This window comes from Dasypus novemcinctus, chromosome 27, assembly GCF_030445035.2.
Source record: "Dasypus novemcinctus isolate mDasNov1 chromosome 27, mDasNov1.1.hap2, whole genome shotgun sequence".
NCBI classification, from domain to species: domain Eukaryota; kingdom Metazoa; phylum Chordata; class Mammalia; order Cingulata; family Dasypodidae; genus Dasypus; species Dasypus novemcinctus.
The window spans coordinates 32,502,493-32,574,581 of NC_080699.1; the positions used below are offsets into that span (position 1 = coordinate 32,502,493).

A 72,089-nucleotide genomic window follows, 5' to 3' on the forward strand; every position below is an offset into this window, starting at 1 on the left:
GTTATTAAGTGGGTCTCTACCCACTGAGATAACATCATATGACCACATGAACACATGCATATTCCATAGAAGCATGCCCCAGTTCACCCTTTCGCACACATCCCCTCCACCACTGATACTCTGCACCAGTGACCCTCAGCTGCCATAGCTGCCAAAAAGAACAAGTGCACAACTGTATTCTCAACCACAGCCCTTTACCTCCCCAGAGGTCATGTGTTCCTTCCTCCAGCCCTCCCCCCAGCTCAGTGGATAGCCCAACCCACCCCCACAATCCTGCTTACACTCACACTCCAGCATCTTCAACCCTATTCACATCGTTGCATCACCATCACCCCCATCCACAGCCAAAAGTCCCCCATCCACCTTAACACAAATTGTACTGAGATTGAGCATTGGCTCACCACTCTCTACTCTCTTTCTATTTCCTAATAACCTATCTACCATACTCTAACTCTGTGAGTCTTCTTAATATCATTAGTTCATATTAGATCATGCAATAGTCGTCCTTTGGTGACTGGCTTACTTCAGTCAACATAAGGTCTTCAAGATTCATCCATGTTGTTGCATGTGTCAATGCTTCATTCCTCCTTACAGCTGAGGAATATTCTGTCATATTTATATACCACATTGTGTTTATTCATTCATTGATGGGCACTTGGTTGCTTCCAAATTTTGGCAATTGGGAATAATGCTGTGATGAACATTCATTTGTATATATCTGTTTGTGCCCCTGCTGTCAATTCTTCTGGTGATATTCCTATTAGTGGGATTGCCAGGTCATATGGTGATTCTATATTTTCCTCCTGAGAAACCACCAAACCTTCCTCCAAGCGACTGCACAATTCTACTTTCCCACCACCAGCAGTGGACAAGGGTTCCTCCTCCACATCTTCTCCAACACTTGTAGTTTTTTTAAAAATAGTAGCTATTAATAGTAAAATAGATGGAAGATGATATATCATTTGTGTTTTGATTTGCTTTCCCCTGATAGCTAGTGCTGTTGAGCATCTTTTCATGTACTTTTTAGCCATTTGCATTTCCTCTTTGGAAAAGTGTCTATTTAAATCTCTCGCACATTTTTTAATAGGATGTTTGTCTTTTTTTATTTTCAAGATGTAAGATTTCTTTATATATGCTGGATATCAGATACATGGTCCCCAAATATTTTCTCCCATTGAGTAGGCTGCCATTTCACTTTCTTGACAACCTCCTTTGAGGTACAAAATTTTTAATTTTGAGAAGGTCCATTTTAACTATTTTTTATTTTATTGCTCGTGCTTTGGGTATAAAGTTTATGAAACCATTCCCTACTACTATGCTATTCTATTTTAAGGAAATGGAAGTAGAAAATTATCATACAATGAAAACTCCAGGCTTACCTAGATAAATTTATGGTAAATTCTACCAAACATTTAAGGAAGAAAATATGCTGACGCTACTAAAACATTTCCAAAACACTGAAGAAGAGGGAATGGTATCTAGGTCATTCTATGAAGCCAATATTACCCTAATACCAAAACAAAACCTAACAAAACAAAAGGTACAAATTAATATCTCTCTTGAATAGATGAAAAAGTCTAAACAAGATAAAATCTAACAATATGCTGAAAAGATAATAAAGCATGTCAAAGTGGGATTTATTCCAGAAATTCAAGACTGGTTCAACATTTGAAAATCAATCAATTTCATTAATAATAAAAAAAGTGCATGTGTAATATATTAGTCCCTTTTTAAAGACTTGGACACAAACTCTCAATAGCATCTTTATTAATTATATCCCCAAAGTGGAGATAACACCAACATCCATCACCAGGTAAATCAATGAACATATTATGGCATATCCATATAGTAGAATACTACTTCAACAATAAAAATGAATGAAGTATTGAATCAGAAACATGGGTGAATCTCAAAATAATCATGCGGAATAAAATAGTACCATACAAATAGTACTTAATTTATGATTTAATTTGTATAAAATTTTTGTATTAAAAAAAAAGAAACGAATCTTTAACAATAGAAAACAGATAAGTGGTTGCCCGAGAGGTGGGGAGCATGGAAGCCTGCAGGGAGGGCACTACCAAGGGGCATGAAGAAACATTTGGGGATGGTGGTTACGTTCACTATATTGATTGTGGTGATGATTTCACGGGTGTATACATTGTTCAACAGTCATCATATTGTACAATTTCAGTTTGTTGTGTACTGATTATACACCAGTAAATACATTAAAATATATGGAGGAAGGAGGGAGGGAGAGAGGGAGGGAGGGAGGAAAGAACAGAGAGAAAGAAAGAGAGAAGAAAGGAAGGGAGAAGAGAGTGAGGGACAGAGGGAGGGAGAAGAGGCAGGGGGAAGGGAGGAAAGAAAGAAAGAAAAAGGAAAGAAAAGAAAGAAACAGGAAGAGAGGGAGGGAGGAAGGAAGGAAGGAAGGAAGGAAGGAAGGAAGGAAGGGAGGGAAGGAGGGAGGGAGGGAGGGAGGGAGGGAGGGAGGGAGGGAGGGAGGGAAGAAAGGAAAGAGGAGAGGAAGCACGGGAGTTGAGCTAGATTAGTTCCTCCTTTCAAACTCAGTTTTCAGATTGTCGACTCTCTTTTTTACAGGAACTATTTAGAGTTGAGTGAGATCACTGGACAGGAATGTTACTATGTAAGTCTCGCCACAGAAAATAATGTGGCTCAGATAATGAAGTTCCCTTTTTGGTGGTGGAGGCTTGGAGAGGAACAGCTAGAAGCTAATACCTTGAATGAATGAAAATTTTCAGTAACATAATTAAATATTCTTTAAATCATGCCTGCAAGAACTTAGTCTTTATACATGAAGGCCATTTCCTCAAGGTCATATTTTCTATATAGTGTTTGTAAGGGAAATCTAGTCTTCCAAAGCATGCATTATTTTCAAGGTTTGAACCTTTTTCACTTATTCTTCCTCACACAGAATTCTTCTATAAGAATCTAAGTTTTTAAAAAATATGGAAATGTATGGGTACTTATGTGTTGTTTGCATGTACTATATATAACTGATTTGCATAGATCAAGTAATACAGACATGTTTGCAATCTACTTTATGTTAATATTTATTCTCATATAAAATAAGTTTTAAAGTACATTATAGGTTTTTTCACCTCATTTGTGTTGTGGTAACTCATAACTGGAAAATAAAAACAATCCCATAATTCTGCTATTAAGCATTAAAACTTCCTTTTAATACAGGATTATAAATTTCAACCTCTTAAATTTTGCTGAAGTTCCTCTTTGGTTGTTACCTTTACATATTAGAGCTATTAGAATAATATACCTCTTTTGTACAAATTATTTATCTAGTTAGCTAATATTATCCTTGATGAAGTCTAATATTAACATGTATTTGTTGGGCCTACACCTGTAAGTGTTATGTATGAGAACACTGAGAACTGCGAATGCCATAGGAAGAAAGTAAAAATGAATGGAATTGAAGAAACTTCAATCCTATCTCAACATCTCATTAGAAAATGTGATTACAATGTACATCACAGATCTTTGCCACGTTTATTCTGCCTGAGATAGTTATAACCTTTCTTCCACATAATGGAAATATAAGAAACAGGATTCTGAAAGGAGGCCAGGCATTTTGTGGTAGACACATGTCTGTGCTGGCACTAGTATAGACAGCAGAATAGCCTTCCTGGTAAGCAGAGTTAACTTAGACTTTCCTGAGCAGCATTCGCAGGATTTGATGGGAAAGAGAGGCAAATCACTCTGGTCCTGCTTGAAATTTACTCTCCTTTCTTAGGTTGGTAAAATGGTAATTACGGAAAGTCAGCAAGGGGAAAGTAAATAGGACAGTTTGTGGTAGAAACTATCACCATCTTTTCTATCCATAGAGAAAGCACATAGGTAGAAGGTGGTTTATGATTAAGCCAAAATTGGCCAGGGCATGTTGGGGAAAAGACTTTAGGGCCTATCACATTTCTAAATGATGTGCTTGAGAAAAAGGAAATAAAGTTTGGAAGTGGAATAAAGGAAGTGAAGAAGAGAATTAGATACATCTATAGGATCATGCCCATAGTTTCAGTATCCTGAGATTTCCAAGGGAAATCTATCACTTAAGAAGTTGAATTTTTATAAGACAGAATCAATAATTACATGAGTTTTTCTAGCGGATGACTCTTCCTTTCAGCATGCAGTTTCACTGGCGTACTATACATTGTTACTAATTTCTTCTTTCATTTTCATGAAGGATCATTAATTTGAGAATGTTATTTTCCAAGAGAAAGATACATGGCAGAAGTAAAAGAAGCAGTATTCAAGTATATTTGAAGCAAATATACAATTGTTCTTGGATTTACCCCATGATCAAGGATTAATATTATTTTCTGTCATAGCCTAGTCTAATACCACTTACCCTGAGTGTCACTTAGCTAGTTATCAGCAGCAAAAAGGGAAGATGCAATTTACCCTAACTAAAAGAAAAAAATCGATACCAGTTTCTTATAACATGGGAACAGGATAAGACCTTGCAGATTCCCTTGGAAAGAATTCATAAAACTGAACACATTTGGGCTTCATTAAGAACTTCCTGAATCAAAATATCATGGAAGAGTTTACCCAGGGAATAGGTATGTGTTTCTCTGTGTGTCAGTTCTGTACATATGTGTGCACGTTTCGATAAAAGCAGTAATATTTGGTAACTGTGGTGAAGGGAGAGGAAATCGTTTGTTAATTTTAAGAAACATAAAATTAGTTTAGTTCCAAGAAAAGAAAGATAGAAACTATCAGCATCATCTTTAATGGTCCTGAACACTCCCCTGGGGAGGTCCATACCTCATTCCAATGACTCTTCTCAACTCATGCTTTACATCCTTATTCCTCAAGCTGTAGATCAAGGGGTTCAGCATGGGGATTACTGTGGTGTAGAACACAGAGGCCACCTTCTCCTGTGCCATGTTGCTGCTGGATGATGGCTTAAAATACATGAATGTGATGGATCCATAAAAGACCCCAACAGCTGTGAGATGAGAACCACAGGTACTAAAGGCTTTGGACCTGCCTTCAGTTGAGGGTATTCGAAGGATGTTGATGAAAATGAAGACATAAGAGATGATGATGACCAGAATTGTTACCAATGCATTAATTCCACCTATAAGTATTACTAGAAGCTCACTGATGTAGGTACTGGAGCAGGAGAGCTTTAGGAGAGGAAGAATGTCACAGAAGTAATGTTGGATGACATTATCTTCACAGAAGGAAAGCCTAATCATGGATGTAGTGTGGGCCACAGTTCCAAAAGTGGATATGCTATAGACCCCAGTCACCAGTATGCAGCAGACCTTATGGGACATGGTGACATGGTAGAGCAATGGATTACAGATAGCTACATATCTATCATATGCCATAGCGGTCAGCATATAGCACTCACCAATAGCAAAAACACAATAGAAAAAAAGCTGTGTCATGCATCCAGGATAGGAAATAACATTTTGCTCCAACACAAAATTTCCCAGCAGTTTGGGGGTAACAACTGAAGAATAAAATAAATCTAGGAATGATAAATTGCCAAGGAAAAAGTACATGGGGGAGTGGAGTTTGGAACTGAAAGTGATTATGAGGACCAAACCGAGATTTGCCAGTACAGTGACCACATAGATCCCTAGGAAAAGGAGGAAGAGGGGTAGCTGAAGTTCTGGTTGATCTGTCAATCCCTTGAGGACAAACTCAGTCACCATGGAATAATTTTGTCTGGCCATTTCCTTCAGGAAACAGATTATGAAACTAGAAAAAGAAATATCACAGAAAGTGAGAAAGTTATTTTTCCATTATTTACCCTTGTTTTAATGTTGTGATAGGAAAAAAATCAGAATTGATAATTGAACTAAAACATTTTAATGGTTGCCAATAATAAGCATATGAATTATATATGTCATGTCAGTATTGTGTTATATTTAGTCAAAGAATATTATTGGGTATACAGAATAAAAGAGTAAATGCAATGTGGACTTTAACACAATTGGAAAATATCTGAATGGTGCAAAGCTGCTAATAATTTTTGTACTCTTGGAGTGTTATTCAGTATATGGAACAAACAGGAACTCAGCAATTATGGAATGAACTGGCACAACCTCTTACAGTGCAGGTTTCCTAGGTACTGGTAACCCAAGGATATATTAAAGCATAAGAAAGTAATTTCAGGGATAGTGTTGGTTTGTTGTTTTTTTTAAAGGACTCTGTTCATTTATTTAACTAGGTAATACATGGGGGTAATTAATTCAAACAGTACAGAAAAGGTATATAGTCCATAAACTCCCAGATTCCCACCCCAGAGGTAGCAAGTGTTATCCATGTGTAAACTTTCAGATAACTTTATGCATTTAAAAGCATATATTTGTATGCATATTTATCTCCCTTTCTTTGCATAAGTAATAGGATGCTATAATAGAGTTCTACACTTTTTCTTAGCTTAGCGATATATCTGGAAAACCAGTCCATCAGTACTTGTGCACTGGGTTCTTGTTTCTCACGGAACACAGACTACTCATCAAGGAAAATACAGTAAGGGAAAGCACATCTTAGGGTCAGGATTCCTAGTCTCAAAAGGAAGTACAGAACTCATTATGCTGCAAGTGAAGCATTTATTAATTTAATTAACAATGTAATTAATTCAACTTAATCATGGTGTTTTTGATTGAAATGAATAAATACTCCATTATGTGGGTACACCTAGAGAAACAATACAATATAAAACAAAGAAGAAACATTTCTATTGTCATCCAGTGCATATTCCATAATCAACAGAATACCACTATTTCAGCTGTATTGGGTTAAGTGATAACCACATATATTCTGACCAAGAAAAGTTTTACTAGTATTTCAACTAGTGATTTTCTTAAATCATGCTAATCCACAGTGAATGCTTTATGAAAGTATGCACAGAATTTGTGTACTTACGTGAATGTTGCCAGCAGTAGCACAACTGTGACTCCTACATAACATACATTTTTTTCTCTTATAATTTTGGATAAATTCACATACTCAACTTCATGGCAAACATTACCTCTCCTGCACCTTGCTGATTTGAATTATGGTGTGTTATTATTAGTGCCTAACATAAAAAATTCAAATGGTATCTAGTGGGATTGAAGAATAAATAAAGCTCCTTCTTACCATTTCTAAAGCTGGATTCCTGCTCCAGCTGAGTCACTAATTCACTGTGTGCCTTGAAGAAGGGTCTTTCTTTCTTCTTCTGTGGGGTTGGGCTGATTATCTCAAAGACTTAAGATAGAATGGCTTTGTGGTTCTACCCTAAGTGAGCAATAAAAAAGATTCCCTTCCACCTCCAGTCCTGCATAGCCTTTTCTACTCAAGGGAACACTTTGCTTAGTTGTTTGTAGCACTTGAACTCCAAGGAGGTGGATGAATACAGTATTCTCTTAGGAACACAAGAGTCAGGGGAGACACTCAGACTTAAAATTCTCCTGAGAAGTAAAAATAAAATAACAGTTGTACTTTCTCTCAAATAATGGGGCTTCCGTAATATTGGAATTTCCAGTTTTCGGAACCAAAATTTCTATCTCACATCTTGAAATTAGAAAACTTTTTTCAGAGAAGAGGAATGAGTCCTCTTTTCTGAAATGATTGTAGGATTATTTCAAACAGATGTGCAGTACTTTGGTGAGTGTTCTTACTTATTTCAGTTTGTGCCCCAACCTGTGGAGAAGAGTAACACTTTCTTCTAGACATTTAACTCTGAGTTGTAACTAAAGTCAATTAAAATTGGGGCATTTTCGGGACTTGGAGTTGTCCTAAATGATATTGCAGGGACAGATGCAGGACATTGTATATCCTGCCATAACCCACTGAATGGATTGGGAGAGAGTAGAAACTATAACATAAACAATAATCCATGCTGTGTAACAATGCTTCAAAATGTATTCATCAAATGCAATGAATGTACCACACTAATGAAAAGAGTCTATGTGGGAGAAGTGGGGAGTGTGGGGAGTGGGGTATATGGGAACCTCTTATATTTCTTAATGTAACATTTTGTGTGATATATGTATCTTTAAAGAAAAAAAGATGATAAAAAATAAATAAATCTATTTCTCTTGAAATGATCAGTAAACTTCCTAATAGAAGAAATGATAATCCAGACAGGAAGATTCATCTCCTCCTTAAATATTCCTGATGGTTTGGTGCAGTTTTTCAGGAGGATTCTCCCCATAGTTTATAAGAAGCTCCAGGTGGCCCCTCCCGAAATAGAGCTAAATGTTTTGTCAATTGTCATAGGGTTTTAGTGCCAGTCTACCCTTGCACACAGTGGCCTTAGGACTCCTAGACAGAATAGTTTCAAACTCACCTCTAGGGACTCTATTTTCTTGGAGAAGGGGGGCTTCCTTTTCTTGAGAAAATTAGGTGCTCATTAAGCACATGCTCTGTATAGCAGTAATTTACCTTTGATAAACAAAATCTTTGCAGAAGCTTTTCCCAATGAATCTCAAAATACTTGAGGCAACACAGACTTCTAAATGAATCTGCAAAATTAATTGCTGTTTTCAGTTTCCAACAACATTGATATTATAAACAAGAATTAGTTTATATCATTTGACTCACTTTCTACATAATTCAAGGCTCTTATCATATACTTATAGTCATTATTGCATTGAAATTTAGATATTTTATTTTATATCAAAAGAACTTGATAGTTTTCCACAACAAAATTTATTAGAAAAAGGGGGGGTGGGGGTGGGGAGGAGGGCATTTATCCAATGAACTGGTCTTTTACTGAATAGCCCAGGCAATTTTTTCATCATTTCTACTTCTGTGTACCAGATTTCTCTCTAAGGAATTTGGATGTGTGCATACCCACGGTTGCATGACACAATTTTATAAAATCTCATATTATTTACGGATATTACCTGTTAGTTCTGACCCTAAAGAATTCTTAATAATATAACTTGGTATACCAGGAGTGGTTTTTGAGAAACAGAATCTTAAAAATGTGGTTTCTGAATTGATTCTGGGATTTTTGTAATTGGCTCTCTACAATGATTAGATTCAAGGGCACTCATGACTCTGTTTCCAACAATCAAAAGGCCTATAACAGTCCATGGTGTGAACTGACAATAGAGATACCTAAAATAAACCACTGGATATGACTGCTTCCATGCTTATTGGAGCAAGGATCTGATGAGAGAGTTTTTAACATTTTAACAGAGATTTATGCAGTTAAAAGGTACAATGACGTTGGCTGGCTGTTCCTAAATATGCTGGATAAAGTTATAAAAGAAAAGTATGACTTGAAGCCATCAAATTTACAACATAAGTGCGATGTGAATGATGTGAAAGTATCTATGTGTGCTCTGAAAGAAAATCTTGTTTTGTGCAGCCACAGACTTGATTCTCTGAAAACCGGATTCAGTCTCATTGTATGAGTAGCAGAATTAAAATGGAAACTAAAATATCAACCTTGCTGTTAGAGTAAAGGCATTGATTGGAAAGGAGTGGAACTCTGAATATTGGAATGTAGACATATGCATTAATGATGATAGCAGTGGGCACAATGAATCCCTAAATTCTACTGAGATTTTCCCAGATAAACCTATAATGGTCTGCCCTGAGGAGACCACCCAATGTCAAGCTTGCATTATCCAATCTCCAGCCTGTCCCAAGAAGTCTAGACCTCATCCCTGCCCTTAGGAGTATACCACCCAAACTCAAGCCTGCACTGCCAAATCGCCAGCCTGCCCCATGGAGTCTCAATTTCTTCCCTGCTCTGAAGAAATCATCATGCAACCTCCACCATACCCTGAAGAGTCTGCCATCCAACCTCCACAGGAAGAGATTAATTCTATTTCACCACATGAAACTGCAAGGGAATGCCCTGATGTAACTGAATTGCAAGACAATTTTTATTCTTCTCCTTATCCAATCCCACCACTGCTCTTCTCTGCCAGACCTATAACTAGACTAAAACCACAAGCCCTAAAAGGTGAAGTGCAGAGTGTGAGCCATGAGAAATTATTCATTACTCTAAAATAACTGTTTGAGTTTGCCAATTTATATAGACAGAAATCAGAGCAATATGTGTGGGAATGAGTATTAAGGGTATGGGATAATGGTGGAAGGAATATAAAATCGGATCAGACTGAATTTATTGATATGAGCCCATTTTGGAGAGATTCTGAATTCAATGTTGTAGCTCAAGGGGTTAGAAAGAGCTTTAACAGTTTGTTCAGGTGGCTGGCTGAAACATGGACCAAAGGATGGCCTGCAATGCTTGGGGTCAAAATGTCAGATTTACCTTGGTTTACTGTAGATGAGGGGACCCAAAGGTTTAATGGATTGGAATGGCCTGTGAAAACTACTTGGCCATCTGTAATCCACTTTTGTATAACAATGCCATGCCCCCTAAATTGTGCTCCACCCTTATATATGGTTAATATTTGACGGCATTTTCTGCTGCTATTCCCCACATAGGATGCCTATTGAGACAGGTGATGCCAATACCATCAATGATTGTATCTGCTATATCCTCCCTATACTCCAGCTTTCCTGCACAAGCACCTACATCAACGAGCTGGTGGTGCTCATTGTGTCAGGCATCAACCTCATCCTGCCCAGTGTCACCATCTTTATCTCATATGGTTTCATTCTCTGCAGCATTCTCTATATCAGTTTCACTGAAGGCAATCCACATAATTGCTGTTTCTCTCTTCTTTACATCATGTTCATTTATGTATCTCCAACCATCTTCTGAATGAGGAAAAATCTCTTCTGTAGTTTACACTAATGTATGATATACCCCTTAATCTAAAGCTTGAGGAATAAAAATGTTAGCCTTGCCATGAGAATATTCCTAAGTAGGAGAATATTTTGATTATAAATAGGATTCCCTATGCAGATATTTTTAGGAAAAGAGGGCTCAATATGTTTAATTACAACATTTTTTGGCAGTTTTCTTATCCCCTTTTTTTCTTATGATGGGGGAAATTTTATCTTTCTATCATTAATGTTAGAATAAGTCTCTCTTTCTTTCACTATTAAACAGTTTCTTCTTTTTCTCACCATGATTCCTGTCTGAGAACAGCACTAAGGTAGGAATTTAATATATCTGTTTTTTTAATTTTGTTAGAACTTTATTTTTCTCTTGAATATCATGAATGGTTCTAAAATGATTGAATAGAATAACACTACAGTGTCATTATATACCATTAAAAGCAAGAATCAGATAATATATCCACATTCCTTTCTTTCCTTCATCCACCAAGCAGGAGTATGTTTTCTTCAAAGAACAATGATTAACTGAGATAAAAGTTTCCATAAAGAATATTAAAAATAACCCCATTTGCAGATGTAATGTTACACACTATTTTTCCTTTCAAAGAATTTTTTTGTTTACACCAAAAAATCTATAATAGATTGTCAATATATATTTATTGCTTGGATAGGAAAGGGAAACTCAGAGAAGCTAAAGATTTATTTAAAGGCAGACAGCTTCTCCATAATAAAGCCTGGAATAAACTCTAAGGACTTGAATTCAAGTCTATTCTACCTATTCATGTATTGTGCTTCTATTTATTTTATTACTTTATTCCAATAGACATGAAATATGAGAGTACATTTATGATCCATTTTAAGCTAACTTTTATAAAAGGTATGAGGTTTAAGTTGAAGCTTTTGTTTTTGTGGATTCATTAGTATAATTCCTATATTATCTTTTCTTGAATAAACTATCCTTCCTTTCAGAGAAAGCCAAAGTAGATACAACCCCAGGTAGGGGTGCTCCTGAAGACTACAGAGACACCTAGGTCCTATAGTCATGAGAGATGGCTCTGGAGTTCAGTGCCTCGTCAGTGGGCCCTGCTTTGGAATGTGTGCTCCTGAGTGTGATAGAATTGGACTCATATGTGACCTTTCTATGCATTCCTCTTCTCTCACTTTTACTGAACCTGTGGTTGGTGCTGGGGTTGGTGTATGCAACACCTACTCTCAGGTTTGTTGGGCTTACCCGGGTCAGCTAACAGGGAGGTGAGGATGGTCAACCACCACACCTGGGAACTGAGAGAGTCTACAGTTGCAAGCAGGAGGATACCATCCATCAGCCATATGGGATCTAAGCCCCCACTCGGATTAGAGGTGGAGTGGACATCATCATCCCACGGTCCTCAGGATAGAAGAATAAAATATGGATTAGAGTGGACTTACTGATATTCTACTATAGAATTATTGTGACTCTAGCGATGGAAGAAATTGTATCATTGATGTGGAGACAGAGGCTATGGCAGTTGCTGAATGCAGGGAGTGGGTAAAAGAGGTGTGATATTGGGGCACTTTCAGAACTTGGAGATGTCCTGAATGATATTGCAGGGACAGATGCAGGACATTATATATCCTGCCATAACCCACTGAATGGACTGGGAGAGAGTGTAAACCAAAGCATAATCCATGCTGTGTAGCAATGCTCCAAAATGTACTCATCAAATGCAATGAATGTACCACACTAATGAAAGAAGTTGTTGATATGGGAGAAGTGGGGGGTTGGGGGAGTGGGGTATATGGGAACCTCTTATATTTTTTAATGTAACATTTTGTGTGATCCATGTATCTTTAAAAAAAATATGAAAAAAGAAAGTAAAAACATAACAAAAAACTATCCTTCCACCATTGTATTACTTTTTTTCACTTTTTAATAATAACTTGTTTTGTTTTAAAGATACATAAATCACAGAAAAGTTACATTAAAAAATAGAAGAGGTTCTCACATACCCCCACTTCCCACCCCCACCCCCACTCCTCCCACATCAACAACCTCTTTCATCATTGTGGGCCATTTATTACATTTGGTGAATACATTTTGGAGCACTGCTATACCTCATGGATTATAATTTACATTGTAGTTTACACTCTCCCCCAGTACATTCAGCGGCTTATAGCAGGATATATAATATCCAGTATCTGTCCCTGAAATTTCATTTAGGACAACTCCAAGTCCCGAAAATGCCCCCATATCTCATCTCTACTTCCCTCTCCCTGCCCTCAGCAACTACCTTGCCCACTTTCTCCAGATCAATGCTACAGTTTCTTCCATTACTAGTCACAATAGCTCTATAAAATATGGAGTAGAGTGTCTTACTGGTATTCTACCATTGTATTACATTTGTGCTTTTGTCAAAACTTTGTTTTTGCTTTATGGTGAATCTACATATAGTTAATGTAATTATTGATATGTAATGCTTAAGTATTCCATTTTATTTTATTTTATTTTATTTTTTTTAAAGATTTATTTTTATTTATTTAATTCCCCTCCCCTCCCCCGGTTGTCTGTTTTCTGTGTCTTTTTGCTGCGTCTTGTTTCTTTGTCCGCTTCTGTTGTCGTCAGCGGCACCGGAAGTGTGGGCGGCGCCATTCCTCGGCAGGCTGCTCCCTCCTTCGCGCTGGGCGGCTCTCCTTATGGGTGCACTCCTTGCGCGTGGGGCTCCCCTACGCAGGGGACACCCCTGTGTAGCAGGGCACTCCTTGCGCGCATCAGCACTGCGCATGGGCCAGCTCCACACAGGTCAAGGAGGCCTGGGGCTTGAACCGTGGACCTCCCATGTGGTAGACGGACACCCTAACCACTGGGCCAAAGTTCGTTTCCCCCATTTTATTTTTGTTTTCTGTACATTCCCTCTGTTGTTCTTTCTGCTGTTCTTTTTTTTTTCCTGCCTTCCATTTCTAAGGTTAAGAATCTCTTTTATTGTACCTAGGAAAGTGCTATTTGAGTATGTACTTGAGTTGGCATGGGTAAAAGAATGTGAACTGGTAAATTTTGTGCTTATCTTTACACCTGGCTAAAGTATAAAATTTGTTTTTTAAAACACAAACTATTAAAAGATTCGTTTTTACATTGAAAAATTAAAATACCAAAAATATTTTTATGGATCTAGACAATTTTTCAAATTTATGGAAACATAAGCACACTTCAACTTGCTGAAGTATAATTGAAGTACATTTAACTGAATGTACTAGAAGTGTAAGATTTGATTAGTTTTGATATCTGTATTCACCTGTGAAATCACCAGTCAGGATAACAAAAGACTTTTTTTCCCACTTTTGTAATCTATTCCTCCTTTGACCTCTTTCACCAGCAAACAAGTGATGTGTTATTTGTAAAGGTACATTGTCTGTGTTTTCTATGATTTTATATAAATGAAATCAACTAGTATTTATTCTTTTGTTCTGAGTTTTCTTTGCTTAAAATAATGATTTAGAAATGCATTCATGCTCTGGCATACACTCTCAGTTCATTCTTTTTTTATTGCTGAATAGTATCCATTTGGATGTATATATCATGATATATGTATTCATCTGTTGATGGTCATTGGGTTGTTTCCAATTTTTGGTTATTACAAATAACACTGCTATGAACACTCATATCATGCCTTTTTGTGGATATATATTTTCATTTCTCTTGGGCAAATACCTAGGAGTGGAATTATTGGGTTATTTGGTAGGTATGCATATAACATCTTGAGAAAGTTATATAAACAATTTTTGTTCAAGTGGGTCACGAGCAATTTTTAAAATTCTATTTTAATGTGTATATAGTGTTTTTTAGTGTAACTTTTTTCTTCTCTCTCTCTTTCACTTGCAGTTGTTCTAGGGTTAGGGTATGCATTATATATAAATTACTTATCACAATTTAGATGTTTTCTGGCATTGACATTTTACTGCTTTGAGTGAAATATAAAAACCTTATCTCCATTTATGTCTCTTTACCCTGTACCTTTTATAATATATAAATATTTCTTCTATATATATTAGTAACTCCATCAGACAATATTATAGTTATCATTGTCACCATAATATATAATTTAGAAAACTCAGGAAAAGATTGGCTCTTATATTTACCCGTCATTTTACTTTTGCTGATATTCAGTTTTTCATTTCTAGTGCTCTACATTTTCTGTTTTATAATTTCCTCTTTTTATAATTTTTTATTTATTTTTTAAAAATACTTGGATTACATAAATGATATACAAAATGTAGGGGATTCCCATATGCCCCATTCCCTACCTCTCCCACACTTTCCCACATTAACAACAACCTTCATTAGTGTGGTACATTTGTTACAATTCATGAATACAATTTGGAGCATTGCCACTAGGAGTGGATTATAGTTTTCATTATCGTTTAAACTCTCTCCTACATAATTTGGTAAGTTATGAAAAGATGTATAATGATTTGTATCTGTCATTGCAATGTCATTCAGGACAATTTGCAAGTCCCCAAAATGCCCCCAAACTACTATTTTTTCCCTCTCCCTCCCCTCATAACTTCCAGTGACCACTGCCTCCACATCAGTGATAAAAGTTCTTCCTTTGCTAGAATAAAAATAAGTTTATAGTAGAATAACAGTAAGTCTACTCTAATCCATTGCTCATTCCCCAATCCTGAGGATTCTAGAATGGTGATGCCCACTATGCTTCTAAATGAGAGAGGGCAGATGGGTTGGACTATCTTGCTTGCAGTTGTAGACTCTCTCTACTCCTTGGGATGGTCCTTGTCTATCATCATCTCCTTGTTAGTTGTCCTGGGCGAGTCCAATGACCTAGAGAGTAGGTGTTACAAGTCTGTTGAGATTTAGGGCCCAACTGGCACAGACAGAGGTTTAAGTAGCTTGGACATATACCTGTCAACTCTAATACTAATCACAGATTCACATAGATGGGGCAGAAGAGCCATGTACAGAGGAACCTCAACTAAGTCCAATTCTGCACACTGGGGAGCATAAATTTCAAAGTAGGGCCCACAGACAGGGCACCAAACTCCTGAGCTATCAGCCCTGCCTTTAGTGCCTGGATGTCTCCAGAGCCCTCAGGATCCCCACTATTTGAGGCAACACTTACTGTGGCAGTCAATGAGATCTTGGTGAGATGTGCATAAGCTTAACAACTGGAATGACCTCCCAACTCGCTTAGAAGTCTCTTAGCTGTATAAACTCATTTGTCTTTACCATTTCCTCCTTTTGTTCAAGGTCTTTTTCCAGTTGCATTGATAGCTGTTGCTTGGTAGTAATACCTCAGTGTCAGGGAGACTCATCCCCAGGAGTCACGTCCCACACTGGGGGGAAGGTAATGCATTTATATGAGGAGTTTGACTTAGAAAGAGGACATGTTTGAGGAACAAGGGGGCTCTCAGGAGGCAACACTTAGGCAACCTATAATACTAGGCTAAGTTTCAATTTCAAAAGTAAAGGTTCATAAAAACAGTCATCAATATCAAGGGCCTGTCAATGGTCCATCCTTCTTCACTAGTTACTGCCCCTGCACTTGGGGGATTCTTGCTGTCCCATTAGAGAATGTGGCAGAACTTCCCAGGAGGGGAATTGCAGTTATTGTGTGGATCTCCACCCACCGTGACAGAGCCCCATGAACACTTGACCTCTTTCATATGCTTTGATGGTAGTTTTAAAAATGACAAATAAAATATAAAAATAAAAATAATTTGAAATAATAAAATAACCAATAAATAGATAAATAAATTGTGGCATTATGCCTTTCATCACTATATGATCTGTTGTCTTGTATGTACAGTGACATTTTCTTCCACTTATTCTCTCAGTATCTTATTTTTTTCATATTATCTTAAAAGAAGCTTTACGTTATAAAAAAGTCACATACAGAACATAGGGGACTCCCATACACCCAACATTTTCCCCCATTTCCCCTTTCCCCTATTAATGACACTTTACATGTAGATAGTGCATTTGTTACAATTACTGTACAAATATTGAAGCATTGCTACTAACCATGGTCAATGATTTACATTATGGTTTACATTTTGGACCATACACTTTTATAAATTTTGACAAACTTTGACATGGTCTATATTCATCCTTGTAAGACCATGTAGAACAATTCCAACACCCCAAAATGCCCCATGTTCCATCTATTCTATTCCTCCATCCCCCTCCCCTTGGGATCCACAGTAAGCACCAAGCTTCACACCTGAAAGAACAAGATTCATGGTTACTTGCAACAATACTGAGGACTTGGCATACTGGCCTGTCCTCTCCTATTAGCACTGTCTATGCCCTTGAGAGACTCCTACCTCTCTATTTAAGAACATAGCAGGACTCCCCAGGACAGGCATCCAACACTTTCTCATTCATTGTGTGGGTCTCCACCCACTGATACAACACACTATGACAGGATGAACACTCACATACTTCCTGGAAGCCTGCCCCACATGCTCCCTGTCCTGCATGTACCTCATATCCAACACGCTAAACCAGTAACTCTCCCCTGTTGCATTTGCCAAAAAACATTCCCAATGTTGTAGTTTCAACCACATATCCACAAATCCCCAGAGTTCATCTGCTTCCTCCCCTGACCTTCCTCCTGATTCTAAGAACTTACTTAGCCATCATTTTAGGGTAGATCTGTTGGCAACAATTTTTTTTTCATATGCTTCAGCTGATAATGTCTGATTTTCCCTTTCATTCCCCAAAGTTAAATCCATTGTATATATAATTCTAGGTGAGCAGTTGTTTTCTTCTAGTTTTTGAAAAAATGTAGTGCACTTTCTTTTGACTTCCATGGTTTCAGATGAAAAAATTCCATTGTCATTGAAATTGTTGTTCCCTTAATGAGGCATTTCTCTACAGATGATTTCATATTTTATTTTTGTCATTAGTTTTTGAATTTGATTATGATGTGTTTTGTTGTGGCCTTCTTAAATTTATACTGTTTGGTGTACACTCAACTTCTTAATTCTGTAGATTTAAGAAGTTGAGTTTTACCAAATTTAGGAAAAATATACTAAATTTCTGAAATTCCTAAATTTACTAAATTTAGGAAATTTTAGCCATTACTTTTTTGAACATTTTTTCAGTTCTTTTTCTTCTGCTCTTGGGACTCCAGTGACACATATGTTACATCTTTTGATTTGTTCCACAGGTAACAGAGTCTATTCATTTTGTACATCTTATCTATTTTCTCCTTGTTATTCAGATTGGCTAATTTCTATTGCTCTATTTTCATGTTCACAGATTCTTTCCTCTGTCAACTCCATTCTGCTCTTGCACCCATCCAATGAGGTTCTAATTTTTTAATTATTCAAAGTGGATTATAGATCTAATTGTAAAATCTAAAATCATAATTTTAGTACACCTAGGAGAATATGTTATAACCCTAAGGTAGGCAAAGGGTTTTTCAATGGCACACACCCACAACCACACCTGTGCCCAGATCAAAAAAGACACAATGATATTAGAACTGCATCCAAATATTGTTTTATTACTCCTCTAATCATCCTCTTTTAAAGTTGGTTTGTCATTCTCTAGTTACATCATCAGCTGGTACTTGGTAGTGATCCCTCAGCACCAGGGAGGCTCATTCCCGGAATCATGTCCCACACTGGGGGGAAGGCAACGAATTTACATGCTGAGTTTGGCTTCTAGATGGCCACATTTGAGCAACATGGAGGGTCTCAGGAGGTAACTCTTAGGCACACTGCTTCTCTAGGCCTCATTCTTATTTCAGGTGCACAGGCTCACAAGTATAGCCATTAGTATCAGGGGCTCATTGTTGGACCTTTATTCCTTTTTGGTCTTTTCCATTGCACTTGGGGGATTGTTGCTGTTCCAGAAAATGACCTTGAATAAAAGTTCAGCTCGGACCAACAGAATATCTCTGTCTACATATAATAACAGGAGTTAAAAATGCTTTTTGACCTAAATCAAGGGGGAAATGGAAAAGACAAATGATGGTTATGAGTCTCTAAAAAAGAGCCGGGAGGTTATCAGAGGGGCTGCCTTATGCATACCTGAACAGAGTCCCAGAGACAGATAAAGTAGATACCACCCCAGGTATTGGTTATTCTGAGGGCTACAGAGACCCACAGGTTTTATGGTCATGGCAGATGGAGTTCACTGCCATGTCAGTTGACCCTTCTTTGGAGTTGGTGTTTCTGTGTGATGGAGCTGGACTCAGATGTGATCTTTTTTCACAAGCCTTTCCTGTTACTTTACCAGAATTGTAGTTGGTGATGGGGTTTAAGATATACCCAGGGGATCTGAATCTCTGAACTGATTATATGATAGCCAGGCCCTGAGCCTCAACAGACTTCAGCTCCTACACTCTGGTTTATTGGACTTACCCCACTCAGTTAACATGAAGTTGAAGAATGTCAACCACCACACCATGGAGCCAAGAGTGCCTACAACTAAAAGCAGGAGGATTGCATCCAGGCATCCATGTGGAATCTAAGCCCCATCCTGACATAGATGTGGAATGGACACAACCAATCTAAGGCCCACAGGATGGAGAATAGAATATGGATTAGAGTGGACTTACTGATATTCTATTCATGAACTATTGTGGTTAGTAATCGAAGAAAATGTGGCATTGGTGTGGAGAAAGTGGCCATGGTGGCTGCTGGGTGTGGGGAATGGGAGGAAGAGACGAGATGTGGAGGCATTTTCGGGACTTGGAGTTGTCCTAGGTGGTGCTGCAGGGACAATTACTGGACATTGTAGGTCCTCCCATGGCCTACTGGATGGAACGTGGGAGAGTGTGGGCTGTGATGTGGACCATTGACCATGAGGTGCAGTGATGCTCAGAGATGTATTCACCAAATGCAATGAATGTGTCATGATGATGGAGGAGAATGTTGCTATGGGGGGAGTAATGGGGTAAGGGGGTTGGGGAGTACATGGGGACTCATATTTTTTTAATGTGATATTTTTTTAAAATGAATTAAAAAAAAAAAAGCACAGTAGTCCATTGACCATGAGGTGCAGTGGTGCTCAGAAATGTATTCACCAAATGCAATGAATGTCTCATGATGATGGAGGAGATTGTTGTTATGGGGGGAGAAGTGGGGCGAGGGGGGTGGAGGTATATAGGGACTTCATATTTTTTTAATGTAATATTAAAAAAAATAAAGAAAAAAATCTACTTTCTAGCTAAAAATAAAAAATAAAAAAAAAGTTGGTTTGGCAATTAAATGTGGAGTAATAAGGGTCCACTTTAAAATGAATGCAGTGGGATGTTGGAAGATCTCAGTAGCAGGTGGCATGTAGTACATTTTGGTCCTTCAGTCAGAATAACAAAAGGATAAAAATAGAAAGAAAATAAAACAAGATACCCAGACATGCTCACCCCTACTGCCACCAATGCAGCTGCTGCCAATGAAACTCCTCCCACTCCTAGTGGACATTTCCACTTTGCTGGATTGTACTTATACTCAAAATTGCACCAAGACTCCTTATCTCCCAAATGCAAAATGTGAAATATGGAGTGGAGCGGAAACCTACTATTGCAACATTGGATTTTCAGGAAATGGTGTCACAATTTGTGAAGAAGATAATGAGTGTGAAAATTCAACCCAGCCCTGTGGTGAGAATGCTAACTGTACCAACACAGAAGGGAATTACTACTGTATGTGTGCACCTGGGTTTAGTTCCAGCAGGAACCAAGAACAGTTTATAACTAATGATGGAACCATCGGTGTAAATATAGATGAGTGTAGCAAATCAGTTGCTTGTGGTGATCATGCAGTGTGTGAAAACATGGATGGTGAGTATAACTGCTCCTGTAAGGAAAGTTATCACACATCCACAGGAAAAGGACAATTCAAACCTAATGATGGCACGTACTGTCAAGAAAATGTGAATACAAACTGCCATTTAGATGATGCCTCTATTGCGACAAATATTAATAAAATGTTAACAAAAATTAAACCCCGTGGTTTTACTACAATAAGTCTATAGAAGTTCTGTGAAAGATCTTTCACCAATGGATGTAATCACATATACAGAAATATTAGCTGAATCGTTCCCATTACTAGGTCATGTGAATAGCTCTATCTATACAGAAAAAGACACACTTTCTAATTCAACTATTACTGAATTTGTAAAAACTGTGAATAATTTTGTTCAAAAGGATAAATTTATAGTTTGGGACAAGTTACCTATGACTACTAGGAAAACTCACCTTATAGAACTGATTCACACTGCCAAAGAAGCGACCTTAAGATTATCCCAGATCCTCCAAAGACCACTCAATTAGATACGATTTCAAGTGATGTAGCCCTCAAAATTTTTGTTTTTGATTCATATCACATGAAACATTTTCATCCCCATATGAACATGGATGGAGATTATATAAAGATATTCCCAAAGAGAAACACTGACTATGATTTAGATGGCAATGCTACAGTTGCATTTTTATATTATAAGAATATTGGTCCTTTGCTTTCATCATCTGACAACTTATTGGAACCTCAGATTTATGATCATTCTGAAGTGGAGGAAAGAGTCATCTCTTCAGTAATTTCAGTTTCAATTAGTTCAATCCCACCCACATTGATTGAACTTGAAAAACTAACATTTACATTAAGTCACATAAAGACTACAGATGAGCAAAGGATTCAGTGTGAGTTTTGGAACTACTCTCCTGACACCAAGAATGGCAGTTGGTCTCAGAAGGGCTGTGAGCTGACATATCTCATACCTTGAGCCAACATAATCACTTGATGCATATTGCAATTTTGATGTCTTCTGGTCCTCCATAGGTATTAAAGATTAAAATATTCTTGCAAGGATTCAGGAATGATTATTTCACTGATTTGCCTTGCCATATGCATTTTTACCTTCTGGTTCTTCAGTGAAATTCAAAGCACCAGGACTACAATTCACAAAAATCTCTGCTGTAGCCTATTCCTTGCTGAACTTGTGTTCCTTGTTGGGATCAATACAAATAATAATAAGCTCTTCTGTTCCATCATTGCTGGGCTGCTTCATTACTTCTTTTCAGCTCCTTTTGCATGGATATGTATTGAAGGCACACACTTCTATCTCATTGTTGTGGGAGTCATCTACAATAAGGGATTTTTGCACAAGAACTTTTATATCTTTGGTTACCTAAGTCCAGCTGTGGTCATTAGATTTTCAGCAGCATTAGGATACAGATATTATGGCATCACCGAAGTATGTTGCTTTAGCACATTAAACAACTTTATTTGGAGTTTTATAGGACCAGTATGTCTAATCATTCTTGTACAAATTTTTACATTTTTCTAAGAGTTCAAAAGAATGATGATCAGCAATCAGATGGTCTCATTCTGGAAAAAAATTAATTTTGAACAATTTAAAGACTATCATTTATTAACATTTTACATATATGGCATTACTAATAAGGAAAAACTACATATCCTTAATTCAAATCTCTTAGAGCTTATTGCATTTCTTAGGGAAGGATAGATTTCTGCATAATATGTGTGATTTAAAAGAAAAAGCATTTTTTCACTTATGAGTACTATCTCAGCAAACTCCACTACTGCGAGTGTGTCAACAAGCTAATAATCTGGCATTCCAGATGTCTACATTGTTTATTTACATCAATGATCTGTCAGATACTTAAAACTATTATCTTTATAGTTTTACCATTCTTTGTACCTTATCATCATGAAAGTGATTTTAAATTGTGACATTAGAGACAAGGACACACTATTTCTCATGAGCAGACAAGTTACATAATGTTGGTTCTATTTCCACAAAGAAGAGGTTCTTTTAATTCTTACTGGAAGTGGTTCAAACCTACAAATTGGAAAGTATTATATGTTCCTTTCTAAATAAAGACATTTTTACATGCCTCAAAAAATAAAATAAAATAAAACAAAAGGATAACATCAGGAATCTGGTTCTACTTCAAGCTGCATGCACAGTGTGGAATGAAGGCATTTCATGAAATCCTGATTACAACACCACTAACGACATTGATAAGAATGAGAATGTTTCTACACTGTTTGGTACTCATGCATTCAGGTGAGTGGGCTGTAGTGTTCACTTTTACCCAGGCAATAGGAAACTCAACATGCCTGGCCAATTTAGAAATAGACCTTGGTACCTCTGCAATGTCTACAGAGAACCAAACTAGCACAAATACCTACTTACTTATTTAGAGATACTTTTTTTTCAGTAGGTACATAATTCTATCAAAAGTGATTCAAAGAAAAAAAAAGGAAAACTTCAGTATAGGGGAATTTTTTATAAACAGAACTTAGGTATAAATCAAGCATGTTCATAATGAGTGGTCATTTAAAACTAGAAGAGAAGGATTTAGTAATGCTAAAATCAGGGGAAAAAAACAAGCAAATCAGCAAGGCTAAAATTCACAATGATTAAATATTGAGTGGCCATTAGAAAAATGATGAAATAGTATATACTAAAGTTAACTTGGAAATGTTTCAGTTGCCTCTTGATAGCCCATAATTTGATGATCAGGACAGCTATGACAAATAGGACACAAGGGATTGTATTAGACAACCAGAATTTATTGCATCCTGGTTTTGGTGCAACAAGTCTAAATTCAAGGTCTCATGATATCTCCAGGGGTCTGCAGAGTTCTGGTGGTATCTTGCTGGCAACCTGGGAGTTTTATAGCTTGTATCTCTGCCTCTGCAACACTTATTTTCCATCACATTGCCTTCATTTTCTGGATTCTTCTTGTTTTGGTCTTCTACAGACTTCTGCCTTCCCCTGACTGACTGCATCCAATTTTCTTCTGCGATAAGCACCCACCCTGTGGACTAAGGCCCACCCTGATTCAATTAAGCCTTATCTAAACAGGGCCTTTAAAGATTCTACTCACAAATGTGTACACCCTAAGTAAAGATGAAATCTTCAAAAGTCCATTTACAAATAGTTTCATCTTCATAGCAATTGGATTAAGCCTGGAATATGTCCTAAAGGTGGACAGAATTCAATCCCCAACATACCAAATTAAGGATTTTTAAAGTTGTCATTTTTGTCTCTGTTCTCAAAAGAAAATAAAACCAAAATTCTATTCTAAAAGATATTTTCACATGTTAACATAAAAAAAAAATTCTTTCAAATTATGAATGCTTTCCCAGCAGCATTTGTGTTTTTAGATCTTAACACTCATATTGGGTAACATATGGAAGACAAAAGATAAAGGTGCAATTTAGTTATTCTTTGGTCCATTGACTCTATGGCCTTAATGTTTCCTTAATATTAAATAACCAAAAACATCATCCTTGTTAGATGTCAGAGTGAGACAATTGGGACATGGAAACTAGCAATTGCAAGCAAGGATGTATTGGGAAGCTCTCCCAGTGCATGGGGTCTGAAGAATAAACTTCAGCCCACCCCTGGCAGAGGCAGTCATGAATTTATACAGTATTTCTATAGGCGGGAACATGCTTAGTTAGTGGGAGTGGGTTTTGCCTTGAGTGAGACCCGAGGGCCTATAGGGATGGATAGGGGGTGGTGGGCTAGTGGCAGTGAATTCTAGGGCTGTGGGATGGGTTGGTGGGGTCATGTGTCTTCTTTGTCAATTCTTGTGAGGAAAAGAACTGTATCTGGACATGTAGGCTCAGGATGGGGGGCTCTTCTATGTCACAGGATGTGGCTCATTCTGAGTAAATCCTTGGTCACAACTCTACAATGAGGTAGGTTAATAATAAACTTGCAACTTTTGCAAGATGTGGCTGTTATTTGGATGAGGGGCTAGGGATGAGACATAGTCCTCTCATTCCTACCAGGAGAAATCCTGTGATCTCCAGTATTTCCAGGGGCTCCACAAGGGAGAGGACAGGAGTTGATATGGGGTTTCAGTTTCCTATCATGTTACTTTCTAAATACAACTGAGTTTCATTTCCTACTCTTTATGCTCCTGAATTTGCTGTCCTCTCTCTACCTGATTCCAGTCAAATGTAACTTAAGCTTTTTCTCCTTCATTCCCAAAACACCATTACAGTAATTGTAGAAGTATAAGTTTTCTCACAGTTTTTTGGACAGCAGAGGATAATGACAGCACAGTATAACTGGATAAGAATTGGGATGTTCTACAGTTTCTAAACCCTCACTGAACATTCACTCCCAAGTACCTCTTACTTTTATTGACAATGTGTCTCTTTGAGTCGTAGCCTAATAACATTGCTGGTATCTTTTCTCTCCCATCCTTATATTTCTGAAATTTGGCACCAGCTAACATTACAAAATTCGTTTTATTTTATTTTGCAAAATCTGGCAATTTTTTATTTGAGCTGATTGCCTCTATACTATACCAACCCTACTGATGTCCTCACTCCCACAAAAGGAACCTCAAACTGTTTTCATAAACAAAAATATCCAAACCCAGTCTTTCTTTCTGGAGTAATGAAACTGTTCTAGAAGTTTTAAGATGATGAATGTACAACATTGTGATTATACTAAAAGCCATTAATATATACTTTGGATTGTTGTGGTAATAGAGAGAAGTCAGTGTTTGTGGTACTGAAGGCCAAAACATGAGAATTCTCTGAGAAGGAAGATTTATTATGACTGGCTGGGCCCAGTGGATTTCTGTCCAAAAATCCAAGCCCTGAATAAGATTTCTAGGTCCTTTTTTGCAAAGGATTTAGGAGTGGGGGTCAAGTAGTGCTTTTGGCAGGAAAAGAACTTTGTTAGATCAGATTTCAGTTTCTTAGGGTCTAGGGGTTTGTTTGGATATCAGGTAAGCTTGAATTAACAAACCATAAACATTCCATCTGGATGTAAGCTCGAATACATATTCAGTCTACATCCTTTCTGAATATACAAAGCCTATAGAGTCTATATCACTAAATTGGCTTTCTGGAAACTAGGCAAACTTGGATACAGAATTAGATAAGTTTGAAGACATGCACAGGCCAATACATGCACAGGCCATACTATTCCACCCTTTGATGCTTGGTTAAGTTTGTTATGCTTTGGCATCACTATTTTCAGTTATGAGGTGGGTGGCTGTCTGTCTTTTTACTGCATTGTTTATTTAAGTGCATACCTTAGCTATTCTTAAGGGGAGGAAGCAGGGAAGTTTGCTGAGATTGAAGCAGGGAAGTTTGATGAGAGCATGGGAGGAGTTTCAGCTGCTCACTGCTTTGACTGCCCTCCCCTTTTTTACCAACTTTTTTAGGAGGGTTTAATGATAAAGTCCTTGGGGAATATTCAGGGCCCATCCTGGCTTCAGGAGCAAGTTCTCTTTCTAGCAGCAGAATCTTGGGGAGGGTCTTCCAGCAGCCATCCTGGGGGTCATTGATGTCTGCTTGGACTTCTTACCAGGTTTCAGATCCATCTATTGATTTTATATCTTACTAGACTGCTTTATTTTTTTCCTCAGAGAGTTTACACCTTTAATTTTGAAGAGGTGTTGAAGAGAGATGAATTTTTTCTTCTGTAGCTCCTTCCTGCTGGTTAGGGGCAGTAAGCTCTTCTTGACAAGGTATAACACTTATCTTGCTATTTTATCTTAGTGGGAGGAAGATGGGTCTGGCATCCTGGGTGAAGCTGGATGTAATTTTAATATGGCCAACAAGATGTTGATTATAGAAGAAATAAAACTTAATTAGAATTTTGGGAATATATGGTTTCATTAAGAGGACACTGGACTACAGAAGTAGAAAAGGCTAGGTGCTTTCAAAGGCTGCATTTTTTAAAAGTTGATGGGAAACAGTATTTTCCCTTGAGTTATTTTATTCTGTTGGTTAACTCTAGAAATTATAATAGACAACAGAGTTAGGTATAATTTGCCAAGCATTTTTCTTTCAGTTAAGCTACAGATGAAAACAGATAAGGTTTTTTTAAAGGGATGTTTGGTTTGTTTTCCCTTTAGCAATAGGCATTTGGACTAGAGCTAGAGGAAACAACTGACTTTGACATAGACACTACTTAGTCTTTTTTTGAATAGGTATTTTAGGCCGTCCAGTGACTGGCATTTATACACTTTGTCAGGTACTTCTGGTGAACTGGCACTTTCTTAATTTCTTGGGCAGCTGGATTCACTCAGGAATAGTGTGCAAAGATGGGCATTCTTTTAACTTTAATAGCTGTGGGAGTGATCAGAACTACAGAGTAAAGTTCTTTACAATTTTGGCTTTAATTGAATAATTCCTAGTAATTTTTTTTTTTTTTTGACTGTCTTTACTAGGCTCTGGTTTTGAAAACCCATTTGGCTAGGCTGGTTAAGAGTTTTAAGGCAGGAGTGGAGAAGGGGCCCCTCAGGATTTGACTTTGGGGCCTCTACCAGTAGTAGGGTGGCTGGGCTGAGAGTTTGACACACCCTTATCTGTACCTCAGGGGTCTTTAGTAATTGAGCCTGGTATTAATTAACCATCTACCTGTAAGCTACTGGCAGTCCCTGGCTTCAAGCATATCTTTCACCCGGTGTGGGGTGAAGACTATGAGAGGTTGCCCCTAAGCTAATTTGGTGGCTTTTTTAATTAAAAGGGCTGTTGGCTCCACTGGTCTCAGGCAAGGTGGTCATTCCTCTATTTCATAGACATGAAGTTTACCAGGGCTGCAAACATTTTCATTGTCTTTCTGCATATGATCTAATAGAAATACCACCATGATCATCAGACATAAATTTAGAATAGGATATAGGTACAGTAATTATTACAAATTAATGTACTACTTAATGCATAAGTTTTTCTTTGAGCTGTAATTAATAGATTTAAGTTCCAGGTTTGCAATACTCTACATTCTATCTCTCGATGGGAGCAGGCCATAATGCCATTTGTGTTTAAGTTTTACTCACAGCACCCTGGTGATCATTACTCCACTTGGTATGTTCTTCACAGAAGCTGCGGAACTGTTCACCATAGAGAGAAGCTAGGAAAGTAGGTTCCAGTATTTCACCAGCCTGGTGAATAGCACTCTTTGGCACTATGAAACAGTACCAGTCTAGAGGCAATATCCATTGTACATTTGGCTGCACCGAGTCATCATTGGCTGTGGCAGGAGTTTGAAACTGAATAGCTTCCATCCACTTCAGGGGCACAACCAGACATGTAGTTGATATTTTTACTGGTTTAGGGGTCAGTGACCAACTTAGCCAATAACTCATATGGAGAGGCAAACCTGCAGTGTATTGAAGGTTTGGTTTGAATGCACAAGAGAGTTTGACAATGCTGAAGTTTATTTTTTGATTTTTATACACCTTTTAAACACTTCCAATGCAATGTGTTACATATTAAATGAATTTTTTAGTACTTTGTTTTTTACTTTTACACTTTTACCATAAAGATGTTAATTAGCAGGATTTTACTTTAGCAGAAGAGGAAAAACTACTTTTTCTATTTTTAAAATGAAAACTGAAGTTTCCCAATGGAATTAAGGTAACTTTTCATTACTACACTTAAATGTGCACATTGAGGTGACTTTTAGACAGGTTTTATTGCTATGAAGTTACTTTTTGCCATTAACATTAGTTTAGGTTTTTAGTTAATAATGGCTTCTTAGAACTAGCCATTTAAATGTTTCAGTTTAGAAGATGCTTTTATAAACTATTTATAATTAACCACAACCACACAGATTGGTTAATTTACTTTAGATTACAATTAGCAACTGATGGATTTTACTTTATGTATTTAAGAGAGGGCAAGTTTACATTCCTTTAACTTAATTTCATTAGATATGAACTTAGAATTTTATCACTTTAAAGATTTAATATATACAATGTTAACTTATTAACTTGGTATTCCATAAACCTAGGAGATAACACCAAAGCTAAACAAATTGAAACAAAGAATGTTCCTTCCATTTCTTTACAGAGGACTAAACCCCTTTTTAATTCAAACTGATTTTTTTTTTTAGCTTGCAATTGGACTATTATTATAAACATGCGGGGTTACACAAAAGTTAGGTACATTCCAATCACATGTTAATCTTAGGTGCATATTTACATTTTGTAATTTTTCTTCCAAGTTTAGAACAGCATTTTATACATAATCCATAACTACAGCAGATTATACAAACTTCCAACTAGCAGATGACTTATTTCTCACTGGTTTAAGATTTCCTGCCAGCAAGGCTATATAGGCCAGTACTCAATCAAAAATAACCTTATTTTCCCCAATTTGTATAGTTTGAGGCATAGGCAAAGACAAATTATTGTTACTTCCCCATTTTGGGCTGTGGGACAGCCAGAAGTTTATCACATAATTTCAGTACCTTCATTGGTCCTGCTCTTAGCATTTTCACTGGACCTGAGGCCACATCTGAGTGTTGAATTTAAACTTAGTCCATCATTGTGAGAATGCTTTTCCAGACAGAAAACAATAGCTGACCTGTTATAAGAGTCCCATTGCAGTGTCTGTAGCAGTGAAAGCATATCTTGCCCCTTCCAAGAACAGGAGGGTGTTTATGTCACAGTTATTAAGTGAACATTAAGGCCACAAGCTGTTGATGTAATAGCAGGCAGCAAGAACTGCTGCGGTAGGCACCATAAGGTCTGGTATTCATGATGTTCACTTTTCCGATGGAGCCACTCTGCTTCTTCTCAGGTCTCAATTGTGTGGCTCTTGATCTTCATGAGACATCTGCCTCAACAGTCCGGAGAGGGATGTTAGAGGAGTGGACAGGGACAGGACAGACATTTACCTATCACTGCTGGAAGGCATCCCAGATGTTCTTCTACAGATTTCTCCCCCATTGAAGGTTATTCACAACAGGGCATTGTTTCTGTTTTGCTTTTAGTATTTGCAATCCACCTCTAGATAGGGATGGCAGTCTTAAGAGTAACCAGACACACAATTGGGTTAGATCTTTCACTTTCAGCAGGGCTTCCTATGCACACGCAATTGCTTTTTTATATTGTATTTTTGGCCTCTTCCCACATTTGTGACTAAAACTCTACGGGTACTCAATTAGAATATCACCTTTGTCACAAACCCCACCCAAAGTCAATAATGGTGTTGGCCACATTCAATTCACTGGCTAAGTCAATATCTACCTTCCCCCCCTCTTTTTTAATGCAGCTTTTTGGAGGTACTCCTACTCCCAAGAAGGATCTTTCCCAATTAACACATCTGATACTATTGTCTCTGAGGTTTTTTTTTAATTTTGGAAAAAAAGGATTACTGGTTAACGTAATGTCCACAGTAGGGTTTCAACCACAGATTTCTTCTAGGCAGCCAGCTTCTTTGCCATCAGGCCAGGGTGGACATCGTTGAGGAAGAACTGCAAAAATCCATTGTTGACCTTTTCACACAGTTTTTACACTTTTTGTATTCATTCAGGTTTGTTTTACTCTTACAAAACATATTATCTTACTGAATACTATCACAATACTTTTACATAATAGTTGTGTCCCACATATATCCACTTCTGATTTTATAAAACTATCCATTTAAAGACAAATTACTCCTTATTCAATGTCAATTAGCATTCCCATAAACTTTTTACTTTTTTCAATATTCACTTAACTTTTATATCTTTCATTTTGTCCTATGAAGAAAAATAAATTATTCATTTCAATTTAAGCAAGAACTATTTTTATGAAGTAATTCTATTAATCAAGACTTACATTTTTAATATTATAGAGATGTCATTAACACTTTATTTTTTTAATCTTTTTTAATTAAAGTTAATGGATCACAAGGAATTTTACATTAAATACATTAAAAAAACAAAAAACATAAGAGGTTCCCATATAACCCACTCCCTACTCCCCACCACATCATTTTTGTAAATTTACTTTTTTAAAGATACATACATAACAAAAAAAAGTTACTCTAAAAAATACGAGGTTTCTGTATTCCCCCCACCCTCCCCACCCCACTCCTCCCACCCCAACAACCTCCCTCATCATTGCAGCACACTCATTGCACTCAGTGAACACATTTTGAGGCACTGCTGTACTACACAGATAATAGTTTACCCTATAGTTTGCACTCTCCATATTTTATTCCTCCATTCTGTGGACCCTGGGATGATAATGTACTCTCCGCCTCTAGATCAAGAGGGGGCTTAGATTCCACATGGATGATGGATGAAATTCCTCTGCTTAAAATTGGAGGTACTCTTGATTCCCTGATGTGAGGTTTGACCATCTTCACCTCCCTGTTAGCTGACCTGGGTAAGACCAATGAACCAGAGAGTAGGAGTTGCCATTCTGCTGAGTCTCAAGGCCCAGCTGGCACATAGACAGTCCAGAGATTCAAGTCTCCTGAGTATGCACCATCCCAAGCTCCAACCACAGGCTCAGTAAAAGCAACAGAAGAGGCATGTGTAGAAAAGTTGGGCCCTCTGACATGGCACAGAGCTCCAAATTCATCTGCCATGACTATATACTCTGTGGATCTCCATAACCTTCAGGAGAACCAGTACCTACGGTTATATCTACTTTAGCTTTTTCTGGGGTCCTGCTGAGGTGTGCCTACGCACAACCCCTCTGATGACCTCCCAACTCTTTTTGGAAGACTCTTAGCCATATCAACTCAATTGTCTTTGCCATTTCCCCCTTTCACTCAAGATCAAAGAACAGTTTTAAACATTTGATCCAACATGTAGGCTGAGATATTCTGCTGGTTTGAGTTGACCCTTTTATTTGAGGTCTCTTTCTAATTGCTTCTCCAATTAGTGATTGGTAGTAATCACTCGGTGCCAGGGAGGCTCATCCCCAGGAGTCATGTCCCTCGTTGGGGGGGAAGGTAATGCCTTTACATACTGAGTTTGGCTTAGACAGTGGCCACTTTTGAACAACATGGAGGCTCTCAGGAGGTAACTCTTAGGCACTCTACAGCTCTAGACCTAGTTCATATTTCAGGCACACAGGCTCCTAAGCATAGTCATCAGTATCAAGGGCTCATTATTGGACCATCCTTCCTTGTTGATCTTTGCCATTGCACTTGGGGGATTATTGTTGTTCCATTGGGGAATGTGACAGAGCTTCCCTGGGTGGGAATTCAGCACTCCCTCAGTTGACATTTGTAACTGTAACTACTATAAAAATACCCAACATATATCCTAACATATTTATGTTCCCTATATACATGCCCTGGAGAAGTCCCCTCCACCCATGTGTCCCCAGTCAGTAACACCCCACACCAGAATTCCTCCCCTGCCATTGTTGAGCCTCTCTGTGGTCCAAAACTTCTTCAACCATGAATCCTAATATATTGCCAAACTCAATTAATAGGAAATTGAAATACAGTGATGGGTTTAAAGTTTAGAAATAGGATACATAGTAATTTAGAAATATTAAAATAAAGTAAAAATAAATTGGTGTATTAATAAAATGAAAAATATTATAAAGCTTTGTTTCTAACATTTTGCCTTTCATCACTCTAATAGGTGTTGCCCTGTTTGTACAGTGGCAAGGCACTTTCATTTTTTCCTTAGTGTCTACATCCTTTTTTTTTTTTCTAATTTTTAATTTTGTCTTCAAAAAAGCTTTAGATCACAGTAATTCACATATACAATATAGGGGACTCCCAGGTATCAAACATAAAACCCTCTTCCCCTTTCCCCAGCAATGATCTCTTTACATGTTCATGTTATATTTGCTGCAGCTGATGTACAAATTTTGAAACATAGTTATCAAACATGGCTCCATTTTGGTTAACATTATTGTTTATATTTTAGACTGTACAAATTTCTAAATTTTTAGTTTTCTTATGTTTTACACTATAGTTTTCATTTAGTTTATAGACTTTTATACACTTTAGATGTAAGTTGACATGTCCATCATTGCATGATCTTGTGGAGTACTTCCATTGGCCCCCCAGTTGCCCTGCTTCCATCCATGCTATACCTCTCTCCCCTCTCCTCAGGGCACACTGTGACACTCAATCTTCACTACTTGAGGAACCAGATTTACAGATATTGCAAAAATGCTAAGGGCTTGAAATACTAGACTGCTGTAACTAATTGGGAGCCAGCGATCCTCTTGAGAGACACAATTTCCTGTCTTTGGGAGCTTCAGGTTCCCAGGATGTGGGTACACCTTCACACTCCACCCAATGATATAACACACTATGACAAAATGAGCCTCACATACTCCCTAGAAGCTTGCCCCTGTACCAGATGCCCACCCCCTCTTAAGCACCTTAAACACGTGATCCCTCCTTATTATATTTGCAAAAGAGTTTTCTCAACAGTATAGTTTCAACCATATACCTGACATTCTCCCATATTCAGTGGTTCCCCCCCAGCCCTTCCCTCAATTCCTTGGGTCATCTGACCCATCCTCCCAACCCTAGCCCCCCTCAAGCCCATGAAGCTCCACCCAAAGGTATCCCTATGCCCCCATCTTATCCCTTCCCTGTACAAATACTTACCTCCAGCTTATCATAGACTCCATCCATGTAGGCATCAACTCGCAACTTTCCTCTCCCCTCCAAATTCCTTTAAGCCTATCTTCCAGTCTTTAGCTCTCTGAGACAGTTCAGTTTGCTTGTTTCATATCAGAGAGTCATGTAGTATTTGTCTTTCAATGCCTGGCTTGCTGCACTCAACATAAGGTCCTCAAGATTCATCCATGTTATCACATGTGTTTGTACTGTATTCCTTCTTATAGCTGCAAAGTATTCCATTGTATGTATATACCACATTTTATTTATCCAATCATCTGATTGATGGGCATTTGGGTTGATTCCAACTTTTGGCAATAGTGTATAATGCTGCTATGAACATTAGTGTACATATATCAGTTTGTGCCCTTATTTTCAGATTGTCTGGGTATATACCTAGCTGTGGAAGTGCTGGGTTCAAACTGATTCTTAATTCTTTCTGCTTAGAAGAGTTTTAATCTGTTACACTGATATGGGCTATGGGTGGGAGGCTCTTTGTCTCTTTGGAGATAACCTTAACTTAAGCTGTCTGTCCTGACTTGTGGGTATGGGATGGTGAGAGGCTGCAGCCCTGCCCTTGGTAACCATGGCAATGACTCCAGTCCCAAGAAACAGTTTTTCAATTGCAGACTCTATAAACTTTAAATATTCAGGGAAAATGCAAACCAAATGTACTAAAAGCTTATCTAGAATGTATGAAGTCCATGCTAAAAGCTTACCTAGGATGTGGAAGATATATGCTAATTCAAGCCTATTGAGCACTGAAACAAAGAATGATTTAGCCCTTCCTCTGTATAAAAGGAACTCAAAATTCTTGTTCGGGGCTCGGGTTTGAAACAAAAAGCTCCCAAGTCCGGCTGGCCGTCAATAAACATTTTTTCCCTTCTCAGAATCATTCCTAAGTCCTGGCCTTTCTGTACGTGAATAATTGAACCTCTCTCAAATTCTATAACTACACTTAGGCCCTCCCTCAGAGCTCTTGCAAAGAGAAGGATCTGGGGGTTGGGTAGGTTAAAGAGCTCAGGAAAATCCTTTTCCCCTTTTCAGTAGTTGTTATATTTAGATTTCTATATGATTTTTTGTCTTTTTTTTTTTTAACCTAATTTGGGCTCTAGAAATATTCATCACATATATAACTGCATATTTAATTTTTAACAATTTGAATAGAGCTCTTTTAGGAATTATTTGCTGATTTGAATTATCTTCCCATTGTATAAAGATATACACTGAGCAAATAGGCAGACATGAATAGTTTGACATGGAAATATAGCTTAGTTCAGAGATGTAGTCACCAAATTCAATGAATGTCTCATGATGATGGAGGAGATTGTTGTTATGGGGGGTGGGGCGGGGCGAGGGGGGTGAGGCGAGGGGAGAGGTATATGGGGACCTCATATTTTTTAAATGTAATATTAAAAAATAAAGAAAAAAAAGAAATATAGCTTAGTTACTTAAAAATTTCATATTTTATAAAACAAGTTTAAGTGTAAAACATTTGTAAGATTTCCTTGAAGGCATTTCTTTTCAGGCTTTCCCAGACAAGGTTTTATATAAAGGGAGGTAGATGGTTTGCTGAGGTCTGGGAGCTTAAGGCTTGGTGTTTCTATGACGGCTAGCTTGAGAGTATTGAAGGCCCTTTTAATATGCACTATGACCACACAGTTTTGCACCATAATTTTGTTTTTAATTAATGGCTTATAACCAAAATATCCCCAATGTTTTGGTACAATTTTCCTTTGCTTTAGAACTTTATATTCTACCCTAACTTTAGCAGACTTTGGATGAGCAAGACCAATTATATGTATATTCACTGAGGCTATTAAAGCCTCAGGGAAACTGGTTTCTCTCATGAACTGCTACTTTTAGGAACTCTGATAGTTAAGGCAGGAGGTTTACTTTACTTCCCAGTCCTTGGAGATAACAGGACTCTGGCAGCTGCTGGACTAGGAGAGTGGATGTCCAAACTTGAGGGTCAAGAATTCCACTAGGCAGCAATTTAGTCCACACTTGGAGCCATGAGAGAAAGCAGAGTTATTAATACCAATATAACAGGAGACAGGGATGTCTCAAATTTGCTTTTCCTGAGCCATAGGGGCAGAAGTTGTTAAGAAATAACCATAAGCAGATGCAAGGGGTGGAGTCAGGTTTGCAGTAACCATAAACAAAGGCAAACTCAGTTTATAATTACCATCACAATAGCTGAAGTTTAAAGGCTAGGTGAGGCTAGGTATAAAATAACCACAATTAAAGATATGTTTAAGTTACAGTTACTATAATGAGCATAAGATAGACTTGAAGCAGCCATAAACAAAGGTAAATTAGTTTAAGATTACCATTGCAACAGCCGAAATCTAGGTGACATCCACTCCTCCATAACAATTTGTTATTATTATTATTATTTTTACTGTTTTATATATAAAGGCATTTATATGACTCTTATTTTCTAGAAAGTTTTCACTTAAAATCAATTTGGGCACTTTTATTTATTAACCAAGCAATTAAAATAATTTATTAGTAACAACTTTGTGAAGTTTCTGGGTTTTTTTTCTTCCAGCAATTAAATAAATTTCACTTGTGATTTATACATTAAATTTACTAGCAAGACAGTATTGACACTTAAAGATCTATTTTTAGGTCACCTTTCACCATTATTCAATTTTTAACAGGAGAACTCCAAATCTGATTGCCTAGGCATAAGTAAACTGACAAAGTTAAATGCAGATTTAAAGTTGAACACAGAGTTAAGCACAGATTAAAACAAAAGAGCAAATTGTATACCTTTAGCACTTCTAGGAACTCTTTGATCTTAACTGATGGCATATGAGCTCTTTTTATTTTGATCACTATTTACACCTTTTATAGGCACAACCGAGTTTACACTAATTGAAGTTTGAGGTTTATTTTCTCTTTTTTTTTTATTTTAAGGAGACATGATATGAGGTTCTTGGGCCTCAGATCTATCTGTGTTTTTTTTTTTTTTTTTTTTTTTTCCACTCTGGTTTAACTGGAATTCAGGGTTTTATACAGAGGCTGTTCTGTGGCCATGTGGACCAGCAGTAGGTTGAATCCACAGTCCAATTTCCTGACTGCTGAGAAGAGACTCTTATGGGGAGTTTGTTGGTATGCCAGAAGCCAAGCTAATTATTTTAGGAATAGTGGAGAAAAGAAGTACCTTTTTTTTTTTCTTTAGTTGACTGACCTGGCATCCCAGAGTCCCAGCCAGACCAAAGTTTACCATTTTACATAATTTAATATTACTATTCAGAGGTATAAAAATATATACTGGCACTGAACAAAAAGATAAAAAAAGAGTTACGGCATATAAGCAGAAACATAAAGTTCATTAATTTGACTCAAAATTGTACTCCTTTGGTACTGTTGTTTCCAAGCTTTCTATCATTTCACATTTTTTATTTTTATTAAGATTTTTGACTGAAGCAAAGGGGACTCACACAGTATTAATTCACAACCTTTGGGGAAGTGCGTATTTTCAGATATGTAAGCTATGGGAGGGGGCTTATTTTTCTTTAATGCATATCAGGGGGAAATGAGTTACAGTTTGTTAATTATTACAAACTTAAGGAGGGGGAACTCTAACAGGATTCTTTGTCTACTCTTGCTGTCTACAAAACAAGCTCAATTGAAAACAAGCATTAAAATTTAGGGACCTATTTCTGGCCAACTTCTGCATCACACAATTCATAATCAGACCAAGCTTTATCACAAAAACCAACCCATTTCTCTGTAACCTAGATCTTCCAAATTTAGACTGATTCTTCAGGATGCATTCCAGTGGGAAGCACTGGGTACCAAAGAGGGAGTGGGTCTTTAACCCACGAAACCTCTCTGTCTACCACCAAACCTTTAACCTGCAGTTAGCCAAAACCAAACAGCAGGTCAGTATAAGCCCCCAACTCACATGAAGAGCCCTGGAGGGTGCCTTCACTGCCCTTGACCAGATGAAGTTGCTACAGAACTGCAGATGAGGACTCTCTTCTTGCCCCACAGAAGTATGTCTCTGCGTCTCACTAGGTTTCCACAGTCTCACACACACAGACACCCACTTTCCTTTTCTTTTCAGACCTGGAATAGACGGCTTCCCCCCGAAATTCCTGGGAGCACTAGGGCCCTCTTGGGAGTTGACCAGGCCCCCCTTCTAAAGTTTACAGTTAAGTGCTTCCTACACTATGCCCCTGGGGGACTTACCCTTCTGATGTGCTGAGTTCTTCTGTTTTGTTCTCAGGGTCTCTCTTAAACCCTTTGGTGCCTCCGGTTTCTTCTGGGAGGGCTCCGGTGGAGTCCACAACCTCTTTCTGTACTAAAGTGGTCCAGGGGCTCCCTGGGCTGGGGTTTGTCTGGTCCCTTCTGGCTTCCTTGGAGGTGTCCAAGAGGGGCAACCAAAATTTGCCATTTCTGGCCTTCACAGCATTCCTGGACAAGCCCCCAGAAATGTTGTGGCAGCAGAGAGAAGTCGGTGTTCACAGTATTGAAGGCCAGGACGAGAGAATTCTCTAAGAAGGAAGATTTATTACTACCGGCCAGGCCCAATGGACTTCTGTCCAAAAAACTAAGCCCTGAGTAAGATTTCCAGGTCCTTTTTGCAAAGGATTTAGGAGTGGGGGTCAAGCAGCACTTTTGTCACGAAAAGAACTTTCTTTGTTAGATCAGGTTTCGGTTTCTTAGGGTCTAGGGATTTGTTTGGACACCAGGTAAGCTTGAATTAACATACGGCACACATTCCATCTGGATGTAAGCTCAAATACACATTCAGTCTACATCCTTTCTGACTATACAAAGCTATAGTGTCTACATCACTTAACTGGCTTTCCAGAAACTAGGCAAACTTAGATACAGATTAAGATGTTTGAATACACGCACAGGCCAATACACACAGAGGCCATATTAGAACCAGCAACTACATACAGTGGGAGAAGTATAGAGAGATTGAGAGGTAAGGAATTTTATTGTTTCTTTGTGTGTTTTTTTTGTTTATTATTATTAATACTAAAATAATGAAAATGTTCTAGCAGTGATTATAGTGATGAATGCACAACTATGTGATTACAGCAAATACCATTGATTGTACACCTTGGGGAATTATATGCTTTATTAATATGTATCAATGAAATTGATTAAAAAAAAAATCCAAAACCATGAGAGAAATTCATGCATCCTCCTGGAACAAAGTATAGTCATTTTCAAAATAGAAATATTTTCTCACTGGACTACCAAAATAAAAAGATTAAAATAAAACAGAAGCAAAGTATACTAGTAAGAGCAAGAGACTTGACTCCAGGAACTCTGAATGTACTGTAGGTTTTTTTTTTTACTGAGAAGTTGTATAACTTTAAAAGAATCATGGGAAGTGGCTGTGGCTCAAGCAATTGAGCTCCTATTTACCATATGGAAGACCCAGGTTGGGTTCCATCCCCCCCGGGACCTCCTGGTGGAAAAAGAAAAAGAAAAAAAGAAAAAGAAGAATCATTAACCTCATTGAGTTTCATTTCCCTCTCCAAGCAATAAACGCGTATTGACCATCTATTTTACACTTGTTTGGGTGTAAACAAAAACAAAGCATTGAAAAGGACCATCGTACATAATATTACATCTACAAAAGGGGTTTATTCCTGATAGTCTTGTGAAAAATGGAATGGTAAATACTAACCATCTTTATTTGCTTGAGCTTTCATTTTATCCAGGGGACCTATGAAGGAAAAAAGGAGGCTAAATGACCTAAGCTGACATACCAATGATCCTTTGCGGTAGCAGCAAAGACCTCTACCCCTGTAAATTGTGGCCAACAAGTAAAGGCTGGCGATAAAGTGTCTGCTAGCAGTTACCAGATGTCACTGATTGCATAAACACCCTGCTCCAGTAGTTTCCTGATCAGCCCACTGTCCAAGGACACTCTACCCTAACTTACCCATTTACTTCCTCACTCCTCGTACCCACACTTCTGAACAGCCATAGAAACCACTTCTACAGCTTAACCCTTTGAGAAGCACCCCAATTGGTGCTGCTCTACGAGCACGCTGCTCTTGCTCAATGAAACTTCCTTATTGCTTTACAGACAGCCTCCCAGTTATTCCTTTGTCAGCATTCTTTATGGAATGTTATATCTCTGTGATGCACTGGCATTTGTAGGTACAGTAAGAAATAGCAGAATAGAAAGATGAGAGACCATTTATTGTTTGAGTCATTCTTCCAATGGCACATTTCAACTGGTAGTCAAGGATTCCCCCCTTCCAATGACAAAATGTTACCCTGGTATTACTTTTTTCCATCACTGCAGAATCAATAATCTGATTCAAGAAGGGGGAAAAAAAAAGAAAGTTCAAACTGATAATGAGAAAACATGTAATAAATTATTTCCTTAAAAAAATAATTCTCAAAAAGGAAAACAGGTTAGTAGAGAAAAGCTTGTGCAAATGCTGAAGAAAAGAAGACACATTTAAGAAAAGTGGAAATAAATTATTGAGAGAAGGCTCAAATTTTCTTCACCATGATAAGAAAGAAAGAGAATAAGAAGACTGCCACCAAATACATTGTAATTATTATGAATTACTGTAATTCAGAATCCACTTGTCTTGAAATTACCTGCACATTAGATCCTATTTATTATCAAAACTTTCTCCTCCTCAGGGTTTTTCTCAGGGCAACTTTAACATCTTTGTTCCTCAAACTGTAGATTAAGGGGTTCATCATAGGAACCACAATGGTGTAAAAGATAGAGGAAATCTTTCCTTCATCAATCGACAATTCAGAAGATGGTTGGAGATACATAAATGAAAATGATCCAAAGAACAAAGAAACAGCAATTATGTGAGAAGTGCAGGTACTAAAGGCTTTGGACCAGCCTTCAGTGGAACTGATGTGGAGGATGTTGCAGAAAATGAAGCCATAAGAGGTAAAGATGGTGACACTAGGCACAAAGATATTGATACTTGCTACAATGAACAATACCAGCTCATTAATATAGGTGCTTGTGCAGGAGAGCTGGAGCACAGGGAGTATGTCACAAAAATAATGGTTGATGGTGTTGGCATCACAGAAGGTCAGTCTCAGCATGCATCCTGTATGGGCCATAGCACTAGAAAATGCCATAAAGTATGAACCAAAAATAAGGGTGGAACACACTTTAGGGGACATGACAATGTTATACAAGAGTGGGTTACAGATGGCCACATAGCGATCATAGGCCATTGATGTCAGGATATAGCATTCAGAGATGGCAAAAAAAACAAAGAAGAAAAATTGTGTCATGCAACCCTGATAGGAGATAATATTCTTCTTTAATAAAAAGTTGAGCAGCATTTTCGGTGTCAAAACAGAAGAATAACAGAGGTCAATGAAGGACAAGTTAAAGAGGAAGAAGTACATGGGGGTATGAAGGTGGGAATTCAGCCTGATTAGAGTTATCAAGCCCAGGTTTCCCAGCATGGTGAACACATATATTGCTAGAAATAGGACAAAAAGGGGGAGTTGGAGATCTGGGTGTTCTGTTAACCCCACCAGTATGAATTCAGTGACAAAAGAGCCATTTCCAGAAGCCATTCTTGTCTGGGGCATCTATGGGACAAGAAAAAGGGTTTGATTAGAGGCAACCCATATCTTCCCATATTATCTCCTCCAGTGGGATTGTATACTGAGACTTTCACAAGGACCCATACAATTTGTCTGTGGCTCCTGATACTAAGTAACACAGATTTCCCAGTATTAGAGTCTTTATAGCTGGGTATAATAAAGATTACCTACAACTTAAACAATGTGTGAAGACTGCTGAGAAAAAAACAAAATGAGAAAATAGAAAAGAAAGATGTGTGAGGACAGAATCTCCTTCTCAAGGCCTCTCATATAGAACAGACAGACCCTCATAGAGTTGAAACTATGAACAATGATCAGAATCCAAACCTAAGGAACCAGATTCTAAGAGAAGATCAGTAATTTACACAAGTCATAGAGTAAAAGCCCTGAATCTATAAAAGTGAGAGCTTCCTCTATGGAAAGGGAATTTATTCTCTAAGATACAGGAATCCTGAGGCTCCTAATTTTTCTGAACATGATCTGCAGCCCCTCAAACAGATTTTTCCACTATTTGCACTTGTGTGTTAGGACTACATAAAATAAGGTTGAAAGTGGCATGTCTTAAATCCCTAGAATTCCATCTCAAAATAAGGCAGACATAATATGAATAAAATTCAGAAACTCACCCTCCCTATACAAGAAAACTTCGGTACTTCCTAATCACTTTTATTCTCCCCTGTGGTCCTAGAACGGCAACTTGAAGCTCTGAGAGTAGTCCTTTGACATTAAGAGGATGTAGGCTAGATAATTTCCAGTACCCTGGAAATCCTTTGGTCACAATTTGTTGTTTTAACTTTGCGTTCTCTCTAGCTGCACAGAGAAAACAGAAGCTTTCTTTAATATTACCTCATTTGCCACCTAAGTCTAAAATATCTAAAGTGAAAATCTTGCTTAGTCTCTTCTCCAGGGTACAGATTTTGCACGTAATAGGGAAATAAGGGGATTGTGTTTACACCCTGGACATATTATTTCTTTAGTTCTTAAGGGACTTAATATTTTCCTCAGGTTTTCACTGTCCTCTCGGGATTGTACTCCCCATGGCAGAGCTAAAGAGAAACTCCATATCCATACCATTTTGTCTCGGAAGGGAACTATCTCTTTGATATTGTTTCTTTCCATCTTTTTTTATTTGGGGAGAATTCCACAACTCTGTGAATATAGTAAAAATCACTGGGCTTATATTTTAAATGGTTGGGTAGCATTTGAATTATCTCAATGAAATTGTTATCTTAAAAAATAATAGGTGACTATTCACTGTGGCGTCCCCTTAAGATTTTGGCATGCAAAAAAAATCAAATCTCTCATTACTAGACAGGGTCTGAAAAGCTCTCCAGGGGGCCTCAGTGATCTTGGTGCCCTTGAGAGTATCTGGGTCCCGGGAAAGGAGGAGTTCAGGGAACTTCGAGAACAGCCAAGTGACCCTCAAGCTGAACAAGAGCTAATTAATTGTATTAAACAAGTATATTTTTCTACAGACTCATTTGATGTTGTTAAATATGAGCTGGAGAAGCTCCCTCCTGTTCTCAATTTGCAGTACAGAGACAAATTGAGACAACAGCAAGCTGCATTCTCTAAAAATCACCAGATTTAATCCATGAAAAACAGCCTGCTAATATAAAGGAACTTGGGTCACCTTATTATAGACAGGTTTTCACTTTGCTGAATGTTATCTGCACAAATGGGAGGAGATGCTTGAATATTGCAAAGGAAATTTTACTTAGGCTGGTTTAGGCATTCTTGTAAATCAAAGGAAATATCAATAGCTGAGTGGACTTATGAAATCTCAGAACTATAAAAACATTGCAAAGAACAGATGTGCTCTTACGTGAAATGCTGGTGGAGGAAGACTATCCAGAAGCTATTCAGTTATACCTGGAATGTCAGAAGGCTGCCAGTATTGTTTTTTTTTTTTTTTTGGAAAGGAAGAAGTAAAGCTATCTTTATTTGCAGATGACGTGATTATATATACAGAAAATCCAAAGAAATCTACAGGAAAATTAATAGAGCTAATAAATGAGTTCAAAGAAGCAGTGTAAAAGAACAATACACACACAAAAATTCTGTTCCTATGCACTGGTAACCAAAGAAGAAATTAAGAAAACAATTCCATTTACAAAGGCATAAAAGGAATAAAATACCTAGGAATAAATTTAACAAAGGATATCAAAGATTTGTACACTGAAAACTGAAAAAAACACTGATGAAACACATTAAATAAGATGTAAAGAAGTTGCTGACAGTGGCGCGCGGTCGTCGCGTGGCATTCCAGAATCATCAGGCTATTTGAAGATATTTGAAAAATGGCAACAAACGAAAGTGTCAACATCTTTAGTTCAGCCTACTTGGCTGTAGAAGTATTTCAGTATTCCTTAAAATTGGGAAACAATGCCAAGATGGTACATGCTTCTGGCAAGATGCTTTTGCTGTGCAGTGATTGAGGACACCTGGCACTATTTTCTGCACAGGCTCTTACACCACAGAAGAATATATAAATATATTCATAAAGTTCATCATGAGTTTCAGGCTCCATTTGGAATGGAAGCTGAATATGACATCCTCTGGAAACCCTAATTTTTGGAACTGGATTTTTCATTGGAATCTTGATTTTTTGTGATCATGTAATTCTTCTTTGGGCATGGATAACCATGCGTTTGATAGAAACTATTGATGTTCATAGTGGTTATGATATTCCCATCAACCCTTTAAATCCCATCCCTTTCTACGCTGGTTCTTGGCATCATGGCTTTCATCACATGAACTTCATCGGAAATTATGCTTCCACATTTACATGGTGGGACAGAATTTTTGGAACAGACTCTCAGTTCATTGCCTACAGTGATAAGATGACGAAGTATGAGAAAAGACTGAATAAACGTTTTTCATAGATCTTACTGAAGATACTCATTTTCCTGAATCAATACTAGTAGCTAACATTGCTTCTGGGGAACAGAAATAAACATATGTCGTGGCTGCTATGTGATAGAAAGAACATTAACACCATTAATAATATTTCTTATGGGAACTTTTTCTACTTTACATATAACTTCCATATATGTAGAAAAAAATAAATATATATTTAAGTACAGTTTCTTGAGGAAAGTTTAAAGGCCATATTGCTAACCTCATAAAAAGGTTTTAAGTACTGAAGGGAGTGTTATCTCTCTTTTCTGTTGTAATACCATAGGCCTGAAGTTGGAATTGGTCTTTAAATCTTTTAAATAGGTAGTGCCAATTTCAAAGAGCTCTTAGTGGTGGTGATGTTTGCCTCATATTGAACTTCAGACATATTTTTAAGAATTTGCCTGAAGATCAAGATATCATAGGTTGGACCATATTAAGTTGATGAAGTGAGTGACTGAAATTGCTGAAACAGAAACAGCCAGCCCTGGACACTTCCACTCTTGTCAGCAGCTGAGCAATTTGGAGTGTTCTCCCTTTCTTGGAGGAGTCCCTTTTGATTGTAAAGCACTACTGACATCTGTAAATTAAAACATTTCTGTGTCAGTACCAGTGGAATATTTTAGTCTAGAGGTTTCCAGAGTTACCTGATTTTTTTTTTTAAATAACCACTATTGGCATCTGTAAATTAAAGCATTTCTGTTTTGATACCAGTGGAATATTTTAGTCTAAAGGTTTCCAGGGTTACATGAAATTTTTTTTAAATTGAGCTTTATTTCTGCTATTTTCACTTTCATTTTTGTATATCAGGTTCTCTTTATACTTAAAACTATCTTGAAATTTTGTGGACTGATTTGCTCTAGTTGTATTTTGAACTGTTGAGATAAATGTAATTAAAAAAAAAGATGTAAAGAAGTAACAAGGTATTGTAAGTTAATGGAATGGAAACATTAGTACTGCTGAGCTTTCAATTTTATGCAAAGCACTTTTAAACATTACAGTTGTAAAAGTGAACTGAATTCGAAACTGCAGATATTTTAGAACAAACTGAGGAACAGTTGGAATTAGCTCTTTCCAAAATCTGCAAAAATTTTGACATTGACCGTTATACCAAAGTCAACAAGCTTATCGACTTCTTAGAAAAACACAGACTGCATAAGAGGATATTTTGAAAAAATATATGCCAACAAGAAGGACACTTTAGAGGAAATGGACAAATGGACAAATTCCTAGAAACACATAAGCAGCCTACATTGATGAATGAAGAAATTGATGGTCTCAACAAACCAATCACAAGGAAATAATCAGTCATTAAAAACCTCGCAACTAAGAAGAACCCAGGCCAGACGGCTTCACAGATGAATTCTACCAAACATTCTGGAAAGAACTAACAACAATCTTGCTTTAATCTCTTCCAAAAAATCAAAATAAAAGGAACATCACCTAACTCATTCTATGATGCCAACATTACCCTAATACCAAAGACAAACAAAGACACCACAAGAAAGGAAAATTACAGACCACGCTCTCTAATGAACCTAGACGTGAAAATCCTCAAAAAAATACTTGCTAATCGTATTCATCAACACATCAGATGAATTGTACACCATGACCAAATGGGTTTCATCCCTGGTATGTAAGGATGGTTCAACATAAGAAAGTCAATCAATGTAATACACCACATAAACAGAAGGGAAAAAAATCTCATGATCATATCTATAGATGCAGAGAAAGCATTTGATAAAATATAGCATCCATTCCTGATAAAATCACTGCAAAAGATGGGAATAGAAGCAATCTTTCTGAATATGATAATGGGTGTATATGAAAAACCTACAGCTAACATCATTTAAAATCATGAAATCCTAAAATCTCTCCCTCTAACATCTGGAACAAGACAAGGATGCCCATTATCATCCCTCCTATTTAACATTGTGTTTGAAGTACTTGCTCGAGCACTGAGACAAGAAACAGATATACAAGGCACCCAAACTGGAAAGGAAGAAGTCAAAATTTTACTGTTTGGAGATGACATAATCCTATATAGAAAGCCATGAGAAGTCTACAACAAAGTTTCTAGAACTTATAAATGAGCTCATTAAAGTCACAGGTTATAAGATAAATGTGCAAAAATCAATAGCATTTCTGATACCAACAATGAGCAATCTGAGGGGGAAATCAAGAAAAAATACCATTTATAACAGTAAATTAAAAAATCAAATACCTAGGAATAAATTTAACTAAAGATGTAAAAGACTTATACACAGAAAACTACACAACATTGTTAAAAAAAATCAAAGAAGACTTAAATAAATTCAAGAATATTTCCTGTTCATGGATAGGAAGACTAAATATCATCAAGATGTCTATCTTACCCTAACTGATCTACAGATTTAATGCATTCCCAATAAAAATCAGCACAGCATTTTTTAATGAATTGGAAAAACTATGAACTATATTTGGAAGGGTAAGATGCCCTGAATAACCAAAGACATATTGAAAAAGAAAAATGTAATTGGAGGAATCATACTACCTGACTTTAAAATATACTACAAAGCTATAGTGGTTAAAATAGCATGGTACTGGCACAAGAATAGACATATTGACCAATGTAACTGAACTGTGAGTTCTGATATATAGATCCTCACATATACACTCGTCATATATTCAACAAGGCCACCAAGCCCACTCAACTGGAAGAGAATGGCCTCTTCAACAAATGGTGCTTGGAGAATTGGGTATCTATAAGCAAAAGAATGAGAGAGGATTGCGATCATACACGTTACAGAAAAATCAACTCAAGATGGATCAAAGATTTAAATATAAGAGCGAAGACCATAACGACCTTGGATGAGAATGTAGGGAAGAATCTACAGGAGCTTGTAATAGGAAGTGGCTTCAAGAAATTCACACCCGGGAAACGGACTTTGGCCCAGTGGTTAGGGCGTCCGTCTACCACATGGGAGGTCCGCGGTTCAAACCCCGGGCCTCCTTGACCCGTGTGGAGCTGGCCATGCGCAGCGCTGATGCGCGCAAGGAGTGCCGTGCCACGCAAGGGTCTCCCCCTCGTGGGGGAGCCCCGCGCGCAAGGAGTGTACCCGTGAGGAAAGCCGCCCAGCGTGAAAAGAAACAGCAGCCTGCCCAGGAATGGCGCCGCCCACACTTCCCGTGCCGCTGACGACAACAGAAGCGGACAAAGAAACAAGACGCAGCAAATAGACACCAAGAACAGACAACCAGGGGAGGGGGGGGGAATTAAAATAAATAAATAAATCTTTAAAAAAAAAAAAGAAATTCACACCCAAAGCATGAGCTGTGAAAGACAATATAGATATATGGGACCTCCCCCAAATTAAAACCTTGTGCACCTCAAAGGAGTTTATCAAGAAAGTGTAAAGACAGCCTACCCAAAGGGAGAAAATATTTGGTAACCATATATCTGATAGGAGCCTAATATCCAGCATATATAAAGACATCCTATATCTCGAAAATAAAAAAGCAAATAACCCATTCAAAAAATGGGCAAGGAATTTGGACAGATACTTCTCCAAAGAAGAAATACAAGTGGCTACAAAGCACACGAAAAGTTGTTCACCATCACTAACTATTAGGGAAATGAAAATTAAAACTACAAAGAGATACCATCTTACACCCATTAGATTGGAGGCTGTTAAAGAAACAGAGGACTTCTAGTGTTGGAGAGGATGTGAAGGAATGGGAACCCTCATCTACTGCTGATAGGAATGTAGAAGGATCCACCCATTCTGGAGGACAGTTCGGTGGTTCCTCAAAAACGTAGCTATAGATTTGCCATATGACCCAGCACTTCCACTACTGGTTATATGCCGAGAAGAACTCAAAACAAGGACACGAACCAATGTTCATAGCAGCATTATTCACAATTATCAAAAGTTGAAATCAACCCAAATGCCCCAAAACAGATGAATGGATAAACAAAATATGGTATATACATACAATGGAATACTATTTAGCTGTAAGAGGAATACAGTACTAACGCATGGGATAACATGGATGAATCTTGAAGAGCTAATGATTGAGTGAAGCAAGCCAGACATTGAAGGAAAAATACTATATGACCTCCATGATATTAATTAAGCAAATTAGCTGTCTCAGAGATCTATATACTGAAAGATAGGCTTACAGGAATTTGGGGGGAGAAGAAGGTTGTGAGCCATGGACCACATGCATGAAATCTATGATAAAGTGGAGGTAAGTAGTTGTGCAGTGAAGGGATAAGTTGGGGGCATAGGGATACTATTGGGTTGGGCTTTGCAGGATTGAGGGGGTCCTGGGATGGGAGGATGGGTCAGATGGTCCAAGGAATTTGGGGAAGGAATGGGGAGAAGCAAGTAAGCACAGGAGACTGTTGGGTATGTGATTGAAACTATAATGTTTACAAAACTCTTTAGAAAATATAATAAGGAAGGGTTACTTGTTTAAGGTGTTTGACGGGGGGCATCTGGCACAGGGTGCACCTGGGACAGGCTTCTAGGGAGTGTGTGAGTGCTCTCCATATCGTAGTGTGTTATATCATTGGGTGCAAACCCATACAATGAGTGGGAAGGTGTTATGCCCCCATTCTGGGGAGGCTTGATGATCTCAGAACAGAGGGGTGGGTGTCTCTCAAGAGCACTAGTTGCTCCAAACGGGGTAGAGAAACTAGTGTTTCAAGGACTCAGCATTGTTGCAAGTATCTATAAATCTTGTCCTTCAAGCAGTGAAGCTTGGTTGTCAATGTGGGCCCTGAGGGGAGGGAAAAGAGGAATAGAATAGTTGGAAGAGGGGATAACTGGGGGGCAATGGAAGTGTTCTGCATGATCCTGCAATGATGGATACAGGCCATGTTACATATCATCAAAGTTTATAAAGGTGTATAGTCTAAAATGTAAACTATAATGTAAACCATAATGTAATCAAAAATGTATAAAAGTATGCATTCTAAAATGTAAACATTAATGCATGGTTAGTAGCTATGTTTCAATATCTGTACATCAGTTGCAGCAAATTTAACATCCACATGTAAAAAGATCATTGCTGGAGAAGGGGGAAAACTTTTGATGTTGAGTATATGGGAGTTCCCTATATTCTATATGAGACTTTACTGTTACCTAAAACTTTTTTGAAGACATGATAATAAAAAAAAATGTTGTAGACACTGAGGAAGAAATTGAAGCAATTGCCTTGACACTGTGCATACAAGGCAACACCTATTACAGTGATGAAAGACAAAATGTCAAAAAAATTTTATGATTTTTTCATTTTTTTAATATCCCAATTTATTTTTTACTTTATTTATTTATTTATTTATTAAAGATTTATTTTTATTTATTTAATTCCCCTCCCCTCCCCCGGTTGTCTGTTTTCTGTGTCTTTTTGCTGCACCTTGTTTCTTTGTCCGCTTCTGTTGTCCTCAGCGGTATGGGAAGTGTGGGCGGCGCCATTCCTGGGCAGGCTGCACCCTCTTTTGCACTGGGCAGCTCTCCTTACGGGTGCACTCCTTGCACATGGGGCTCCCCTAGGCGGGGGACACCTCTGCCTGACACAGCACTCCTTGCGCGCATCAGCACTGCGCATGGGCCAGCTCCACACGGGTCAAGGAGGCCCGGGGTTTGAACCGCGGACCTCCCATGTGGTAGACGGACACCCTAACCACTGGGCCAAAGTCCGTTTCTCTATTTTTTTCTTAATTCTTATATATTCTATTTCTAATCTTTAAACCTATCACTGCTATTTCATTTCCCTATTAATTCAACTTGGTAATATATTAGACTCATTTTTAAAGAAGTTTTAGATCACAGAAGAGTTTAACTATGGCATGGGAGGAGCATTGATATGGGGTGTCATTGATGTGGGATGCATGGACGGGAGGGAGTTCTCCAGGGCATGAATATAGGGTATATAGATATGTTCAGATATTCATTTGCACATTGACATAGAGGGTAAAATATTACATGACAACTGAGGGAGTGCTAAGGTTCCATTCCAGGACTCTGTCACATTCCCCAATGGAGCAGCATTTCCCCCAAATTCAAGGGCAAAGATCAGAGAAGAAGGATGGTCCAATGATGGGCCCTTGACATTGATGACTATGCTTATGAGGCTGTGTGCTTGAAATTTTAACTAGCCCTAGAGCTGCAGGATGCCTGAGTTAATTCCTGAGAACCTCCATGTTACTCAAATGTGGCCAATCTCTAAGCCAAACTCAGCATATAAATGCATTAATGACCTTTCCCCCAGTGTGGGACGACTCCCAAGGATGAGTCTCCCTGGTGCTTAGGGATTACTACTGAGCACCAGCTGATAATGCAACTATAAAAACTTTGAATAAAGGGGAAATGGTAAAGACAAATGAGTTTATATGGCTAAGAGACATCAAAATGAACTGGGAGGTCATCAGAGGGGTTGCACTTATGCACATTTCAGCAGGACCTCAGACAGCCAAAGTAGAAGGAACCCCAGGTAGCGATACTCCTGATGGCTTTGGAGACACCCAGGTCTTATGGTCATGACAGATAGCTCGGAGTTCAGTGCCTTGTCAGTGGGCCCTACTTTGGAATGTGTGCTCCTGAGTGTGATGGAGTAGGACTCAGATGTGACCTCTCTATGCATGTCTCTTCTGTAACTTTTACTGACCTGTGGTTGGTGCTGGGATTCATGTATGCTCAGGAGAGTTGACTCTCTAGACTGTCTATGTGCCAGCTGGGCCCTGAACCTCAGAAGAGTTGCAACACCTACTCTTGGGTTTGTTGGACTTACCCAGGTCAGCTAACAGGGAGGTGAGGATGGTCAACCACCACACTATGGAACTGAGTCTACAGCTGCAAGCAGGAGAATTCCATCCATTTGCCATGGGGGATCTAAGTTCCCTCTTGATTTAGAGGTGGAGTGGACATCACCATCCCAGGGTCCTCAGGACAGAGGAATAAAATATGGGTTAGAGTGGACTTACTGGTATCCTACTACAGATTCATTGTGACTCTAGCAATGGAAGAAATTATATCACTGATGTTAACACAGTGGCTGCAGGACTTACTTAAGGCAGGGAGAGGAAAAAAAGAGGTGTGATATTGGGGTTTTTCGGGACTTGGTGTTGTCCTGAATGATAGTGCAGGAACAGATGCAGGACATTATATAAGCTGCCATAACCCACTGAATGGACTGGGATAGAGCATAAAATACAATATAAACTATAATCCATGCTGTGTTGTAATGCTCTCAAAATGTACTCATCAAATGCAATGAATGTACCACACTAATGAAAGAAATTGTTGATGTGGGAGGAGTAGGGGGTTGGGGGAGTGGGGTATATGGGAACCTCTAATATTTTTTATTGTTACATTTTTTGTAATTTATGTATCTTTAAAAAGAAAAGTTAATAAAAATGTTGCATGAAAATCCAAAGGAACAAAAATACTCAAAACAATTCACTCAAATAACAAAGTTGGAGGTCTCACACGACCTGATTTCAAGACTTACTACAATTCTACAATAATCAAGATAGTGTGGTATTGGCAGAATGCTAGAATACAGATTCCACAAACAAACCCACATATAGATTCAATTAGTTTTGACAAATGTACAAAGGCAATTTAATGGTGAAATGACATGCTCCTAAAACAGTGTAAATGGAACAATTAGATATCTATAAAAAGATGAAGAAGAAGTAGGAGGAAGAGAAATAGGGAAAGAGGAGGAAGGTAGGAGGAGAAAAAGAGCCAAATAATCACTTCTATCCTTACTTCACAAAATTAAAAATGAATCATGCACCAATGGAATAAAATTAGTAGCTCAGAAATAAGCCCTCACTTCGATGATAAGGGTGCCAAGTCCACTCAATATGGAAAGAATAGTTACTTCAATAAGTGATGTTAAGAAAACTGGGGGCCTTTTTGCAAAAGATATCATATCATATAAAAATGAATTCAAAATGGATCAAAGACCTAAATATAAGAACCAAACCATAAAACTTCTAGAACGGCCACCACACCATGGAGCCTAGAGTGCCTACAACTGAGAGCAGGGGGATTGCATCCAGTATCCATGTGGAATCTGAGCCTCCTCTTGACAGGGAGATGCAACGGACACAGCCAATCCAAGGTCCACAGAGAAAAGGTGGCTTTGGAGTGGGAAAAAAAAAAGTGGACATTGTGGCTGAGGGGTGTGGGGAGTGGCAGGAGGAGATGAGATGTGGGGGTGCCTTTGGGACTTGGGGTTGCCCTGGATGGTGCTTCAGGGGCAATCACCGGACGTTGTGAGTCCTCCCAGGGCCCACTGGATGGAGTGGGGGAGAGTGTGGGACTTGATGTGGACCGTTGACCATGGGGTGCAGAGATGCCCAGAGATGTACTTACCAAGTGCAATGGATGTGTCATGATGATGGGAGTGAGTGTTGCTGGGGGGGGAGTGGTGGGGTGGGGGTGGTGGGGTTGAATGGGACCTCATACTTTTTTTAATGTAATATTTTTACAAAATCAATTAAAAAAATTTAAAAAATTAAAAAAAAAAAACTCCTAGAAGGGAACATAGGGAAGCATCATCAGTACTTGTGTTAGGCAATAATTTCTTAGACTTTATACTAAGAGCAAGAAGAAGGGCAAAAAATAGATTAATGAAACTTATAAAAATATAACCCTTTCTGTATCAAAGGACTTCTTCATGAGTTAAAATAAAAAGTTAAACTACAGAATGGAAGAATATATTGGGTAATCACATATCCTATCAGAATTAATATCTGGTGACCATGAGGTGCAGAGGTGCCCAAAGATGTACTTACCAAATGCAATGGATGTGTCATGATGATGGGAATGAGTGTTGCTGGGGGGGGGGTGGCGGGGGGTGGTGGGGTTGAATGGGACCTCATATATATATATATATTTTTAATGTGATATTATTACAAAGTCAATAAAAAAAGAATTAATATCTGGAACATATAAAGAAATCCTACAACTCAACCACAAAAAAACAAATACCCAATTAAAATATTAGTAAAGTCTTCCATGGAAATTTCTCCAAAGAAGATAAACAAATGACCGGGAGACCCATAATAAAGATGTACATCATAATTAGCAATTAGAAAAATACAGATTCAATCCACAATGAGATACTATTTCACATCCACTAGAATGACTACTATTAAAAAAAGAAAATAATGAATATTGGGAGGATATGGAGAGAGGAATACAAATTCATTGTTGGTGAATGATACAGTCTACAGCCACTATGATAAATAGTTTAGCAGTTCCTCAGAAAGTAAAATTTAGGATGACCATATGACCCAGCAATGCCCCTTCTAGGTATATACCCAAAACATTTGAAAGTAGGTATCACAGAAGCTGGTATCAAAATAGTCAAAAGGTAAAAGCACCTAAGTGTCCATCAACAGATGATCGGATGAAAAAATGTGGAATATACATAAAATGGAATGATATACAGTTATAAAAAGGAATGAAGATCGGATACATGTAACAAAAGGATGAACCTTAAAGATATTATGTTGAGTAAAGCCAAACACAGAAGGAAAATACTGTATGATCTTACTTATGTGAAATAATTAGAATAAACAAATTCATAAGAGTCAGAAACTAGAATACAGGTTACCAGGGACCAGGTTAGGGGTAGAAAATGGGGAGTTTAATGCTTAATTTGTACAGAATTTCATTTTGAGAAGAAGGAAAATTTTGAGAATGGACTGTGGGTATGGTAGCACAACATTGTGAATATAATAGCACTACTGAATTTTCCATGTGAAAGTAGATAAATTGGAAATTTTGACTTGTACATGTTAGCAGAATAAAAAAATGTAAATACAAAATTTAACTTTAGAATACAGTGAACTATAATGTAAACTATGTGATAACTAATGGTATTATTTTAATAATATTGTTTAATCTAAATGTTATTAACGTGAAGTTTTAATAGGAAGAACTGTGTGTGTGTGTGGGAGAGTTATACTGAAACTCCAGAGTTACAGCATGATTTTTCTGAAATCATACAACTTCTCTAATAATACATAAGTGAATCATAGATGTATATGTAAAACATAAATCTTTAAGACATTTAGAAGAGAACAAATGGGAAAATCTTTGTGGCAAAAGGTTTGGCAAAGATTCTGAGGACACCAAAATCACAATCCATCAATCAAAAAAATACGTTAAATTGGAGGTTAACAAAATTAAAGCCTATTTCTCTGAGAAAGATAATAAAAGAAAGAACATAAGGTCCTTAAGATTCATCCATGTTATCCCATGTGTTAATACTCCATTCCTTCTTACAGCTGAACAATATTCCATTAGAGTGTAAACTATAACATAAACTATAGTCTATCATTAGTAGCAACGCTTCAATATATTTTCATCAATTATAATTAATGCAGCACACTAATGAAGGATGTTAATAATGTGGGAAAGTGTGGGAGGGGGTAGGGGTGGGGCATATGGGAATCCCCTATATTTTTTATGTAAGATTTATGTAACCTAAAGTTTCTTTAAAATTTAAAATTTTAATTTAAAAAAAGGAAGAACATACAAGTCCACATTGAGAAAGAAATATTCGAAATCATATATCCAATGAATTACTGACATTGAGAATATACGAAGGACACTTAAAACTTAACAATAAGAAGACAAACAACCCAATAAATCAATGAGCAACATGTGAATAAACCATTTAACAAAAAGATATAGGATAGCAAATAAACACATGTAAAGATAATAATCATCTTTCAGTACAGAAACAGATTAAAACTACAAGATATTAGAATACATTCTAGTACAAACCTATTAGAATGGATAAAAGTTTAAATAAAATAAAATTTAAAAAATGACAATATCTAGTTCTGGTAAGAATGTAGAGCAACTGGAATTCTCATGCGTAACCAGAGGGGATGCAACATGATACAGACAGTTCAGAAAGTAATTTGGTAGTTTCTTATCAAGTTTTACTACTCAAAGGTATTTACCAGAGGAAATAATAGCTTGCCCTAGAGATCCCGTATTATCTCCATGTGCCCCCACAGATGAAAATTCCCTGTGTACCAAGCTCATGTTATTTTGGGGATCCCAAAACCCACAAAATTACATGGCCTAATTAGACAGAACATGGTCTTCACCAGTGCAAAGCTCTGGCCCTACAGTGCCCCTTGATGGTCTGGGAGGGGCAATATCTGAGACACTTGCCACAGTCACTATGAAGGTAAGACCTTTCCCCCTCCCACGGTCAGTCAGATATTACAGCTGCCCATTTTCCTGCTGCCATTTCCTATTGCTGATATGGATATTCTAACTCTCAGTTCTCTACACAGACCAAACCCAATCCTTTGAGAAGACAATTAAGTGAGCCCACTGAGAGCCAGAAAGAGCCCTCCAGCCCTCCACAACATTGATTCAAACAGGACACAAAAAATATGCCCAATATTCATGACATGATAGAGGTGGGTATTCTAAAATCCACCATCTCACCTTTTAACTCACCAGTTGGGCTTTACTTAAGGTAGGGATAAAAATAGAGGCTGACCATTTATTACCACAACTTCATCAAGGCCCTCTAACCAATTCTTGGCCAGTAACCAAAAAGATGAAACAAACTGAGCCCTCACACTGACAATCAACCTCTTGACCCAGCTGAGATGGGCAATCACTTATCACAAAATACGTGTGCCTACCAACTCCATCAAATATCTGAGCTACACTTAAAATGAAAAAAAAAAAAAAATGTCAAAAAGCCCCACAGTCATTCTGCCTCAAACGCCTCACTCTCAGGGATCCCACCTCAGCCAAGGGGTCCAACACACTGTCATGTTTGAGGCTTTGGGTGACAAAGCCCAGGTGCCATTTCCCCTTGACTAAATCTACATCAAAGATGAGTCTTAGGCACTGTCTAACATTTAAACAGGTTTATTTAAACCATGCTCTTACAAAAATAACTACAAAAACATATTGTGTCATGGACAGTTTGCCATCTAGGGATGGACAACTGACTGACCAAGAGGGTCTCTGTCCCTGTAACTACAAGTAGACTAAATACAGTATAAGAGGGGGAGAGTCTCCCCAAATTCTGAGTGTCACCTTCAGATGGAGACCTTCATGGTCAGTTGGTTCCACAACCTCTGACTGTAAAGTACCTGTGACACCGATATCCTCCTGCTCTTAGTTTTGTGAGATGATATTTAAATAAACCTGCTTAGACAGCAGGCAGTGCCAAGACTCAGCTTAGATGCAGATTGAGCACATACGTTCTCAGTCATGTAAAGCCCCAGAAAGGACAAAAGCAAATTTCAACATGAGTAATTTAAACTTAACTATATAGTTAATTTGATTTAAAAAAATAATAAAGGATCATGAAATTAAGTTAAAATCAAATATGAAAAAAACAATCCAACCCATAAAAGAGAAAATACCAAATTGTAGAAAAGCACAAAGAAATAATACATATGCTAAGGTTACTCTATCAGGGCAATAAAGCATGGCAATATCAGGGCAATATCCCACATGTTTAAGGAGGTAAGGGAAAGAAATACCATGCTGAGTAAATATATGAAAGAGATGAAAAATTCAAATCAGAATTTCAAGATGTGAAAAATTTCACATGTGAAATAAACAGTGACTGATTTTAAGATCAGTTGAGATCCAGAAGGAACAAAAAATTATTACTGAACATCAAGGAATAACAATGGAAACACAAATAATAAAAACACAAAAAAATAAGTAAACAGCATTATTGAAATATGACACAACTTCAGGTGGTCTAATACATGGATAACTGGAATCCCAATAAAGGAGAAGATCAGGAAAAAATAACTGAATAAATGATGACCAAATTTTTGAAATTTGTTAAAAATTACAAACCTACAAATTCAAGAATCTCAAAGAAGTCCATTAAGAGAATACATGAAGGAAACATGTAGAAAATATTAAAGACAACCAGAAGAGGGAAAAGGTCACTTGACCACTTGACATACATGTTACATACAGAAGAATGAATGTAAGAATGACAACAGACATTATAAAGCAATATAAATCAGTGGAGAGTGAAGCAACATCTTTAATTTACTGAAGAAAAAGTCTGTCAACCTAGAATTTTATACTCAATGAAAATATCTTTCAACAATTAAGAAGAAATAAACATTTCATATAAAACTGGTTAAATTATAACAACTAGCCAATAAATTACAAGCATAATACAGATGAATGGAATTGCTTTTCTTTGCATCCATTATTACCACATCCAAAAACGTAGTAAAATTTGAATCTGTGAAGTTTTAAGTTATTCTGTAATGTTAAAAATGTAAAGCTGAAATAGAGTAGACTAGTGCCTTCAAGAAATCTTGGAAAAGTAAATATGGCTCAAGCAGTTGAATGTCCGCTTCCACACGCGAGGTCCTGGGTTCGGTTTCCAGTGCCTCTTAAAAACAAAAAAAAAGCAAACAGGAAAAAAAACAAGCGAACAAAGGAAAAAAACGACTCAGGGGAGCTTATGTGGCTCAGTGGTTGAGGGCCAGCTTCCCAAATCAAGGTCCCTCCAATCCCTGGCCCTGGCATCTAAAAAAATTTTTTTTAAAGCCTTGAAAATGGAGTATCAAAAGCAGGTTTAGGGAGAAGTGGATTTGTCTCAACTGATAAGAGTGTCTGTCTACCATCCGGGAGGGCCACGGTTTAAACCCAGGGCCTCCTGACCCATGTGGTGAGCTGGCTCACACGCAGTGCTGATGCGCACTAGGAGTGCTGTTCCACACATGGGTGTCCCCAGCGTAGGGGAGCCCCATGCATAAGGAGCATACCCTGCAAGGAGAGCTGCCCACACAAAAAAAGTGTGGCCTGCCCAGGAGTGTCACTGCACACACGAAGAGCTGATGCAGCAAGATGGCGCAACAAAGAGACACAGATTCCCGGTGCTGCTGACAAGAATGCAAGCGAACACAGACGAACACTCAGCAAATGGACACAGACAGCAAGAGCGGACAACAGAGGAGAGGAGAGAAATAAATAAGAAATAAATCTTTAAAAAAAAAAAAGTAGGTTTAGCTTTAACATTATAAATCATGTTTTATTCTTACCACTTATATTTGCTTGTTTAAATATTTTACTGGTTGTAAACAAGAATTTTTGCTTCCCATCTATTTTCAGGCAAAAAAGATATCATAATATCATATAAGTGTAAGTAATTGTTTTTGCTGAGTAATGCTACATAATATAAGCCAATATATTCCCATACTTGTATATTTCATAGCCACAGTTAGAAAACCAGTCAAATTACTGTGAATAAAACAGGCCTTTGGGGAAAAAATAGCTTAAAAAATAAAATGGTATAATTTCTTCAATAAATATAAAGTTAAAATGTTTTCCAGGTTTCAGGTCAAGCCTGACCAAGTATTTCAATGATGATACCATGGCCTAGTTTCTCTCAATCCTTTTTTTAAATATATTTTTTTATTGAAGTATATCATTCATACATGAACATGCATAAACAATAAGTGTATAGTAAAAGTTGTGAACTTTAAAATAAACACGTATAACAACATACAGGGCTCCCATACATCAACCCTCCACCAACGTCTTGCCTTGTGGTGATACATTTGTTACAAACTATGGCAGAGCATTGTCAGAATACTACTAATAACTATGGGCCATATCTTACATTTGGTGTATTTTTCCCCCAACTCACCCTATTTTTAAAAATATATTTTTATTACAGAGGTTGTGAACCTACAAAACAATAATGCACATGGCAAATGCCCATACAATACCCCTTCACCAACACACCACACTGTTATGAAATATTTGTTACAGATCATGAGATAATATTATCAGACTATTAACACCATCCATGGTCCATAATGTACATTTGGCACACTTTTTTTTTCTATACCCCTTCCAAGTCACACTGATTATATTTTTCCTACGCTTCTCCACATTCCCACCACCCTGCAATAGTGACGTGCATCCACTCTAGCTCGCAGAAGAATAATTCTGCATCTGTACCATAAACCACAATTCTCATCCACTTCTGGGTTCACTGTTTTATTCAATCCCTAGATCATTCTCTAGCTTTCTTTCAATTGATATCTGCATGCCCAGACTACCCTTTCCAACCACAATTCCATTTATTAACCAGCTGCTACTCCCTATAATGTGTTACCATCAACTCTATCCATTTCCACACTTTTATAGTCAAGTTAATTAAAACTTGACCTACATCCTCAATGTGAGGTTCATTCTAACCAGGTTTTTCATTTACATTCACAAAAGTGGCCATGACAGGACCACTGGCTGCCAGCTTTTCTCAGACAATGGTAAAAGATTAAAAAGCAGCAGCATCAATGCCTCAGAGTTGGTGGGCCTGATTACCAAAACAAGAAAGCACCACTTCATCATGAAGATTCAAGAAACATCAGTTTGACTGTCCTTCAAAATCTGTGACTCCCTGGGAAATTCTACCAGGCAGAACATTAGAAATTAGAAGTTAGATGGTGGGGACAAATGAGAAAGTAGAAAATTTTCATTTAGACAAGAAAGGATAAGTGGAATTTGTCACTAAATACATAAGCTGAGAAGACTACTGGACTATTTCTAGGCAAATAAGATGGTACCAGCTAGAGAAGAGAGACAAACTACAGGACATGCTGAGAGAAGTTGGGAAGAAAAGAATCTTTCTAAGTGCTTACAAAGTTACATGAGCACTTCAGTGGTTGGAGAAAACTGCTCATTCACCAAAGTTGAACTACATAGTGAATGTACCCAGTCCACTTATTCAAATTGGAGCAAATTTGAATAAAAATGCCATTTAACAACTTGCTTATCTGTAATTGTGGGGCTTGATTATTGGAATGTAACTATCTACTTAATAAAAGAGCGAAAATTACTGAATAAAATATTTTGGCATTATTTTACCTATGACCTAAGTAGATAGCATAGATTTACTGCATATTCATCAAAATATACTGATTTGTTTTGTGAACTTCTCAATATGAATGTTATGTTAGATGGTACAAGAAAAAAGTTAGCATTTTTTTTACCTTATTATTGTGAATTACTTGAAAATAAAATGTTGTCCATCTTGTATTTGAAACAGAATTGTGATTATTTTATTTTTTCATAGATAGTATTTTCAAATAAAGTATCATAATAATTCATAATGAAAATTTGTACTTGCCTCTGGAACAAATTTTTTGGGGTTTCTGAATTAATGACTGATAGGAGTTATTAATACTTTAAACACATTTTAAAATTCACCATCAATAAAAAAAATTGAATGCAAAAATAAATAATAAAATTCAGAATCATTTTGAAAAAACACCCAGAAATTTAAACCATTGAGATGATATTTAAATAATGTGACTGCATTACCCATCATTACAAATTAAATGTTGAAACAGTTTGGAACCAAATTTCACTTTTTAATTCAAAATATTTCAAAAGAACAAATCAGCCCTAATTTGCACAAACTTTGTGCAATATTTGAGCAGTCACATTGCAAATAGTTTACCTGCCACTAAAAGTACACATCAGCTAGAAATAGAGAAGTGTTTGATATGGGGAGACAGAGATTAGGGCTTGTGACTGGTACAGTGAGCATCAGGATCCTCAACCGGGCTCACATCTCTAAGACTGCAGCACCATTTTGCTCCTTGGGTACCTCAGCTTCTCCATGGGCACTTGTCCACAATGGGTGCTGTGCTCTGCTGTGTGTGCCTGCTACAGCTTTGCGTTCAAGTGGTAGAGCTACTCTTTGGTTTGGCTATTGAGTGGAGCAACATGGGTCGTCTTGTCTCATTGCTCTTCCTACCTTTCATAGCATGGGTTGTGCTGTGATACCAGAACACCTCCAATCTTGACTTCCCAGAAGACCAGTGCCAGGAGTTTGTAGATTTCCTATCAGGCCACATTTCCTAATACAAAAAGTTAATAAGCAGATATCACACTAACGGTACCATCTATTAGGAAGATTCTTCTCTACTGCCATTCAGGGACAACTCTGAATATCTTTTCACCTTTATCCTATTTCAGTTTTCTGGCAAATAAATCATATACCATGAAATGGGTTGGCTTAAACAATGGGAATGTATTGACTCAGGGCTTTGAGGCTAATTGAAGTAGAAAATCAAGGTGCTATCAAGGCAGTGTTTTCATCCAGAACACTGGCATTTGGGACTGGTTACTGACAATTCTTGATCCTTGGTCTTTCTGTCACATGGCAATGCACATGGCAACCTCTCCTGGTGTCTCTGTTATTATGGGTTCCATTGGCATTCAGTTTCTGGCTATTCCCTGCAGCTTTCTCTCTCTGTGAGATCTTCCTTATAAGCCCTTTATTAATAGGATTAATACACAGCCTGATTCTGCTGGGTCACGCCTTAACTGAAATAATCTTATCCAAAGGGCCCTATATACAAGAGTTCCCACACACAGGAATGGATTAAGAGCATGTTTTTGTTGGGTACACAGCTACAATCCAATACAGTCTGCACTTTGGATCACAAAAATACCACGATCTTCCCATATGTAAAAGACGTTCATGCCATCACAATATCCCAAAAGCCTTAAATCATTTCAGTAACAACTCTAAATATAAAGCCTCATCAAAATCGGGTATGGGTGTGGTCTGTACAGACACACAATTCCCTCTGTCTATGAATTTGTTTAAGCTAGAAAACAAGTTATCTGTTTCCAATATACAATGGAGGGACAGGAATAAGATAAACATTTCCATTCCAAAGGGAGAAATTCTAAGGAAAACAGGGGTCATGGGTCACAAACAATTCCAAAATTCCATCAGGGTAATCTCCACTAGATTTCAAGGTCTCAGATTCATGTATAGATTGATGTTTTGTACCCCAGTCCTGATGCAGAGGCAAACTCATCCTTTCCAAGTGTTTTTGCAGTGGACAAAACTTAGTTCTTAAGAACTAAGGTGAAGGCCCCGTCCTTTCCAAGCATCGATGGCACCAGGCTCTCTACAAATGCCAGGAAACAGGCCCTACCTTATCTGAGCATTCGGGTGGCTTCCAGGTTCTCTGTGAATGCAGTGGAATAGGATCAAACCACTCCAAACATTGAGGTGGTGGCCAGGGTGTCCATGAATGCTGGGGCACAATCCTCACCATCTCAGAACATTGAGGTAACAGCACTCTCCCTGAAAACAGGACAGGGTGCAAGGCCCATCCCTTTCATGGGCTGGAGCAGATGGCATGTCCCCTGTAAATACAGAGGTGAACTTGATCTTTCAACTCACATGTGAGGCCACTCTCTTGGCTCGAGTACTTCTTTCTGTTCCAGACCTCAACTTCCATGGTTCTACCCTGGCCTAGAAGTCATTCTTTCTTCAAGTTTTTATTTCTCTTCAGTCCAGGCTGGCGGTGAGTTCATGCTTACACATTTTGAAAATAACTTTGTAGGTTTTGCATGCAGTTCACAGGAGTTCAAGCCATCATACAGAAGAACTTTCCAAAGATACTTCAAGCATAACGCCATTTCCAATCCTAATTTTCATTGAAATGGCTGACTGGATCTATGCACAGTTAATATCTCACATGAAGCCCTATTATCCAGGGACTTGCTTTCTGGAATCTCAGGGGGGTCCGTGATAGAGCTGCTTCTGGCCCTAGTCTCAAAGAACACCTCTGGCTATGCTCTGAATTTTCCAAACTGCAAGATTTTGGCTTCTTTGTGATGAGGAGTTTATTTCTCAGCTTATTCCTTTCCTCTTGTAATTTACTATAAGCTGTAAGAAGATATGAGGCTGCAGCTTACACACTTAGTTTGGGAATCTCCTCAGTTAAATGTTCAACTTGACTGATTTCAAGTCCCATCTTCCACCCAACAACAGACCTCAATTTTGAGAAGTTCTCTACCACTTCAAAACAAGGATGGGTTTTCCTCCAGTTTCCAATAACACATTCATTATTTCCTTCTAAGTCTTCATTGGAGGTATCTTTAGTGTACATATTTCTACCAACAGTCTCTTCAAACATTCTGGGCTTTTTCTATGAAAGCATCTTACAATGCCTTCAGACTCTACCCTTTACCCTATGAAAAGCTGTTTCCACAGTTTAGATATTTATAATAGTAATACCCCATTTTTTGGTACTAAAAACTTTCATTTTGTTGGCTGCAAAAAATAAACCATAAAATGAGTTGGCTTAAGCAATGTAAATTTATTGGCTATTTTTTTTAGTTTTGAAAAAACTTTAGATTTCATAAATGTTACATTAAAAATATAGGGGATTTCCACATGCTTCACTCCCTCCCTCTCCATACTTTTCTACATTAACAACATCCTTCATTAGTGTGTACATTTGTTATAATTGATGAACATGTATTGAAGCACTGCCACTAACCATGGATTATAGTTTACATTATAGTTTATACTCTGTCCCATGCAATTTTATACGTTATGACAAAATATATAATGGTCTGTATCCATCATTGCAATGTCATGTAGGACAATTCCAGTGTCCCCAAAATGCCCCATATCACACCTATTTTTTGCTCTACCTCCCTTCAGAGCCTCTGCTGGCCACTACCTTTATATCAATGATACAAGGTCTTCCATTAGTAGAACATTAAGTCTATGGGAGAATAATGGTAAATCTACTGTAGCCCATTGTTCATTCCCAATCCTGAGGATTTGGGGATGGTGATGCCCACTCTGCCTCTAAGTGAGCGGGGGCTTAGATCCCATCGGCAGATGGATGAAACTATCTTGATTGCAGTTGCAGACTGTCTCTGTTCCTTGGATGGGCAGTGTCCATCATCATTGCCTTGTTAGTTGTCCTGGGTGAGTCCAGTGAAATGATGAATAGGTGTTGCAACTCTGCTGAGATTCAGGGCCCAATTGGCACACAGACAGACCAAAGATTTAAGTATCTTGGACAGAGACCTATGAAGTATAGTACAAACTATAGGTTCAAATAGAAGGAGCAGAAGAGCCGTATGTAAGGAAACCACAAATGGGTCCAACTCTGTCACACTGGCTAAAGGTTTTGAGGCTAGGAGAAGTACAAAATCAAGATGTCATCAAGGTGATCCTTTTTCCCAAATGACTGTGGTGTTCTGGGGCTAGCTGCCAGTGATTCTTAGTCCTTGACTTTTCTGACACATGGCAATGTACCTATAGGCCTTTCCTGGCTTCTCCCTGTTCTTATGGGTTCTATTGATGTTCTACCTCTGGCTGCACCTTGTAGCATTCCATCTTGGTGACTTTTCCTATAAGACCATCCTTATACATCTGGCCTACATCTTAATTGATGGAACCTCATCAAAAGGCCCTATTTGCAAGAGATCATAGCCGTAGGATTGGATTAAGTTTAAAAATATGTTTTTCTGGGTTACAAAACTCCAAGCCACAACAATCCACGTTGTAGACCCATCCATATGCCTAGCTTGGAATAGTTCTGTCCCCTTCATCTGGCCATAGAGGAACAGAGAAATGGGTATAGATACCAGTGAAGCAAAGCAGGTGCAAAAGTGTTGATGGCATGGATATCTGGGACAACGATTCATTCCATATACAGATGTTCTCTGGTTCCATTAGAGATGAACTTTAATGTATTGTTTCCATCTGTTGGCCCCATATGACTTAGGAACTGGAGTTTGAAAGAACCCAGCTCTTAGTGGGTAGTTCTAGAAATGTGCTCAGTTGGTGCCTCATGGGTAAACATTCTAAATTTACCAAGATCCTAAAACATTGAAGAAGTTTTTTCTTAAAAGCCATATAACTCTCCAGTGTTCATGGTGTGGCTTTGTTTCACAACCCTAGGAACCTAATGGGTAGATTCTCTCAATGGGATTTGCCATGAACTCCACACGGTAACTTTTCCCATCACTGTCAACTCCAAGAGCATAAAGTCTCCTGAATCATGTGGCCCAAGTACAGGACTAAAGAAATGCCCACTATTGAGCCATTTCCTACTTCATGCCCCACTCAAAGCAGGCAGATTTCCATATAATCTAGTATATGGCAAAGAGATTTATTCCTGAGACAGCAACAGGCTCTAGATGTTTGTTAAATACTGTGGTCTTCTTTGTATTAGAGGATATAAGATGTAGCAATTTGTCCTTAACTTTGAATGTGTATATGACCTGCCACTGTTTCCCACATAATAGTCACCACTTACTTGTCCTATGTAATCAGCAAGATTAACATCTAAGCAATAGATCAATGTTATTTTTTGTGAGATAACAGATGATTTGGATCTCTCCTGCCTATATCATATAAGAGAACAGGGAAGTTTTAATTGTCTTAGGTAAAACTGTAAATTACTACTGTTATCCATTCCACTTGAATGGAAACTCCTTCTGATACCTCCATCTAATCAAAATAGAAAAGAACTTTACATCTGAAATTTTGAAAATTTCTATTAAACTACTTGTTGTAAAAGGGAAAACACACCTGAAATTTCAAATCTAAAAATTATAAGAATTCACATAAACTACTACACGTCAAATCTTATTAGGTACCACTAAAGGTTTTCAAAGGAAAAATAAAAGTAATATATATTTTTAAAAATAAAAAATTCAAATATACAAATAAATAACAAGGTCAAAAAACTAAAAAAAGCATAAAAAGTAAACCAAAGCAAAGCATAAAGAATAAAGATACAAGAAATTATGCATGGAATGAAAAACCATAGATAATAATTTAAAAATTGAATAAACAAAATATTAACTCATCTGTCAACCTGATGAAGAAAATAAGTATCAGTTCAAATATAGAATAATAAATAAGAGGGAAATAAACATTACACTATATAAAAACTTAGTCATCTTGCAGAATCTATGCAAATAAATTTGAAAGCAGAGATGAAAAAGTTCTCAGTTAAATAAGAATCAATACTTTCTTAGGGAGTTATAAACTATTATTTGAGATAAGAAAGCTTAAAAGGACCAATTTTCAGGGGAATTCTACATAGCCTTAATATTGCAGTTAGTCCCACTCTATAAATTGTGCCACTATTTGAAAATGAATTAAACTTTCATTTTGTACCTTCCATTTATTAGGCATTTGCAAGGGAATAGAGTACTAACTTGTAAGACATTTTAAACAAAAAAATTGAAAGCATTGTTTTTGTTTGTTTGGCATGTTTATTTTGTGTAAGATATTCACCTCATTCCAGAGGTTACACTTACACATGTCTCAGAAGGATCTCACTGACTGACTGTGCCACAGTAAACAGTGCCTCAAGAAGGGGTCAACCCCAAGAAATTGACACCCCATCAGTAGGCCTTACCTTGGAATACATGATAACCCATCTCCCCAGTGTAACAGAGTTAGAATGATTTATAATTTTCCTACACATGGTTCTGCCCCATTTATTTGAACCTATAATTAGCACTATACCCATTAAATATATGTCCCAGAGACTTAAATCTTCTGGCTGTTTATATGCTGGTTGGGCCCTGAATCTCAGCAGAGACGCAGCCAAAACCTACTCAGCAGTTCAACAGACTCACCCAGGACAACTAACAAAAGGGTGATGATGGAGACAACGCCCATCCCAAAAAAGAAAGAGTATCTACAACTGCAAGCGAGGGAGTTCCATCCATCTGATCCATGTAATCTCAGGCCCCTCTCAACTGGAAGCAGAGTGGGCATCACCATCCCCAAATCCTCCAGACTGAGGAATGAACAAACATAAGGGGGCAATGCAACTATGGACTGAAGTAGACTTATTAATATTATAGTAATGAAAGAACTTGTAACACTGATATAGAAACAGTGATCACTAGAGGTTCTAAAGGGAGAGAGAGGGAAGAATAGATGTAACTTGGGACATTTTGGGGGCACTGGAATTGGTTCTGCATGATATTACAATGACTGACACAAACCATTATACATTTTGTCAAAACCTATAAAGTTGTGTGATGCAAAGTGTAAACTATAATGTAAATTATAGACCATACTTGGTAGCAGTGCTTCAATATGAGTTCATCAGGGGTAACAAATGTACCACACTAATGACAGGTGTTGTTAATGGGGGAAAGTTTGGGAGGGGGAGGGGGTGCGGTATATGGTTATCCCCTATATTTTCAATGTAACATTTACATATTCTAAAGCTACTTTAAAAATAAAGGAAAAAAATAGAAAGCAAGTTAAATGGTTTCTACAAGCTAATTCTTATTTGAAACAATAATGATGCTGGAAACAGAAAATCGGTAAAAGCAATTAGTTTTGCCTGATTCATCCATGAATCCTTGTTGCTTTGAGCATTTTGAGACTTAATAGGGAAAGTTTCTACGGAGACTTATATAAAAAATAAATTATCTCAAAGCATGTCTTTTATGTGTGTCAAATCTCAAGAGAAAGAAGACCCCTTTCTCCAAAAAGTAAATCCTCTAGAGGTGAGAGTGAAACCATTTATTCTAGGATTCCCAAGGCCACTGTGTGCAGAGGATAGACTGACTCTGACAGACTATGCCAACAGACAAAACTTCTATTTTTGGAGAGGCACCTGGAGCTTCTTATAAACTATGGTTAGAATCCTCCTGTAAAACTGCATTAAAACAGTGAGGAATATATTTAGGAAGGAGATGGATCTTCCGATCTGGATTATCATTTATACTAGTAAGTTTACTCAACTATCCAGGAGAAAATAGATCTTATTCGACTTTAATTACAAAAAAAAAGAGTTAAAACTCTAAAAGAAGTATTTACTATGCTCTATTTTTGGAGCAAGACAGAGATGAATGAGAACACCATCACCAAACTGTCTCACATCTGTTTGTGATATATTTTCAATCATTCCAGTGGGGACTCATTTCACTTTTCTGCTAAAAGTTTTCTCATTCCAAGAAGTAGCATAGAAATTTTAATTTTGGGAAACAGACTTTGGCCCAGGGGTTAGGGAGTCCGTCTACCATATGGTAGGTCCGCGGTTCAAACCCCGGGCCTCCTCGACCCGTGTGGAGCTGGCCATGCGCAGTGCTGATGCGCGCAAGGAGTGCCGTGCCACGCGACGGTGTCCCCCGCGTGGGGGAGCCCCCACGCGCAAGGAGTGTGCCCGTGAGGAAAGCCGCCCAGCGTGAAAAGAAAGTGCAGCCTGCCCAGGAATGGCGCCGCCCACACTTCCTGTGCCGCTGACGACAACAGAAGCGGACAAAGAAACAAAAGCAGACAAAGAAACAAGACGCAACAAATAGACACCAAGAACAGACAACGAGGGGAGGGGGGGAAATTAAATAAATAAATAAATCTTTAAAAAAAAAAAAAAAGAAATTTTAATTTTGAACATCAGAAATTCCAGTACTCTGGGACTCCCATTATTCTATGTGCAAGTACAACTTATTCATTGCTTTTTTTCTTCTCTGGAGAATTTTACCTCTGAGACTCTCCCTTGAAGCTTGTGGTCCTAAGAGAATGTTGGACTCAGATATCTCATTGAAAGATCCTGCCAACAACTAATCAAAGTATTCCCTTGAGAAGAAAAGGCTGTGCAGAACCTGGGAGGTGGAAGGGGATATTACTATTGCTCACTTAGGGTAGAACAACAGAGTCATTCAGCCTAGAGCTGTAACAAAACTTAGAGATAATCGGCCTAACCCCTAAAAGAGGAAAGGAGAAATGCCCTTCTCAAAGGCAAAATGTCTTTCTCAACTGGGGCAGGGAACCAGCTTTAGAGATGGTAAGAAGGAGCTTTACTTTTTCTTTATTTCTAGTAGTAGCCAATTGATTTTTAAAAAATGTTTGGTGCTAAATTATATCACAGTGTAAAGGAGACCAGCAGAGTACTAGGCAGGTAATGTTCCATGAAACTTAGAATTCACCTAATATTACAAGACAAAAATGTTAAGTAGGAGATACAATGCTGCTACTCCTGGCAACATTCAAGAAAGTATATAAATTCTGAGCATATTTTCCTAAATGATTCACTGTGAAGTAGAACTATTTAGGAGAATTACACATTGAAATTCTAGTAAAACATTTGTTGTCCAAAATATGTTTGGCTATTACTTTACCTGATACAACTGAAATTGGAGGAAAAAGGTTTTTTTTTGTTGACCGTGGGGTATGCAGTGGGTGGCATTAGAAAAAGTTTCTTCTTCTCTGTTTTATATTGCATTGTTTTCCTAAGACACACCCAGGATTACATCCAAAGCTCTTACTAAAAGAAGAAAATAAGTACTCACTCTTCAGTCAAGAAGTCCAGACTTAAACTGAATTAATTAAATTGTTAATTACCTCAATAAGTTAATTAAAGTTTCACTTGGAGCATCATGAGCTCTGCACTTCCTTTAAAAAAAAAGACAGTAGTGGGTACTGAACCTGGGACCTCGTACATGGGAGGGTGGCACTCAAGCACTGAATAACGTCTGCTACCACTGCATTTCCTTTTGAGACTAGGAATCCTGACCCTAAAATATGCTTTCCCTTACCAGTTTCTTCTAGAGCATTTCTCTGTGTTCCATCACCTACAAAAATCCAGCGCACAAAAAAGGTCCAGCAGTAACCCTGAAATTACTTTCTGTTATTGTATAATAATAAAACCTTATGTTACCAACACGTAGAGTTCCAGCACTGTAATATATAGTCCAAGTTCAATCCCTAATACTGAGGTCCTGTGTGTTCCATACACTGATGAACTCTCGGCAGGTACAAAATTATTGGCAGCTTTGTCCTATTTAGATATTTTCCAATTACAAAAGGGCTCATACTGTATTTACAATTTGTTTCTGGATACCTAATGAGGGTCTCTGACTAAAAGTAACACTGTACTGAAATGAAATATATAATTCCCAAGCTTATTATTGATAAATATTAAGCTCATTTAGTTGTCGATCATGGGCAAATAGCTTTCTTACTTTCTCTGATTTTTCTTTTTCCTAGTTTCAAATCCCATTTCCTGAAGGAAATGGCCAGACAAAATTATTCCACAGTGACCGAGTTTGTCCTGAAGGGATTAACAGATGAACCAGAGCTTCAGCTGCCCCTCTTCCTCCTATTCTTAGGAATCTATGTGGTCACTGTAGTGGCAAACCTCGGTTTGGTCCTCATAATCACTTTAAGTTCCAAACTTCACTCCCCCATGTACTTTTTCCTTGGTAATTTGTCATTCCTAGATTTTTTTTATTCCTCAGTTGTTACCCCCAAACTGTTGGGAAATTTTGTATTGGAGCAAAATGTTATTTCCTATCCTGGATGCATGACACAGCTTTTTTTCTACTGTGTTTTTGCTATTGCTGAGTGCTTTTTGCTCACCGCTATGGCATATGATAGATATGTAGCTATCTGTAGTCCACTGCTTTACAATGTTACCATGTCCCCAAAGGTCTGCAGCATGCTGATGACTTGGGTCTATTGCATGGCCACTTTAGGAGCTATGGCCCACACTATACCTATGACCAGGATTTCCTTCTGTGGGGACAATGTTGTCTACCATTACTTCTGTGACATTCTTCCTCTCCTAAAGCTCTCCTGCTCCAGTACATACACCAATGAGCTTCTGGTAATACTTGTAGGTGGATTTGATGTGCTAGCAACAACCGTGGCCATCACCATCTCTTATGTGTTCATACTCATCAACATCCTTCGAATACCGTCAGCTGAAGGCAGATCCAAAGCCTTTAGTACCTGTGGTTCTCATCTCACAGCTGTTGGTGTCTTTTATGGATCCATCATATTCATGTATTTTAAGCCATCATCCAGCAGCAACATGGCACAGGAGAAAGTGGCCTCTGTTTTCTACACCATAGTAATCCCCATGCTGAACCCCTTGATCTACAGCTTGAGGAATAAGGATGTAAAAAATGTGCTGAGAAAAGTCACTGGAATGAGGCACGGACCTCCCCAGGGTAGTGGTCAGGACCACTAAAGGTGATGATGAAAGTGTTCTGCTTTGTATTTCTTGAAAGTAAACAACTTTTATGTTTCTGATAATTAACAGTCCTTTTTCCTTCCCTTCACCACAGCTACCAGATATTGTACCTTTTATTGAATTGTTTGCACATACATGCACAAACCCTTATGTACACACACACAACTATCCCTTGAACAAACTTTTCCATGATATTGTGATTCAGCAGGTCCTTAATGAAGCCCAGCCCTATTTAGTTTGAAAAGCTCTTCCCAAGTGAATCTGCATAGTCCTATTTTGCTTCCATGCTAAGAAAAACTGGAGTAGATTATTTTTACCGTTAGTTGGGATAACTTGATAGTCACCTGTCTCTATCCCTGATAACTCAAGGTAACAGATGTAGGCTGTGCCAGAAAATAATCTTAATCCTTCATCATGGGTGAGTCCAAAAATAATTGTATACTTACCTCATAATAGAACACTTGGCTTCATAGACCTCCTTTATCTCCTACCACAGATCTTTCTTCTAGAAAACATCATTCCCAAATTACTGAACCTTCACAAAAACGAAAAAAGAAATTACTAACAGTGCAAGGTCTAGTACATGTTAGGCCAGTGAAGCTGCTTGATGGACAGAGATTCACCATTCTAGAAACACTCATAAGTAACTGATGAATTTACCCTTCAAAAATTCAGCTTCCTGAGTGATGAGCATGTTCCTGTATTTCCTTCTGCACATTACTTCCTGACACTGTTTCCTTGGAATTCTTCCTTTTTTTCAAGCACACCAGTTAGATATGGGATGGACCCTAAGATCTTTCTCCACCATGCCCTGCCCAACTCTGCTTTAAACATCAACTCTCTTCTACCTATTATCTGGCAGTCTCTTTACCTCCTTTCTCAGTGGGTAGAAAAGATGGTGCCAATTTCTACTACAAATTGTCCATCATTACGTTCCTTTTCACTGATTTTCCACAAATACCATTTTACTAAACTAAGAAACAAGTAAATTTCAAGCTGAGCCAGCATGATTTGCCTCTTAGTCCCATCAAGTCCTGTGAATGCAGCTCAGGTCAGGCTGACTAAGCTAACTGTGCTTACCCGGAAGTCCATTCTGTTTTCCAGACCAGGGCAAGCACAACCATGTGCCTGCCACAAAATACCAGACCTTCTTTGAGAGTCCAGTTCCTTGGATCTACATTAGGAGGATGAAAAGCTAAAACTATCTCAGGTAGAATTCAAATGGCAAAGATCTGTGGTATACATTGTCATCACATTTTGTAATGAAACGTTGAGATGGGATTGAAGCTTCTTCAATTCCATTCATTTTTACTTCCCTCCTATGGGATTCTAGGTTTTCAGGTTCTTGATACTTAATGCCTTCTGGTGTATGCCAAACAAATACATGTAAATATTAGACAGAACTAAGGAAAATCTCATCTAAGTAAAGAAATAATTTGTAGAAAAGAGGGATATTTATGCTAACATATGCAATATATGTATATAACAATCAAAGAGGAACATGAGCTAAACTCAAAAGATTGAAAATTATAATCCTGTCTCAAAAGGAACTTTTAAGTACTTAATAGTGGAATCATGCAACAGTTGTTATTCTCCATTGTGAGTTACACTAACACAAAAGAGATGAAAAAACCTTAAACAAAACTTACTTTATTTAAGAAAATATGTATATTAACACAAAATAGATTGCAAACTCCTTTGTATGACTTGG

General features: G+C 37.8%; 3 protein-coding genes and 3 pseudogenes across 3 annotated transcripts; 4 read left to right on the forward strand and 2 right to left on the reverse strand.

Annotated features, from left to right (window-relative positions):
* Nucleotides 1–4,763: 4,763 nt before the first annotated feature.
* Nucleotides 4,764–5,723, reverse strand: LOC101422799 (olfactory receptor 8D2-like). Its single transcript, XM_004469316.3, has one exon. The coding sequence runs from the start codon at nt 5,721–5,723 to the stop codon at nt 4,764–4,766; it is 960 nt and encodes a 319-aa protein (XP_004469373.2).
* Nucleotides 5,724–20,146: 14,423 nt separating this feature from the next.
* On the forward strand, nt 20,147–22,039 carry LOC101422360 (adhesion G protein-coupled receptor L4-like; annotated as a pseudogene).
* Nucleotides 22,040–39,693: 17,654 nt separating this feature from the next.
* Nucleotides 39,694–40,626, reverse strand: LOC105747172 (olfactory receptor 8B3-like). Its single transcript, XM_012529314.3, has one exon. It carries the CDS (start codon nt 40,624–40,626, stop codon nt 39,694–39,696), a length of 933 nt encoding a protein of 310 aa, XP_012384768.3.
* A 333-nt stretch (nt 40,627–40,959) lies between these two features.
* LOC101421911 (syndetin pseudogene) lies at nt 40,960–44,713 on the forward strand (annotated as a pseudogene).
* Nucleotides 43,018–43,541, forward strand: LOC139437713 (methylsterol monooxygenase 1 pseudogene; annotated as a pseudogene).
* A 24,702-nt stretch (nt 44,714–69,415) lies between the features above and the next one.
* On the forward strand, nt 69,416–70,375 carry LOC101421464 (olfactory receptor 8A1-like). Its single transcript, XM_004469315.4, has one exon. It carries the CDS (start codon nt 69,416–69,418, stop codon nt 70,373–70,375), a length of 960 nt encoding a protein of 319 aa, XP_004469372.1.
* The last annotated feature ends 1,714 nt before the right edge of the window (nt 70,376–72,089 follow it).

Bases quoted from the DNA above. Each gene is read 5' to 3' on its own strand.
- LOC101422799 (XM_004469316.3), bottom strand. From the start codon at position 5,723: ATGGCCAGACAAAATTATTCCATGGTGACTGAGTTTGTCCTCAAGGGA.
- LOC105747172 (XM_012529314.3), bottom strand. From the start codon at position 40,626: ATGGCTTCTGGAAATGGCTCTTTTGTCACTGAATTCATACTGGTGGGG.
- LOC101421464 (XM_004469315.4), top strand. From the start codon at position 69,416: ATGGCCAGACAAAATTATTCCACAGTGACCGAGTTTGTCCTGAAGGGA.